The following is a 72,089-nucleotide window of genomic DNA, read 5'->3' as shown; positions in this document are numbered from 1 at the left end:
TTCCGTTTGGAGTAGACTATGCTAAACCAAAACATCGAGGTAAAGTTTCACAATCCGAGGAGTATCTGCTAGGTCCTCCTCCTCCATCCACTTCGCATCAAATGCAGGAAAGTTCTTGAACTTAACCAAGAACCGCCTTCGGACTTTACCTTTCTTCGTATCATTATGTGCCAAAATCTGTTCAGGAACAAGGATCTCCTCGTTTTCTTCCACTTCGGGTTGCTCATCAGGCTCCCCATCATCAGGCACATCACCCTTAACAGGGTTCAAGAGACTCACATGCAATGCATTATGAATCCTCCAAGTATCTGGCAGGTCCAATCGGAAGGAGACATCATTTATCTTGTCAGTAATCTGGAAAGGTCCGTAGTATCACATACTAAGCTTTGGAAAAAGCCTCTCCTTTCCCTTTTTTTTTTCTTAGGCGTGCCTTCTCAAAAGTAAGAGCACCCAATCATCCTCCTTCAGTTTCCAGTCGCGACGATGGCGATCCGCTGCCTTTTTCTGTCGTTCTTGAGACTTCTGTAAAGTCTCGTGAACCTTGGCAAAAGCCGTATCCAAATCTCGCGAATATTCATCCGCTTCAAATTTCTAATCTTTCGTGCTCAGGAAGGATGGAACCTTCGCAGCAGTTTCAACAATCTCTCATGGCGTCTTCCCCGTCGAAGAGTGTATCGTGTTATTGTAGGCAAATTCCACCAAAGATAAGTTCTTTTCCCATTGAGTCTTCTGATGCGAGATACAAGACTTCAATAAATCTAAAATCACTGAATTGGCAATCTCAAATTGCCCGTCAGTCTGCAAGTGGAACGATGACGAGAACTGCAACCGCGTCCCAATGTTCTCCCAAATTGCCTTCCAAAACAAACTCATAAATCTGGGGTCTCTGTCGGAGACAATCGTCTCAGGCGTGCCATGTAATCGGAAAATCATCGTGATCATTCTGTATTCTCGGGAAAAAAAAATGAAATCCATTTCAATATTTTCCCAGGGGCGGGTGGGTGGGTATGGGTAAAGGCTGTAACAATCCCTGTGCCTTATGCCTGTCAAACTTGACCTTCTAGCATACCAAGCAACTGCGCACAAACTCTTCCACATCCTTCTTCAGTCTCCGCCAAAAGAAATCTCTCTCTACCCCTTTCATGGTGGTAGCAATGCTGCGGTGACCCGTAAAAGGTGGACAGTGGCAATCAGTCATAACCTTTTCCCTCAACGGCTGTGTAACGCACAACATAGTCTTTTTCATCAAGTAGCCTTCCCGAAGGGTGTATCCAGCTACTGTCTCCCCATCCCGTATCCGTGTGAAAATATCTGCAAAACCTGTATCTGTGGCACACTGATCGACCATATCCTCGAAGCTCCTATGATGTATCGCGGAAATAGCCAGAACCAACGGTTTCCGAGACAAAGCATCTGCCACCACATTCTTCTGTCCCTGCACATGGACAATCTGGAAGTGAAACTGTGACAAGATGTTCGCCCACCGCATCTGCTTTTCCGAAAGCTGCTTCTGTGACAAGAAGTAGCGCAAACTCTGATGGTCTGTAAAGACAATAAAATCCGCTCCGAGTAGGTAATGCCGCCACTGAGTAAGAGCATGGATAACTGCCAAAAGCTCTTTCTCATAAATCTGTGCTGTCATCTCCGGCCTAGAGAACAAACGGCTCTCGTAAGCTATGACATGGCCTTCTTGCATCAAGACCGCACCCAGACTACGACCACAAGCATCACAATATACTTCGAATGACTTCTGCAAGTCCTGAAAAGTCAAAATAGGTCCCGTAGTCAATTTCTCTTTCAATGTCTGAAAGGCAGTCACCTCTGTGGGTCCCCACGAAAAAGGTACTCCTTTCTGTGTCAAGATATGCAAAGGGGAAGCAACCTCTGCAAACTTTCGTATGAACCGCCTGTAGTATGAACATAGTCCCAAGAAGCTTCTAACTTCATGGACATTCCTCAAATCGGGCCAATCACGGATAGTCTCTATCTTGGCCGGGTCCATTTGCACTCCTGTTGTGTTGCTGACACAATGTGTCCCAAAAAGTGTATCCATGGTAGGAAAAAATTCACTTTTCTTTGCATTAATCACTAGCGTGTGATCTCGTAATGCCTAAAAGACTTGAAGCAGATGATCTCTGTGTTCTACCTCATTCTTCGAGAAAACAATGATGTCGTCAAAGAAAGTGCCAACAAATAGCCTGTACTCTCGAAAAATCCTGTCCATCATCCGGTTAAATGTCGCAGGAGCATTGGTTAAGCCAAAAGGCATCACCAAAAACTCAAATAACCCAAAAGTCGTCCGAAAAGCTGTCTTGTAGACATCTCCTGGCGCTATCCTGATCTGATGATATCCACTCTTCAAGTCAATCCTGCTAAAGCACGAGGATCCCTGTAACCTGTCGAGTATATCATCGATCCTAGGAATCGGAAATCTGTTCTTGATGGTGATTTCGTTGAGAGTGCTATAATCGATGCACATTCTCCAAGATCTGTCTTTCTTCAAAATCAACAACATTGGAGAGCAATACGGTGAAGTACTAAGCTGGACAAGACCCTTTTCCAAGAGGTCTTTCACTGAGTTCATAATCTTTTCATTCTGTACTCGGCTCACACAATAAGGTGGCCGATTCGGTGGTGTGCTTCCAGATATCAGATCAATGGTATGATCTTTAGGCCCTCTCAAAAGCAATCGGCATGAGCGTGGAGAAAAAAATCTTGGCGTTCTTTTCTTCAGGTCAAAACATATTCAACTTTTATCCATGGTTCAATTCTCCCAAAAGAATGAGTAAGAAAACTGAAGTTCATCAAGTACAATCTCTAAGCCCTTCATTTATCAAAGTCGCTTTCTCGGCCCGGTAGTCAACCACGGCGTAGTTCTTGTGGTACCAAGGGATCCCGAGTAGAACGTCACTCACGTGCCCTGAACACCCCTGTCATTGCAAACGAAGTTTGCCAATGCTCGGTGTAATGGCAACATCCCATCCGGGTGCCATTCGAACTACCTCCGCCAGTGGCGTCAGTCTGTCGGGCGCAGTTCCAAATCGAGCCGCCAATTCCAAGTGAAAAGAAGTTGGCCTTGGCTCCTTCAAAAGAGCTTCTTGATCCTTCACTTTGCCCCAAAAAAAAAAAAACGGCAAAGTTTGTACTTTCATTCATTTGATTCGGTGCAAGTCCCACGCCATGTGGTACCAGTTCTGCTTTTCTATCTGCCTTTTCTGCCACATTCCTCAGCTGCTCTCGAACTCTCAGACCTGTCGTCGTCTTTATCATTCTGTTCTTTCTGTGCCTTATCAGGGTACTTTGCGGAAATATGTCCATGTTCCCCGCATCCAAAGCACTTCCCCTCTTTGATGAAGCGAGCTGTCTCCTCAGGAGTAAGCTTGGGTCGTGCATCCTTTTTTTTTTTCTCTGGGTTGCTCTTTTTCATTCTACTTTCATTCCCAGAAGTCTGTTCGGCTCGTTGTGTCATGGCCTCATTTGTGGGGTAGGTCAGACTGCCAGAGTGAATGGCAAAGCCCCGGTTCGCATGACTCATCAACTCCTGAATAGAAGCTGACTTCTGTTCCAAGCAGTGATCTCGGATCTCTGTAGGTAGACCCAAGGTAAACCGCTCAATTTGTTCTCTGAACGAGATCTTCTTGAATGAAGAGGCGGGTAGAAAAGAGCTCCAGAATCTTTCACAATAAGAATTCACTGTATCGCTCTTGGTCATCCGGAGATGGTTCCAAGCAGCTCGTATATCTCGCTCAAACTCTTGAGTCAACCAAGAAGAAATAAAAAGCCTCTTGAATTTCAGCCATGTAACTGGCACAGTCTTGCTTAATAGAAGCGTGGACCACCAAGTACGAGCATTCCCCTCAGAGTAAGAGGCAGCTCTCCGAATCTTGGAGTGCTCTGAATAGCGTCCTCCCGCGAAAGCGATGTCCTCCCGCGAAAGCGATGTCAAACTGCTGTATAAGAGACAAATCCTTCGAAGCATCTGAGTATCCTGAAAAGTATCAAACTTGATCGAGTGGCCACCTTCCTTAAACTCTCGGACTTTCTTGCTGTTATCTTCGAGAAAGTCATACTGGTTGGCTTTGTAAAAATTCTTCTTGTTCGCATAAAACTTTCCGTCATCGGAATCTGAGCTGTCTGTAGACGAGTCCTCAGTAGAACTGTCAGTCTCTGGGCGAGATGTAGCCTTCTTTGCCTTTTTCTTGCCCGTTCCGAAGCTTTGTGTCTTGCTTCGCTTTTTGCTTTTTTTCTGTCTTCTTCGCTCTAATCCGAGGAGCTAGAAGAACTGTCAGAAGAAGAAGAAGAAGAACTGGGTACTCCTTCAAATCGAACACGCTTCTTCCGTTTCTTTGCTTTGTCGAATGTCGACTGAAGACCCAAATATCCCGGGAAGTCAGTACCTTTGTTCTGCTTTTTGCCTTTCTTTTGCACGTCGAAAAGCTGAGCAATCCGTGCATCAACCACGTTCTCCAGTTCCTTCTCCGTATATTTCTTGGAGGTAGAAGGTTTCTTGAGAGCGGGTTTCGGGAGTGGTGTTGTGGTTCTCTGCCACTCCATCTGTACCTCTTTCAAAGAGGTCTGGTTCATATATTTTACCATCTTCGGGTCCTTGGCAAAATTGAGCATCATCTTTGTTGCATTGCCAATCAATTGACGACGCTCCATCTCTGTTTGCTCCGCCTGAGTAGGCCGAGGCGGGCCATACTCTCTGTCTGAATCTTCGTTGTGATCCCAGCCCGCATCTCCAGATGCAGAGGGAGTCGACTGATCATTGCCTGAAGCCATAGGTGCCGCGGAAAAAAAAATTTCGGGGATCGGATTTCCCATAGAAGAGAAATCGGCCGTGCTCTGATACCACTGTAACAAACTTGGACACTCCAAGTCAAGAATCAACCGCGACAGCACCAAATAACCACTTCAAAACAATTCACAGATCACAATAGATTTGCACTGGCCCGGCGGAGTTCCGTGCCTAGAGATATTGGCCCCAAAGACTGGCGCCCCTTTCGGTATTTCTTTTTGTATTAATCAATCATCAAAGTACAAGAGAGCGGTTAGGGTTTCACTCTCAGACTCTGCGTCCAGATGCTCTGAGAAGTGAGGCCCTCACCACTAATTTAAAGGTTACAAGGGATGCCCAAAAGCAGAGCCCCAAAAGCTTTTAAAATCAAAAGCATCAGTTCTCTCTCTCTCTTAGAGAGTCTTTTCTCTTTTTTTTTTAATAAAAAAAAAAGCAAAAGCAAAATTCGCGTCGCTCATCATTTTCCAAAAAAAAAAATAAATTTTTTTTTTTTAATAATCCGCCTCCGCGATTTCCGGAATTTAGGGTTTTTGGCAAAAATTAGGGTTTGCAGGAATTTTAGGGTTTCTGGCAGAAATTAGGGTTTCTGCTGTCCGCCACGTCATCACTTTGTGACAGGCTGGAATGGTGGCGGCTGCTTTGCGGAAGTGGCTGATTGATCCAGATCCGCCGGCTGACTTTGATGACGATGATTGGCGGCTATGGGCATATGGAGCCCCTCCCCTAGCACGACTCTAGTGGGATTGTGGAGAGTGCCCCCGGACACTCCGGACATCCGCTTCTTTCAGGACACAGTTTGGCTAGGGAGAGAGTTATCTTGAGAGGGTGGAGGGCAGCCACTCCAGCAACAACAGAGCATTGGCTACATCAGGGCTCACTCAAGCGTTTCTGACAGAGTTTTGGTCTCAACTTTGGGCTCGCAAGGTATCCACCTTTCAGTGGCTGGTAGCACACAAAGGCACAACTGTGGGCTTTTGGCTGGTCGATTATGGAAACTTGCCGACTTGCCCATGTTATGGGCATCCTATGAAGACACAACAGTCTTGCTTGTGGGATTGTCCTCGGGCGTAGCAGGTTTGGCTGAGGGTCTCGTGGCTTTTGGTTCCTCTCTTTCTAGAGGGAATAATATACATGTGCAGAGCAGCGGCACGGTCAACTTCTTCAGGCGCAAGCCCTCTGGTAGCACACACAGGCACAACTGTGGGCTTTTGGCTGGTCGATTGTGGACACTCGCCGACTTGCCCATGTTGTGGGCATCCTATGAATACAAGCATAATTAATCTTTTTGGACAGATTCCATAGGTATTGTTAGAACATTTTCCAAGTGACTACTAACCTCAGAACTAAATAACACATAGTATTAAAGATGTGTGTGGGGGGGGGGGGGGGGGTGTTTAAGGGGATCGAGGGCAGAGAAGTGCGCGCACGAAAATCGGAGAGGTTGCAGTCGTAGATGGGCACTTAAAAATTAAATCCGGCCACAGATTAAACCCGGGCAGCGCCTATGTTTTAATAATAAAACCCCAAAAACCCGGGCCATGGTTACAACATGTGCGTGCGGGTGGGATGGTTACTCCATGCGTCACAATCTGGGCGACGAGGCCCTGGGTTCAAATCGAGTCGTCGTTCGGGTTCTTTTTCGCGTTGACTTGCCGCGCGTTTGGGTTTAATCTGCCTCGGTCTCCTCGCATCCACTTCCGCGTCGTCGATCCCCTTACCCCTCCCTCTTTAATGTTATGTGTCACTTAATGTCGTGGGACTACTACCTAGGTCAAGGTACCATTCAATTCAATGTTCAAAAAGGCAAAGTGACAACTACAGTCTACCACGATAGCTGCCACCTTGGCAATTGTGTCACCTGGATGATACCCCTAGCTTCCTTTGACTTTGGCTACCCATAAATGCTTGCATACTTTGATTTAGAGGCACAAATTTTATGAAAATTTTACGGATCAAGAAAATGTTGAAACTTTGTGAGGTTTTGTGGTTAATTTTATGCAAAGCGGGTGTAGACACACAAGTAAAACCACTTACCTAGTCAACACAGGTGGATGTAATTACCCCACTAATTAGGGGTATGCTCCAAGCTTATTATACGAAATGAAACATTGTTGTTGAATACGGCTACTCTTCTTATTGTACTACTAAAATTGGATGTGGGACACATAGGTAAAACCACTTACTTGGCCAACATAGGTAGGTGTAATTACCCACTGATAAGGGATATACCCCAAGCCTATTATATGAAATAAAACACTGCTGCTGAATATGTATAACATAATTAGAAATGCATGCCCCTTTTTTGAAAAAGCCAAACTATATAGATTTATGCTTAAACCATAGCACATACTCTAGAGTTAACTACATCAAAGTGGTTTTTAGAATCCAGTTATAGCTGTTCATCTTCATATCCTCGTCATACAGGTTAAAATACATATATATGGTAAGCGTCTAAAAATGTACTGGACATGACTATTTGGTTCAAAATTGGTACATTAAAAGTTTTTTTTACCAAATATAGTTATGGCGGGATACCATGACAGACTAAAATCATGTACATTAGAAGTTGTTTGACCAAAGCATACTGTTATAGGTTACTTTTATTGGAGACTGAAATCCAGGAATATTGATTTTGTATGTTTGTAACATAAAGGTTTTTTTTGAAAATATGCTCATTATACAAAGGAAGTTTTGGCAAAATTTTTCCAGAGTTGTTATGAATACACATATCTAATTAAACATGTTAACAAAAATGGTTTTTAAACATGGATGATACATGGTTATGCATGCATCTCATGAATGTCTTTGTTTACAGGCTGACTTGGCACCTAAGCCTGTCATGTACAAGCAAACTGCTAGGATGTGAACAATTACTTGCCAAGAAAAACTCAAGATTATAAACCAGAAACTACCAGCTCACCGTTCACTTGCAAAATGTCCACCGTCTAGAACTAGATGCTTTTTTCCTAGGAAAGCAAAAACCCTGAATTATGTACACAATATGAACAAGTGAGTGAGTGAGTGACAAATCCTGGGTAAGAGACAATGATAACAAGCGGATGGGGCTGCCTTGTACCTGTCTTCCCAATGGGGGCATTACAAGTTCTGACTTGGTATCGTTTTTGAATGGTGGTAGGTATAGGTCGCATCGACACCTGTTCTTCATCCATTGTATCAGTTTTGTTTTGTTGTTTGGAATATAATAGAATTAGTCTCTGTCTTTTGGAAATTCTTTGAAACAAAAATTGTAATGTCTTTGATATGGTCTTTTTGGTTTTGTTACCTATACAAATCATATTGATGGGGACAATCATTCATAAACACACAGATCTATGTTTCTCCGACTACCCGTGGAACGGTAGTCTTGTATAGTTAACTTAACTATTTGATCATGATTATCCGTTCTACAAATTATAAAGATCTTTTTTATAACCTAACTCTAAGTTATGTGATACAGGCAGAATGGATCACTTCATTGATTAAGCTCGACTATTCTCTGGAAAAAGAGATTCCAATACCCCCTCTCACTACTCAATTTGTCTTATCCTGCTTCAAAGGATTAGAATTTCATAAGTGCCTGTTAGATTTCAAACAGGAAGCTATCAGCAATAGAACTCTATCTGCTCTCAAGACATCTTCTTTGAATGATTGGATTAGTATCCTTGCTAAGTCCAGAAAAGACCCCACTAGTATTCTTTCCGCCTTTGATAATTTCTTACTTTCTCTATACTTTATAAATGCCTAGGATAGTACTGACCTTGAGTTTTATTTCAGTTCTTTGCCAGCCATTATCAACAATCTTTATCTAATCAACAACTTATCATCTCTACCCATAGAAATTAAGCATACCCAGAACATCATCAATCCTTTGCTGGATTTGGAACTCCTAGATCCATAAGAAAAAGAAGCCTTTTCCTTCCTTGATAATACTACAGCTCAGAACAAAACTGACAAATCTATTTCCCCATCCTTTGCTGGTGTCATGCCCCTACTTCCACCAAGAAAGTTTGAGTTAGATGCCATCCAATTAAAGAACAAGTTATGGGAATTTGAGCTTATTAATCATTGTGCTCCCTTCACTGTCTCTTCTCTAGCCTTACTTTGCAGTATCTCTAGCGAGGTAGTTGATCAATGCAAAGCCACTGCTCTTCAAGCCAAACATCTCCTTTCATGTGATTTTACCTTCAATCTAGCCCAAATCTCTCTGGCAAATGTAGATTCTTCTAAATGCAGTAATTCCTCCCTCATCCCCCAAACTAAAGGACTGTCACTCACTGACAAAACCTAGGACATAAGGAGATTTCTATGAAATTGTTGGAATACCTACCGCCCTTTGTTAAGTGTACTTGCAAAAAATAGGACATCAATTTTGGATGCACAACATCTATTTTGTGGGTTGACCATCTCCTTTGGTATGTATTTCAAAATTTACCTAAATTCTTCAAATACTCTTCTGAACCGGCCCTGCTGTATGCCTTCATCAGATGGGTTGCTTCCATACCCATTGAAATTTGTCATGCTCTTATAGTGTACTATTTCTTTCATGAACACATGCTTGAAGCTGCTCGGTGTTAGTGGTATATGCACCAGGAACACCTCTACTTCCAAGGCTAAAAAACACACCAATCGCCACACTACCATTGACTCGCTTCTACGGCCATCTAAGGGTAAAGAGCCAATGAAGTGAATCATGCATACCCCTCGAAGCTCTTCATCCATAGCAACCAAAAAACCTCGGCTGTTTTGAGGGTCTGAAGATATTGGCCAGACTCCAAAAGGTCTAGAATTTAACACCAACAGTGACCAAGTACCATCTCTTCTACATAAATGCAATGGCTTGAAACAACTCATTCGTAACAAAAGAGCTCATGGTAGATACATTCATTTAACTTTCCACAATAAATTTATGGATTTCATTCATCCTCATCAATTTTTCCAAGAAATTTTATTGCATTTTTCCATCCCAAGAACTCTTATATATTTTAAGATACAATTTGGCTGGAAGTTCACGAAAAATTTGCAAGCCATTTTGTATAGACCTTGGCATTAGGGGAAGGATGGAGTGTAGGAGGGCCACTTAAGAGGGAGTACTTGCAATCAACTTTTGTACCTCTCTCTCTCTCTCTCATGCATACTCATGATTGTATTTCATGTTCCACAATACACCACACTACTTTTATGATTAGCAACAAGAAGCAGACAATATCCTTACAACCTGTAGTGGTACAAATATTCACTTTTTTCCTTGTAATATAGGAAACACACTCAAGTTAACTCTCTAGCATCATCTATTAGCATTGGATTTGGGGACTAGCCCAAGTGCTAATTAGAATCTCTCATAGGTGTTGCTTAGCATATAGAGAGGTGCTAGTTAGCATATCGAGAAGTGCTAATTGGGATATGAAAATGTGCTAGTTAACATACACAAAACTACTTAGCATACACATGTGCTACTTAGTAGATGCACAGATACTAGTTAAGACTAGACATCATTGTGCAAAGAGTTTTTGAGTTGAATGAAGATCACCGTCTAACGCAAACAAAGACTAAGAGTGGATAGAGGTCTTTTGTTTATGTAACACTTTTTATGAGAAGTTGCACTCTACATCAATGTTTCCACTCAATTTCGGAGATTTTCCAGTGCTTTGAATAATTGTTTTCTTTTCTAAAGCCTTATGTCATAATTTAAGACAAAAATTTAACTAGAACTTTGCAAATAAGTTTTCTTATGCATCTAAAAACGTCACCTAAGTAGCTTCATTGAACTCACTAACATATGTAATAGCTTTGATACAATTGAAATACAATAAACATAAGAACACTATCAACATAAGAATTTCAAAAAAATAATAAGATGGCCTTTGCATGTTTGAGTGCTCACTATAAATTAGGGATTAGGGTGAGGTTTAGATCACACAATTTTATACTTATAAACCACTTTAGAGATTATTCAATAAGCTACTTTTGGTTATCAAACCTAGGTTGTTCAACTTGAGTGTTAACCATTATGTACATGTATAATGTTAACCATTGAGTGTTAACCATTATGTACATGTATAAGGTTAAACAAGCCAGGTTAATGACACTCAAGATCCTAGTAGGGGTATTACATATGCATCAACTTCTGCAGTAATACCAATGACCATAGCAACTCGGAAATGCCATCTTTCCCCCTTCACTAGTATTACATATGCATCGACTTCTACAGTAATACCAAATACAGAAACCTTTAAAGCTTTCACTACACCAATGCAGGTGACAGAAACATTGTTAGCCATTTTTGCCCTAATATGTGATGACCCCATAGCTTCCAAACCCAACTAATTCATTAACCTTTCAGTTATAACACAAAATTCAGCTCCACTATCTATGTAGGTTTTTGGAATCCATTGTCCCTTGATTTGAGCCTCCACTAGAAGTACCATGTCTTTGAGTCCATAGGCCTTTATTGCGCTTACCAACTTGCTTCGCCTTGCCCTTGTACTCACCATCTTTGACCACTGTCGTTGTAACTTTGGGGAGAGATGGAGTAGTTGTGGCCAAGTGATCTTTGGCCCTTGAGAGCTCACATCTGCCGCTAAATCATAATATTGTGACCTAGATCCCAGTGAAAAATCTAAAATATCAATTGGTCTTTTGATGGATCGACTCTTTCTCTTCTTACCTTCTTCCTTTCTTGCCTTGGATGTACTTGCCTCATTGCTTGCCTCCTTGGTTGCTTCTTCTTGAACCCGCACACGCTTGATGGGCATGGTCTCCAATTCATCCACCTTCATCTTACCTTTGGCCACCTCTTCCATCTTGATAACATTTACATTAGGCTGAGCAGCAGGGGGTTGAGCTTGCACACAGGGTGGTTGTAGAAGGTGAGGGGCTGGTGGTTCTGGAGCTTGAGGTCTTGCACGAGGAGGGGTTAGTTGCTGGCGAGGTCCTCTCCCAGGGTTATACATAAAAAACGCACAGTAGTCATACAACAAGTGGAAGCAAAAGTCTCTTCATAATCTATGCCTTTTTATTGTGCATAACCCTTTGCAACAAGTCGAGCCTTATGGCGATCGATCTCACCATCCGGCTTGCGTTTCAACTTGTAAACCCATTTCGTACCAATGGCCTTTTTTCCAGGAGGCAAATCACATATGTGTCATTTTCTATAAGTGCATCATATTCTGATTGCATGACAACCATCCAATTTTCTGAATTCTGTGCTTCATCAAAAGAGAGAGGTTCCTCAACATCATGTAAGCTAGACACAGCCAAAGCATAACAATCTAATGCGTAAGACGCATGGCTAGAGCCCGAACGAGTACAACTAGACAAAGGTGCATCCAATTTACTGTCACGCAATGTATGCACCAGCCATTTTGGCATACCTCTAGCTTGCTCATTTTCAGCCCTTTTCTCATCAAGTACATCATGTATATTTGCATCAGTAATAGGCTGATCTATAACATTTTTTGAAACCCCCATAGGCTGTACATTTGCCTCATTGGAATTTACATTCGAAATTCCACCACTGAAAAAAGGCAACAAAATGTCATAAATGTCTTGTGAGCTTACATTACTGTCTCTAGTACAACAAGGGTTGAACAAAATCTTCCACAAACACTACATCTTGTGAAACCAAAATACACTTTGTTTGCGGATGATACAATCTGTAACCTTGGCTTTCAGCACTATAACCAACAAAAATACATTTGACAGCCTTATCATCCAATTTTCTACGCTGTGTTTGTGGTACCAAAGCATATGCCAAACAACCAAAAACACGCATGTGCTCAATAGAAGGCTTTTTCTCATGCCATGCTTCATATGAAGTAATAGACTGCAAAGATTTTGTAGAACACCTATTAAGTACATAACTGACACACATGATGGCCTCAAGCAAAAAAGAATGCGGCAAAGCTTGACTTTTGACCATACATCGTGCCATTTTCGTAAGTGACCTATTTTTCCTCTCAGCAACACCATTTTGCTGAGGTGTATAAGGCACTGTACATTGGTGTTTTATCCCACGACTAGCCAGAAATTCATTAAATTCATGAGACATATACTCCCCCCCTTGATCAGAACGGAGGGTGCCCATAGTACATTTCGATACATTTTCAGCCATAGCCAAAAATTGTTTGAAGCACATAAAAACTTCAGACTTCGCTTTAAGCGAAAATACCCATGCATGCTTGGAGTAATCATCAATGAAAGTCACGAAGTAAAGGTAATTGCCCAAAAATGGAGTTTGCATAGGCCCACAAACATCACTATGCACAAGCTGCAACCTGCATGTGGCCCTAGCTGAACCATCCTTTGGAAACTTTGAACGCTGCATCTTACCCAAAATATAGCCTTCACAAACATGTTTGGCAGGTGCTTCAAGAGGCGGCAAAGAAGCAACCATCAGATTTCTGCAAACGCAGAAAAGTGGTAAAATTCAGATGCCCAAAACGTGCATCCCACAGTTATGCATCTGAAACAGCCCTTGAATCTGCAACTGCATTTGCAAAATTTTGTCCACACTTGTCATAAAAAGTGAGATTATACATCCCACGGCACAAAAGGCCAGATGCAACAATTTCATCACCAAAACTGAGATCATGAACTGTACATCTGTCATCCACAAATTTGACTATAAGTCCAAGTCTAGCAAGTGCGGATATAGACAAAAGATTCTTCTTGATCCCAGGTATATAAAGTGCATCAACAAGTGTGAAGGAACTGCCATCTGTAATAGTAAGCACAATCTTTTGAACTCCCTGAATTGGATAAGAGGCATTGTTGGCACAAGTGACTGAATTCCCATGAGAGAGACAGACTTGAGAGAGGTGAACAATTCACGATGTGAGGTAATGTGCTTTGTAGCACCACTGTCAAAATACCATACTTGTGAATCTGCAGCAACTAACACGCATGCATCATGGACAATAGGATTGTAAGTACACTCTGCACTAAAAGCCCATTCTGCATCAATATCAGCATCACAGTCTCCTTTCACAGAAGACTCAAGAATGGCTGCATTTGTAGTGGAACCAGCATTTGCAGTGCAACCACCCTCTTTCTTCTTAGCCTCTTTGGCCTTCAACTTAGGACATTGCTTGATCAAGTAATCATTAGCTTTACAATAATGGCAACGCGTCTTCTTTTTGCCCTTATCACCAGAATTTCCACGCGAATTGCTGCCAGCAGAAGCATTAGAAACATGTGAACCCTTTCTTTGAGAAGCAATAAAAGCATGTTCAACTGCATGCTATCTAGTCCTATTTTTTTTGGAAAGCTGGAAAGTGACTCTTGCAACAACAATGTGCACAATGCATCAAACTTGACAACTTTAGGATTTCCTTGGGTCATAAGTCTCCAAGTACTAGCAAAAGTCTGGTACGAATCTGGTAAGGCATTAAGAACAGTCTGCACAAGGAAACTGTCTGAAATGACTTCACCTGCAGAAATAAGTTGCTCATTGATATCCTTGACACCTGCAAGGAAAGTGTCCATATCATCTTCCTCTTGCATAATCTTCGAATCTCTTTATGCAGCAATGTAATTTTTGCCTCATTACGGCTTGCATAAAGACCAACCAGAATATCCCAAGCCTGTTTTGCAGATTTCGCTGAACGAATGTGAGGAGTACAGAAAACGCAATCAATGCATGAGCCTGCGCATCCTTTATATCCCAACGAGCTTGTTTTGCCATAGGCAAAACAACTCTAATAGCAACAATCCTTGCAGCAAGTCCTGCCACATCCTCACATGCATTGCACAATATTCCAGACGCCCTTTGACACAAGAACATTTTGCATCATGTCCTTGAGTAGGCGTGAGCAGGAACGTGAGTAGGCGTGTGTTGGAGTTGCTGACGATTGAGCCCGGGAGGAGTCGGAGGACGCCACCTACTCTGATACCAATTGTTGGAATTAGGGTTGCAGAGAAACGCACACATCTTGGAGAAGACAAAGGAAGCTCAAGGCACACAACTGAGAGTGTATTACTTAGTGTGCAATGGAAAGATAGATAGCCCTAGAGTGATGGGTGTATGTACAATGCACGGGGGAAAAAACCTCCTAAAGAGGAAAAAATGTGTGCACACACATCACTACCACATGTATGGTAACAACGCGGTCTCGGTCAAGCGGGTATGGCATTTCCTAGGGGAAAACCGTTTGGTTTCAAAGGCAGCTTAGTGAGGTGAGCGATAAGTTACCTGGAGGAGGCAACTCCAAAGGGAAGACCGAAGCAACTCCTGTAGTACCTAGGCCTCTGAACAGAGGTACTTCTTCGCTGTGATGCCCAAATCAAGTTGGCAAAATGGGTCTCTGAAGGGATTAGTCATGGCCCTAAGAGTGTAGATATTTTTGGCCTCTCGTAGTCCAGAGGAAACTAGTGACAAAAGCGTCTGCCTTCGGTTTTTGGGTGCATAGTCCTGGTCGTTCTTCTTGGATACTTTTTTGGTGTATGAGGGGAGCGGCCGGGCGTGCCCTACCCGACTCTGAAAACAAAACAAAACAAAACAAAACAAAAGGTGGTCTCGACGTCAACTGGTGCACTCAGGGCAGCCATAAGGGTCGTTGGCAACTTCACCTTGGCAGCTGAAATCTGCAGCAGCCTATACTTGTTCTTGGTGCCTTGGTTTCCTTTTGCCAAAAGTCCTCTAACTGGGGCGCCAATAGTTTCTTTTTATAGGCATAGGGCCTAGCAAGAATAGAGAGAGATTTGCTGCCCAGAACAGGGGTAGCAAGGGAAAGGGGTTGGCTTCCTGCCCACGCCATAAGGAGAGAGAGAGAAGTAGTCAACTCCCAGGAATAGTAATCAAGAGGGAACGCCAGGTTTTTGACTCCAAATCAATAGTTGGCTGCCCACTTATCAAGTGGGCGGCTCCCCAACTTTAAAAACCTGCCAAAAAAAACTGCTCACATACACAACCCAGACCTTCATGGATGTAGTCTCATGCATAGGTGCAATGCAAACATAGACTCCTTTACGGGAAAGCATATGCTTTTCCCAAAAAAGCAACTCGTTTTTTTGGAAAGCAGAAAGCAACTGCATTTCTTCAACGCTTATTCCCTGCTTCAAATAAATCAATGTCAGATGTCTGCTACTGTACTTGTAATTCATAGAAAGCATCGTGCTCTTTATACATTGCCAATAGGTTTCTAATTGTCTTGAAAGAGTTAGCTTCTTTGCTTTAATGTAAATTTTAAAACTTAGCTAACAGCTAAGGGCGACAAGTGCTTGTCTCATCTCTTGTGCACAACTCTAACTTAGTTCGGAATTCCTCTTGACCATGGAATCTTTCCTCTCCGATACTCCTGTCACCCACCATGTGACTCATCGGGCATACCCATCACTAAGTCCTTTCTCACTAAACTTATGGAACATCTCCTTCGCGATGCTCCACGTCACCCATCCCACGACGCATCAGAGATGTCCGTTCCGGATGGTGGAATACTTTTTCTTGATGCTCTCTGTCACCAGGTTTATGCTAATGCTGAGGATTGGCAATTCCCTACTGCTAAAAGGAATTAAAGAAGTGTGTTTTTTGCTAATTTGAGTTTTTCACAAGAGGAAATGTGTCTATAGAGAGTTCACTCTCGAGTCTTGATAAGAGTCACTTTCAATTATAAAGATTGTTTTACAAAGTCACTTCTAGATAAGCTGCCTCCGTAGCGCTAGGAAGATCATCGCGTTGATCTAGTACGAGGCAGCTCTCCTCCTACTGGGTGACTCGTGAGTTTAACTTAGCAAGATGAAATTTTGAAGCAAGTAAATGAGCTTTTTGGAGAAGGGTATGATGAGACCAAGTACTTCTCCTTATTGCTCTTTAGTTCTTTTGGTTCAAAAAAGGATGGCATGTTTTGTATGTGAATAGGCTATAGGTCTCTAAACAAGATTCTGATGAAGAATGGGTTTCTCCTGAGAGAGAGAGAGAGAGAGAGAGAGAGAGAGAGAGAGAGAGAGAGAGAGAGAGAGAGAGAGAGAGAGAGAGAGAGAGAGAGAGAGAGAGAGAGAGAGAATACCTTGTTTGCAAGATAACTTTGACTTCAACCCTCAAGTTTTACATATGGGTGAATTTAGGAGATCCAACAAGTGGCTTGAAGAAAGCTGCCTAGCTTAGGTGCAAAGGGTGGAAAATTAAGCTCATCAAAGGAATATAGAGGATTATGTAATCTAAAGATCTTAACGATCGACCTTTCCTTGTTTGCATGTTTAGTGAACTCAATGCCAGTAATAACTTACAAGAGTGTACATGTCTATTTTGCATCACGTGCCATTTACGGTTCTTGCAATAGGAAGCACACGTAATATGTATATGTAACAAGTATACACACACACACACACATACACGTAATATGTATATGTAACAAGTATACACACACACACACACATACACGTGTATGTAGATGTAACAAGCACACCCACATACACTCACACATATGGATGTATACAGATGTATGTGTGTGTTTGCATGCGCGTGTACACGTATACGTACACTACTTTGTTCCACTTAATTGTTGCATTGCAATGTAAACAGTGCATGCTCACACACATGCATATGATACATATGTAGGTCAATGTGTGCACGTGCATGTGTAACGTACCACTCATGCGCGTGCACACAATTTCAAGTGTTGGCACATTTTATATAGGTATGTCATTGAAACAAGTTTTATGTGTTAGAAGTTGGTACGATACTGATAAGGAGTGAGGTGGAAGCATTATGTATCATGAGGTGCGAAACTAGATAATATCGCATTGCCACATGATGCAAATTGTGATGGTGCAAACCAAGTGAGTATTCGTAAGGTGGCATCGTCATGCAAGAATTGACGTGACAAATCCATGTGGAGTTTTGACCTAGCATGGGTATAAAATATGCTTCGACAGTTTGTTTGGATTTGGTGGAGATGGTAAATAAAGGTACATTTAAGATCTCATGGATGAGGTTGCATGCAAGCTATTAATATTTTGATCACATGAAGCTATTTATAACTATGTGTTGCCAAGTTATTCTAATCAAGTTATTTTTGAGAATTTTGCATGATAAAGCTTACGCGGCCTCTACCACTCCTAGGGTCACCATGGTTTGATTGCATGGCTGGTAATATGAAGTTTAAAGAGAATACCAATTGTAGAATCAAGTGAAGAGGCATTAGCATTTGCAAGAAATGGGGTTGCAATTTTTCGAAATCTCATTTGTAAAATTAAAGATGAGGATGTGAAGCCTATATTCTTTCTTAAAACCTATGATTTCTTGTGACATCTTCATGGTCTTAATTAGGGATTTTCGAGAAATAGCATCTTGTGGCATCTTCATGGCCATTATGTTATGTGCTAGTTGACTTAATGATCTTTGGGAATGATTTTCACAATGTTTGGTGTTTTTTGCTTGTCATATTGGGATTGATGATTAGATTTTGACGCGCGCACATATTGGTTTGGCTCTTTGATGGATAGAACATGTAATAATTTTGTAATTGAAGCACAATAATATGGTTTGCAAGTTAAGGATGCTAACAAAATCAGGTATCTTACAAGTGGCACACAATACAATACCATTTCTGTTTAGCTTGTCTAGGCCTTACAAGTGAGTATAAGGTCATGCACCCAACTTGCGTAGTACAATGTCATATACCATGTTGATTTGATCTTTTGAACTATAGTTGTCTAAGACTAGAATGCAAGGTAAGCATTGTTTCCAAAGAATGATTTATTGAAATTATTCTCGTCTGCAATGTGTCACATACATAAAAAGTTCACTGCAAAAAAATATTGTTGCTATTTTTCATATGATCATTGTGTATAGTAACTCTATATTGACAACTCATTATGGTCTGGGTAAGTTAGTAGCTCTCATACTTCCTACAATATCATGTTTTTGGAAAACAAGAACATATGAAAAAGAGAGAATCGTTTGAAGCCTTTTTTAGGAAAAATAGATATGAAATGTGGTTGGAAATGGTTTTTGAAATAGTTCAACAAAGCATAAAGATTTGTGTAGAGACAAAGTGTTGAATCATTGACAATTCATGTCGATGGCATGGCATGCCCTTAGAGTGTGTTTTACTTGCAAGATTTCGATTTTGAGCTTTTCTAACGACAAAAAAAAATAAAATCCAAAACAAAGACATAAGTATATGATACACACCAAAAAAACATATATTACCTTGCAACAACTTGGCTCAAGATTTAGAGTCTTTTAACGATACACACTAAAAACATGACCATGTGCTCTTGAAGCCCAAGGATATACACATACACATAGTACATGTGTTTGCATGCCAAAAAAGCTTTGTGTGTAGATTCTCTCTTCTGAAAATCAGGACAGGTGCAACTAAGTTCTACCTTAATGTGTACATCATAACAACGCTCTGTCAAAACCCAAAAAAATATGTGCTGTTCAATTTCGAGTTTCTCGTCCAAGAACACTGCAACTATACAACTGATTCCAATCTCTTTTGCACTTCTTTGGAAATACTATGTCTCCACTTACGCTTCCTGCTACTGGATCCTCCTTGTGTAAGAGAAGCATTTGTATTGTTCATGTGTCGTAGTGGTGTTGCAAAATCTGCAAATTGAAATCCACTTTGCACCAAACTATCACTCTCTTCCTTTGATAAGTTGGTTCCAGTATCCACTTGTCAGAAAGTAGGAACGATAGGTGAGAATTTTACTTGCCTCTATACTTTGTGTGTGTGGCTTACTTCATAATTGCAGAACCATATCCAGTGTGCAATAGTCTTTTCTTTAAAAGTTCTTTCAGACCAAAAACATGGAGTAACCATTCCCACTTGATGGCTCTGTAACTTGTTGCCACAACTTTTCTTCCCTTCCATTCCAAAACATTTCCTTATGTAATTGGCTGGCATCCTTCATAAAGTCCACTCTACACGGGCAACTTTGACCTCTTGCTAAATTCTCCCCTGGCTGCACTAGAAAGCTTTCTCCTGCTTCGCTATCACTGAGAACATTTAGCTCTTCATTATCCTCTCTATCAAAATGAATACTTCGTAGTCTCCCTCTGGTTTGCGCTGCCTTGCTTCCATTACATATCTAGGTTTATATGAGCTTGTACCGACTACACTTGTTTTCTTCTTTCATTGTACAATCTCTTTGTCACCATCTATCACACAGGCTCCTCATACAAAGGACTACCAGCAACCAAGCCTTTCAATGTACTCGCAAAATGAGTTAGATTTGGAGATTCTTTGCGTTTGACACTGGCCATCATTGCTTCTATGGAAGGGCCCATTCCCATGTAGCTGCCTATGTTGTATCCCAATCTTTTTGCACATTGAATATATACATTCAAAACATCATTGACACATGCATCATAAAGTGATATTTTGTGTTTACCACCTTCACCTGCCCAACCAACTTGCATGGATAATCTCTGATAAGTTTATGCTTGGAATGTGAACCTTCTCCCATGGACTCTTGCTTACCTATATTTATAATACGATAAAAACCATATATAAGTTAATCTCTATTTTCATGTATTTTACATGAATCAAAGAAAATAATGATATACCATTGTCTTAGAGTTACTCCAATGGGGAATCCGTTGCTCCCACCAATTAAACCATCTCTCTAAAGCCTTTTTATTATCCCCTGTCACATTTTTCACCCACCATTCTCGTATTGTGGAAGCTAAAAGGGAGGCCTGCTTTGTAGTCTCTACTAAGCGCCATGCTTCACACATTTCAATGTGATGCAATCGTCTATCTGTAGCGATATGTTTTTTAGTGTGTTTGTGTAGACTCTACTCCCAATGGAAAAGACAAGAGCATTGTCGGGGGATATGTGTTCGAATGTGCGACGGGGGCCTCTAGCTGTGGGAGGCGTGAGAGAGAACAAGAAAACAGAAACATATGGCTTTAGCAATCACCGTAGTCTTTCAATTAATCAATTCAAGCTTTCAGTACAATGAAATCGGCCGAGGCGGGCTGTTAGCAGTACCCTCACTCGGATCAGCTGAAAATTAGGAGTTTAAGCTTCCTTTTTACAAAAATAACCCGGGCCGTTGTCAGGAGTTTTTTGGAGCAAGCGATTGCGCATATGTACATATACATGCATGGTGCATCAAATAAAGAATCGCCCATTTTTCAGAGCTAGGTGGTTACGTGGGGCCCACGTGTGTACAGGTAGGACAGGTTGTACATAGTGCCGACGACATGAGGTCAGCAGGTGCGTCAGATGGCATCTAGTGGCGTCAGGAGGGCGAACGAGGTCAATATTTGCACGCAGATGAGGACGGACACACCTTTCTGCATAACTCTCACAAGAAAACACCCTTGTGCCAGGTGTGCGAATGATGCAAAAAGGTGAAACCTATGCACTGCGAGGTCAGTTTATGGCTTGTTCGGGGTCCGTTTGAGGTCATCTAAAAGGCCAAGGGTGCCTAAGTAATAAAGCTAAGTGTGGGAACTGAAAAACAAGAGAGAAGACCAGAAAAAATGTGGAGAAGAGAGGAGGAACAACCGCAAGTGTGTTTTTGCTCATTTTGGAGCCTATTTTGGCCGTAAACTGCTCATCCGAGGTCGGATTTGAGCACTTTGACATTGTAGACTGGGGTTTTGGGCCGTTCCGGACGCGATGGCGCTGTCCATTTTGTCAAATTCCTCACTCTTTTCCTGCTATTTTTCTGTGTAAGTTTCTCCCATGAGCGAAGTTTCTGCTCTAGTTTGTGATTGTATCTGGCTTATTTTACCTATATTGTGTGAGCTATTTGCCCCATTGGTGTTGGCCCAAGCTCAATTGTATCTAAACATCAGAAATTCTCCTCTTTTGAGCTGAGTTTTTTGGGTGTGTGTGTGTGTGTGTGTGTGTGTGTGTGTGTGTCTGTGTGGAGTGGGCAAGTGGATAGTCTCTCTCCTCTCACTCCAGAGGTGTGTTCCCTGTCTCGGCCAGGTGTGTTGTGTAAGCCGAGTGGTGCCCCATAGTGTGTGCGTGTGTGTGTATCTTCCCAAGAGCGTGTGTCGGGTCGTTAGAGAGGCGCTGTGTGTGTTTTCATCCCTCTCACATTCTTTTCGCGCCCCCACGGAGGATCTTCTTTGAGTACCTTCTGCTTCAAGCTTCAAGCTTCGAGATTTGGGATTACAGGTTGCAGATTACAGATTACAGGTTACAGGTACAGGTACAGGTACAGGTGATTCACACAGGTACAGGTAGTTGGAGTACAGGGATATACTAGCAGTGGTGTCACTTGCAGTTGTTGTGGGTATGCATCACTTGGCGCCTATTTGAGCACATTGTCTGCTGGATTGTACGTTACTTGTGGAAACTTCCATTATACGCCTTTGTGGAGCCATATTTGGTTTTATTTGGCAGTCCCAGCCATTTCTGAGACTTGGTCTGGAAGATAGTCATTTCTGAGACTTGACTATACGAGATTTGCATAAGCCTTCGTGTGAGGGTCGATAGCGTGAGGTTTTATTGAGCTGGGGGATTCTCAAATGTGGAGATCCTTTCGGTGATACAGGTAGCTGAGCACCCTTTTCATGACCTCGCCATAGGCTATGTACTAGTGAGTCCTATTTGATGCTCGTGTTCTATTGTTGACAGTTTATGCATACATAGACAGTCTATATTTTGGGTTCCTACTGCTCTACTTCTGGGGAAACTCTGTCAAAATTTTCCCAAGTTATGATGGCTGGTTTTTTGGTATTTTGAACCATTTATGCTGTTATGCTGCTGAAATTTTGGCAAAATCAGAGGTTGAGTCAGGTGTGCCTTCTTGGGAGCTTCATGGTTGGCTTTAATGGATGATCAAAATGGCCCTCAGTTCACTCCTTTTCATTTAACTCAAAGAATTCATATTAATGTTCATGTGTCCAGGAAGATCTTTTTCCAGCAGCGCATAGTCTTTATGTTTGGGCCAAGAAGATTGAGAGAGATCCTGGAATGTCCTTTGCCTGTTGTCATTCCAATGATTAACTATGAAAACTCATTTGATGTGCATGTGTTTGTCCTTATTTAAAGTTGAGCTCCATTGAAGTTTCTGGGGATTGGGTAGTGAAAAGTTTTGGGTTCTTGCACGTGTGTTCGAAGGGGTTCTCAAAGCATCATAATTTGGGTAGCCATGGCTTTCTCGTATCCGGAGTTTCATGGAAGAATTGATGAAGATGTGGAAGAATTTTTGGAAAAGATGGAGGTTGCTTGCATTAGCAACCAGATTCATGACCCCATGCAAATGTTACGCCTTCTCCAAATTTGTTTGAAGAGTGATGCACGAGTTTGGTCTAAAGCATTTGAAGAGGAGTTGCGTGTGGCTGATCCACCTGTAAGGTTGAGTTGGGACAATCTACGACATGGGTTGGAAGTGGAGTTTGTGAAGATAGAAGATCCTGATAAAGTGTGGCAAGAAGTACAAGGTTTGGTGCAGAAGGAAGGTGATCCAGTAGATGCATACATACGTAAGTTTTCATTGGCAGGGGAGCGAATGTGCAAGGCCTTAGCACCACAGGTACCCCCGCCTGACATGATGAAGAAGGATAGGTTCTTGGCTGGTCTTTGGGAGAATATACGTTGGAGAGTGGAGCTAAAGAAGCCTAGGACATATGAAGATGCACTAGAGGTAGCAAGGAACAAAGAGTGGAAGTTGAGGAAAATGAGCCAGTTAGGGGTGGAGTCTTTGCCCATGAGGTCTGAATTTCAGCCTATAGAGTCTTTACAAGGTCGCATGTCAGGGGTGTTGGGGTATAAAGCCCAATGTGGTCGCCCAGGTAAGTGGGCGGGCCACCAGGTATGTACACATATTCTTTTGTAAAAACCTAATAAGAACTCACTATGCTCTACACATTATAGTAGAGCGAGTTCACCATATCGTCGTGCTCTTCTTCTCGCACTCTCTCTCGTGTCGCACTTCCGCTCGTACTCCTTCAACTGGTATCAGAGCTCAGATCAAGGCTCGGGGCAGCATTGCAGGAGGCTAGAGTCACCAGCTCAGATTGGAGTGAAATTCGACAGGCGAAGACACGGCCCCAAATCCTGAGGTCATCTCGGCCACCGTTCGGCTTCAACAAAGGTCTGCGCAGGCCATTTTCGGTTACGTGGTCTCGGCGGGTGCAGATCCGACTCTGCAAATTTGGGGTTTTCGGCCTACGACCGCAGGTGCTGAGGATATCGACACTCCCAGAGTGTTGATTTGTGCTGTCTACACATCGAAGGATGGCTCACAGTTCTTAGAGACGTGTCACATACGACACGGGTGCATCTACACACAGACTGTAGGCGACATCAACTAGTTCATCAGGTAGCTTGTGTTTGCTGCTTGATATTCCAGATTTCATCCTGACATTGCAGGTACTTCCACATGGGATGTATTGTCAGAGATGATGTATGTCTGTTGAGGGTTTGCTGGCTGTGAGTCACGCAGCAAACAACCGCCGCAGCGGTTACAACATACAGTGGGAAATTTGTGGATGTATGACTTTGTGGGAAGTCTATGTACTGTCAAATTTACTGCAGCCTTTGTTGAGGGTCGAGTGAGGTTTTATTGAGCTGGGGGATTCTCGAATGTTGAGATCCTTTCGGTGATACAGGTCTTGGAGCGATCCCTCGAGCACCCTTAGATAGGCAGCTAGGATGTATTGACTGTGAGTTAGACAGTTGGGATTGCATCTTTGCTTTACTGCCGTTGAGGCATTGTCACAGTCTATGCTTACAGGACAATGACAGGACAGTGAGAGACAGTATAGGTGCAGAACATGTTTACCCGCAGCTTACAGTGTCAGAGAGACAGTGTTTTTGAGCTGTTTTTTGGTCTGTTTTTTGAGTACACCAGAGCCATTTTACAAAGGAGACTCTGCCAAAATTTATGCAGAATCTGAAGCTTTCTTGGTTCATTTGACAGGTTGATATTGGTTCAGAGGTCAGTTTACAGGGGAAACTCTGCCGAATTTTTCCCAGGAAAGTAAACCACTGTGAAGCGTAGCTATGGTTGGATCACAGGACACTGCTCTTTACAATATCAAGAAGCTGGATGGAACCAATTTCCCATTGTGGAAGAAGCAGATTTGGCACGTGTTGGTACAAAAGAAGCAGATAAAACCTATAAAGCTCAAGGGGATAAAACCAGAAGATATGGACGAAGATGAATGGAACGAAATGGATGAATTGGCACTTTCTACCATTATGCTGACTTTGGCAGAAAGCGTTTACTTCAATGTAGCAGACGAGATGCCGGCTTATCAAGCATGGTTAAAGCTGAGTGATCTTTATGAGAAGTAGAGTGCAGCTTCACAGGTATACTGGCTTAAGAAGCTTGTTGACTTGAAGATGAAAGAAGGGACACCTATGTCCAATCATCTGAATGAATTCAACACAATCTATAGTCAGTTGTCAGCTCAAGGTGTCAAGTTTGATGAACCTGCTAGAGCTATGTTCCTGTTGATCACATTGCCGGAAAGTTGGAACACTTTTCGCACAACTTTGAGTAATTCTGCACCTCCAGATGGTTTGAACATAGTAGGTGTAGAAGGAAGTCTGCTTACTGAAGAAACCAATAGAAAGACAATGGACAAAGGCAAAGGAATAGCCTTAGTTGTCAGGGGAAGGACCAAAGAAAAGTACAAAGGTGGAAAGAGGAATCAGTCTCGTAGCAAGTCCCGCAGTGCTAAAGGCAAGAGTGACATAGAATGCTACCATTGTGGCAAGAAGGGTCACATGAAAAGAGACTGCAGAGAATGGAAAGAAGAAAAAGGCAAAGAGAAAGATGAAGACCATGGTGAGAAGAACAAGTCCTCAGTGAAGATTCAAGAAATAAATGTGACAAACACTGTTGCAGAGGATGACAGTCTAGTGTCAGGAGACATCTACTTCTTGAAGAATACAATGGACTCAGCTCTTCTTACAGCATCTGATGGAAATGCATTGAGTGACTGGATTATAGACTCAGGGGCATCACTTCATGTGTCTCCAAACAAGGAGTGGTTTACCTCTTATGTGACCACTAAAGATCATGTTCGGCTAGGCAATGGGCAGACATGTGAGATCTTAGGTGTTGGAGATTTTCAATTGAAGTTTCAGAATGGCTCTTCTTTCACGTTGAAGAATGTGAGACATGTTCCCGCAATTACAAAGAGCTTGATCAGCACAGGTTTACTTGATGATGCTGGCTACGTCACCACTTTTGGACAGAACATGTGGAAGATATCCAAGGGTTCTATGACAGTAGCACATGGAGTAAAGTCTGGAGGACTTTACATGATTTATGTATCAAATGTCTCTAAAAATGTAATCAATGTAACCGAGCAGCCGACGTTTCTTTGTGGCATAGCCGGTTAGGACATATGTCCAAGAAGGGAATGGAAATCTTGTCTCGTTCTGGTATTTGCCTGGCTTTTCATTTAATGATTTTGAATTCTGTGAACATTGTCTGTATGGTAAGAAAACATAGCATCCACATAAGCATAGAAGCAGTAGAAGAGATACACAGTTGGCACTTGTAAGATGACTACATTGAGATGCTTTCTTGCATTGGTTGCCATATTAGATTTGGTGTTGCACCAAATGGATGTCAAGATAGCGTTCTTGCATGGTGATTTAGATGTGGAAATTTACATGCAGCAGCCAGAAGGGTTTGTTGAGAAAGGCAAGGAAGATTGGGTATGCCAGTTATTAAAGAGTCTTTATGGCTTAAAACAATCACCGAGGGCATGGTACCATAAATTCCACAAGTTTATGCTTTCTCAAGGCTACAAACGTAGTGAGTTCGATCACTGTCTATATACAAAGAAGGCTAAGGATGGTAGTTGGCTGATCCTTATTTTGTATGTGGATGACATGTTGATTGCTGGCAAGCACTTGGAAGAAATTTCAGCTTTGAAGTCAAAGATGGCAAAATCGTTTGACATGAAAGACATGGGTGAGGCAAGTCATATACTTGGTATGCGCATTGAGAGACACAGATCAAAGAAGTTGATTTGGTTATCTCAAACAGAGTATATTGACAAGGTTTTGCAACGTTTCAATATGGAGAAGGGAAAGGCACTGAGTGTTCCATTGCCACCATATGTGAAACTTAGCAAACAAGATTGTCCTGTGTCTGAGGAAGAACAGGCTGAAATGGATAAGATTCCATATGCGTCTGCAGTGGGTAGTTTGATGTATGCAATGATTGCTACTCGCCCAGACATTGCATTTGCAGTGGGAGTAGTAAGTCGATACATGTCAAACCCAGGCAAGAAACATTGGGAGGCAGTGAAAGGAATATTGAGATACCTGAAAGCTACAAAGAGTATGCGTATATGCTATGGGAGTCAGGAGCTAAGTGTAAAGGGTTTTACAGACTCAGATTATGCAGGTGACTTAGACAACCGAAGGTCTATGTCAGGGTATGTCTTTACATTGGCTGGTGGAGAAGTATCATGGCGTTCTAGATTACAAGATTGTGTTACTCAGTCTACTACAGAGGCTGAATATGTTGCAACATCAGAGGCATGCAAAGAATCAATTTGGCTTAATCGACTAGTAACAGATTTGGGAATCAAAGAAGAGATGACTGTGTTATATTGTGATAGTCAAAGTGCTATACAATTGGCTCGCAATCCAGTTTATCACTCAAAGACAAAGCATGTGGATGTAAAGTATCATTTCATCAGGGAAATGCTCGAGGATAAGCAACTTCAGCTTGTCAAAGTTCACACCACAGAAAATCCTGCTGATCTACTTACAAAAGGACTTCCCTCAGAGAGCTTTGCGCATTTTCGCAAGCAGATAGGTGTAGGGTAGTACATCACTTCTCTACATCTCTTGTATATTAGCTTGTATAGTAGCTTCTCTCACACTTAAAGTACCACATTGGACTTTAAGTGGGAGGTTGTTGGGGTATAAAGCCCAATGTGGTCCCCAGGTAAGTGGGCGGGCCGCCAGGTATGTACACATATTCTTTTGTAAAAACCTAATAAGAACTCACTATGCTCTACACATTACAGTAGAGCGAGTTCACCATATCGTCGTGCTCTTCTTCTCGCACTCTCTCTCGCGTTGCACTTCCGCTCGTACTCCTTCAAGGGGTTCATCACGAACCAGTGGTTCCTGTTACTACTCAGGTTATGCCAACAGTGGTCACTACAACAGTGCAAGATGATGGGCTAAGGCAAGACATGAGGAAAATGGTAGATTTGATGAAGAATCTCATCCTAAACATGCTAGGTCGAGTGGGAAATAATCGAGGTCGAGGGAGGCTTGCAAATTAGCTAGGAGGTGAAGAAAGGCCTAGGAATGGTGTTGGACAAAGCAATGGTAGGTTTTGGAGGCAGACGCCCATATGTTATAATTGTGGAGAGTTGGGTCACATCAGCCCGCAATGTGATAAGCCACCAAGGATGGGGGGAGACATGTATCCATTGCCAAGGCAGGTGCTAACTAGGTCAAATGATTATGGCATCGAAATTAAGGGAGACGAAGGAACCAGTGGACTGACCCAGGAGGAAAAGGGAAAGAAAAAAGTGCTAAGTGTAGTCACCTTGGAGAAGGCATCAAAGCTAGAGGATACATTAGTGATGCCTATTGGGAAGAGGACCACAGAGGATAAGGAAGGAAGAAGTGCCCCAGGTCCTAGTAAGAAGAAAGGAAAGAGCCATGAAGGCGAGGATGTCAAGGCCAAGAGGAAAAGGAGAGCTCGTCGAAAGTTTCATGTTTCAGATTTTCCACTAGGAGATGGGCAATTAAGCTATGACTTGAAGGAGGATCTGACGAGCAGGAAGGCAGATGTTACTTTTGGGCAGCTTATAGAGATGGTGCCTAAGCTAAAGCGACAGTGGAAGAGGATGGTTAACCCAATGGAGAAAGAGCCAGAGAGAGGTTCAGTAAAGGTGTTGGCAATGGATGAGCTACCAGACATTTGTCCAATAGTAGATGTGTGGCATAAAAGGAAAAATTTGGGACAAGGTTATGTGGATGGCGGAGCCCAAATATGCGTCATAACACACTCATGCGTTGAGAAGATGGGTCTCACAGTGGCTGGGGTGTCAGGGTTTCGGATCAGATTGGCAAACCATCAAAAAGTAAAATGATTGGGTGTTGTAAAGAGCTTAGAAGTGGAGGCATATGATGCAAAGGCAGTGGTTGATTTTCATGTGATGCCAATAGGGTTGGGAGCATATCCTATTATACTGGGCAGACCATGGTTACGTGCAGTGGGAGCTGTTCAAGATTGGCGACATGGTACGATTAGCCTCTATGGAAAGACGGGTAACAAGAAGCTTTATAATATGGACACAAGGAAACGATTAGAGGAGCTTTATGAATATGAGGATGAGTCTAGTGATGAAGACTCTTCCACGGTGACAGATGAGGACAGTGATAGCACTACCAGCAGTGATGAGGATGCTGATGTTGCATTTCTTTTGATGGACAAAGAAATCCAGGAGTTTGGTTTAGTTGCATTTGCGAATGAGGTTGAAGATGAAAGTGAAGGGCCTTATGAAGTGATTGAAGGGATGATGCAAACCAAGGTTGAGTTGTCAAAGAAGCAGGAATTGATGACACAAATGATCAGTGGAGACCTCTCAGCTATGGAGAAGGATATATATTTGCATATGCTGGCTAGTTTTACTGATTTGTTCATTACTTCATATAAAGAGATCAGAGGGTTCAAGGGTGAAGAGATGCATATAGAGCTGAAAGAAGGTGCTAAGACACTGTGGCAAAGGCTAAGAAGGATGGGTCAAGAGCAAATGGAAGCCTTGCGAGAAGAGGTGGACAAGTTGTTGAAGGCAGGGTTCATAGTCCCTATGGAGACCACAGAATGGGTGAGTCCAGTAGTAGTCAGTCCAAAGAAGGATGGGAAGTGGAGAATTTGTGTAGATTTTAAACCCTTAAACGCAGCCACTAAGAAGAACCCATATCCTCTTCCATTCATCGATCAGATCTTGGATTCATTGGCAGGTTATGAGAGGTACAGTGTGTGTGATGGTTTTTCAGGCTATTTTCAATTGAAGATTGCTCTTAAAGACTGCACAAAGACAACTTTTATTACGCCATGGGGCTGCTATTGCTACACATTATTGCCATTTGGGTTGTCAAATGGACCTTCCTTCTATCAAGAGAGAGCAAATTGGGTGTTGGAACCATTCATTGGTAGTTGTGTTAAAGCTTTTATGGATGACTTCTGTGTCTATAGCAGTAGGGCTGAACACCATGAGAAGCTGCAGATGGTATTGGCTCCATATGATGAATGTGGAGGACAACTAAATCCAAATAAATGTCATCTAGCACAGCCAAGGGTGAAGTTATTGGGCCACATGGTGTCAGAAAATGGCATTGAGGTTGATCCAGACAAGGTTAAGTCTATTATTCTTCTTCCATCACCTACGAGTACGAAGCAATTGGCAACCTTTATACACAAAGTGAAGTACATGGCAAGGTTTATTCCATTGTCTTCTCAGATTCTTTATCCATTACAACAAGTGGCAAAGCATGATCCATTGCAATGGGATGACAAGTCTGAAGAAGTGTTTCAAGAGGTGAAAGAGGTGTTAGGGGGGTTGTCAGCCATGCAGGCTCCTGATTGGGAGAAAGTTTTTTATGTAAATCCCTCAGTAGGGGATGATGCCATTGGAGCCATGCTATTGCAAAAGGGGAAGGGCAGCCATTATATGAGGCCAGTGTATTGTGCAAGCCGAGTGAAGTTGGTAGCGGAGAGAAAGTTCTCGGAAGTAGAGCTAGTGATGGCCAGTGTAATATTTGCTTGTCGACGATTTCCTCATTACTTGCTACCACGGCCTTTTGTTTTCTTGACGAGTTATGCTTTTTTGCCACAGTTAATTAATGGTACTAACATGTCAAATGTGGTGAAGAAATGGGTAATTGAGCTGCAAGAGTTTGAGTTCTCTTTTCTAGTGGAAGATAGTACAAGGGCTACCCTAGCTGATTTGTTGACCTACAAGGAGAATCCCCTTATTGTTAAGGAAGAGGTGGTGAGAAAGGTAGTTGAAGAAGTGCCACATATCAGCAATGCACATGTGTTGTTCTTTGATGGTTCATACAGAAAGAGCCATGATGCAGCTTCAGGGGGTATAGCACTTATGATCTAGAGGGGAAGCTAGTATGCAAGAGAGCGTTCAAATTGGATGCTCATAGTAACAATGAGACTGGATATGCTACTCTGGAAGCCGGATTACACATTTGTTTGAAGCATGGGGTTCGAAGGTTGAGCATAAAAGGTGATGCCTTGTTAGTGGTGAAGCAAGTGCTGGGTGTGTGGAAGAGCAAGAACAGCTCATTGAAGGAGATGTGTTTCAGAATTAAAGGCCTATTAAAAAAGTTTGAAGCATGGAGCATCAGACACATTGAACGTGCTCTAAATGGGGAGGCACATGAAGCAGCTCAAGGCATGATTGGGGAGCTATTTGTGTTTAGGACCAACTTACCTCTTTACCATGGTCGGGAAAGTTTGGCTCAAGAAGAGGAGTTTTTGCTAACAGGAATCATTCCAAAGGAGATTCAGAAGTCTAAGAAGTATGGCTTTGTGCGTAGAGCATACAGGTACAAATTGATTGGTGATGTCTTATACATGAAAGGGGCTGATCTCGTGTTGAGACGTGTACCTTGGCGGGAGGAGCTTTACAGAGTGTTGGAAGAGAATCATGAAGGCGCATGTGGTGGCCATTTTGCTCTAAAGATCACCTTGCATAAGATTTTGCAAGAGGGGTATGTATGGCCTAGTTTGCACAAGGATGTGCACCATTGGTGTAGGTCTTGCAATAGGTGTCAAGCATTTGGGAAGAGAGTGTTGAAGCCAGAGCTACGAAAAACCATTATGGCGTTTGATGTGTTTGAAAAGTGGGGGATTGATGCAATAGGCCCGTTACCTATCACAAGCAGGGGCAAAAGCTATATTTTGACGGCAGTGGACTATCTTTCTAGATGGGCAGAGGCTATAGCATTAAAACAGATCACTGCAAAGGATGTGGCAAAATTTGTGTATGTTGAAATATGTTGCAAGTTTGGGGTGCCACTGGAGCTACTTTCAGATAAGGGGCCTGGCTTTATAGCTAAACTGGTAGATTTTTTATGTGCAAAGATGAAGATTAGGCACCAACATACCACTCCTTATTACCCACAGTGTAATGGCTTAAATGAAAGATTCAATGGTGAGTTGGTACAGATTCTTTCGAAAGTGACAGAGCACCAAGGAAAGAATTGGGATTTGGAATTGCCTAGTGCATTATGGGCTTACCGTACTTCGGTGAAGACAGGTACAGGGTTCACTCCATTTCATTTGGTGTATGGAAAAGAAGCACTATTGCCTGTGGAAGTAGAGTTGCCTGCGGTCAAGATGTTAGAGAAGTTGCTTGGGCCGCCTAGTGATGCATTCAAAGAGAGGCTCTTGCAGTTACAAGAGGTCCAGTTGGATAGGATGAGCGCATTGGAGCATTATGGGCAGATGCAGGATAAGGCTTTGGCAAAGATAAATGAAAAGGTCAAAAGTAAGGGTATCAAGAAGCATGACTTGGTTTTGCACTACAACAGTAAGCTAGACAACACCTTCCAAAAGAAGTTTCAAATTAAGTGGGAAGGCCCTTTCAAGGTAGTGGAGTGTTTTCCAAATGGCACATATCAGCTGGCTAACCTGGATGGTGTTCTACATAAGTCAAGGGTAAATGGATTGCGTCTTAAATTGTATCATGCTAGATTGATGATGGTGGAGCAAGATGAGCTGTCTGTGGAGCAAGCAATGTTGGTGAAGGATGAGGAGACCTGTGATGCGGCGAGTCTTATATCTTTCTTTGCTGCTGCTGATCATGAATGATCTAGCAGGCTAGGGGATGGGCAAATTATGTCAGGAGTTTTTTGGAGCAAGTTATTTCTCATATGTACATATACATGCATGGTGCATCAAATAAAGAATTGCCCATTTTTCAGAGCCAGGTGGTTACGTGGGGCCCACATGTGTACAGGTAGGACAGGTTGTACATAGTGCAGCGATTTTCACTATTATCAGTACTAGTGTGTTTTTTCTAGAATAAGGAGGAGTTGGTAGTGCGTAAAACTTCTCGAGGAAGCTATCCGCGGGCCGACGACATGAGGTCAGCAGGTGCGTCAGATGGCATCTAGTGGCGTCAGGAGGGCGAACGAGGACAGTATTTGCACGCGCATGAGGACGGACACAACGTGGGTGTTTTCTTGTGAGAGTTATGCAGAAAGGTCATCATTAGGACCACTTTTTGGGGCCACTTCACGTGGTGGCGAGATGCATTATTGGAAAAAGCTGAGTGCCAGGTGTGCGAATGATGCAAAAAGGTGAAACCTATGCACTGCGAGGTCAGTTTATGGCCTGTTCGGGGTTCGTTTGAGGTCATCTAAAAGGCCAAGGGTTCCCAAGTAATAAAGCTAAGTGTGGGAACTGAAAAACGAGAGAGAAGACCAGAAAAAATGTGGAGAAGAGAGGAGGAACAACCGCAGGTGTGTTTTTGCTCATTTTGGAGCCTATTTTGGCCGTAAACTACTCATCTGAGGTCGGATTTGAGCCCTTTGACATTGTAGACTGGGGTTTTGGGCCATTCCGGACGCGATGGCGCTGTCCATTTTGCCAAATTCCTCACTCTTTTTCTGCTGTTTTTCTGTGTAAGTTTCTCCTATGAGCGAAGTTTCTGCTCTAGTTTGTGATTGTATCTGGCTTATTTTACCTATATTGTGTGAGCTATTTGCCCCAATGGTGCTGGCCCAAGCTCAATTGTATCTAAACATTAGAAATTCTCCTCTTTTTAGCTGAGTTTTTTGGGTGTGTGTGTGTGCGTGTGTGTGTCTGTGTGGAGTGGGCAAGTGGATAGTCTCTCTCCTCTCACTCCAGAGGTGTGTTCCCTGTCTCGGCCAGGTGTGTTGTGTAAGCCGAGTGGTGCCCCATAGTGTGTGTGTGTATCTTCCCAAGAGTGTGTGTCGGGTTGTTATAGAGGCGCTTTGTGTGTTTTCATCCCACTCACACCGTTAACGACATCGGGGCTTAAGACGAAGATTAATCAAACTTCGAACTGATGTCGGTGAGGAAACTTTTTGCCTGTCGCTTTTCCGTAGCTTCAACTGCTCTTGGGTTCTGCAAAATTTAATTTAAGTTCACTGTGTCGATCATCGTCATCATGGTTCAATAATTGCTAACAGTTCTGCAACTTCCTGCTTCTTTATGCTATGCACTGGCTTAATTTCCGTGCTCAAGTTTTAACTTCCTCCTGCTCCTCAATTGCTATCTGAAGCTTTATCCCTTGATTGGCCGCTACACTTGATGCTTCTTTATGCTATGCACTGGCTTAATTGCCGTGCTCAAGTTTTAACTTCCTCCTGCTCCTCAATTGCTATCTGAAGCTTTATCCCTTGCTTGGCGGCTACACTTGCTTTGGCCTGCCTTGTTTTTCCCTCTTCCCAGATCATGCCACCTTCATGCAACAACTCTGCGATCCTCTCCTTGTCTAGCACGAGGGAGAGAACGCGCTTTTCCTTTGTACTCCTATCCCTTGCTTGTTGATTACGACATCTCAACTAGATTCCTTTGTTGCTTTTACTCGTTACCTTGCCATCTTCTTTCCTTGCTGAGCTCCAATTCGTTACCTTGCCGAGCTCCAACTCCCTTTCTGCCTTTGCCAAGCCGAGCTCCAACTCTTGCCGAGCTCCTTAATTGCCTTGGCGATCTTTGACCCCCTTTATCTCCTCCTTCCTCGCTTCACCTCATGTGCCCACAAAGAGAGAGATCGAGTGAAAGCGTACGCATGCACGAGCGAGCGAGCGAGAGAGATAGATAGATAGATAGATAGATAGATGAATTATCGTTAATGGAGGTCAGATATGACCTATGGGACCAAAACAAAACATTAGATACATATCAGTTAGGGACTGAGGGTCCATCAAGGGGGGAGGAGGATAAGATCAAAAGAAGAGCCCTAAGGGGGGTCAAGTGAAGGGGGAGCTGGCTTGGGAGTTCGAAACTCTTGAATGATGGCTTTACCGCCACAGTAGACTGCCCATTTACCTTGCTTACGTGCGTCATGCACCTTTTTGAGCTCGCTTGCTTTAAGCTTGAGTTGATTTTTAGTCAATTCCTTGGCAATCCAGAGCTTTGTCCCCTTGAGACGGTAGAATTGGCGTAGCAGCCTTGTCCGTTCTTTTTTGGTTTTGAAAGTGAGGATACATTGGCCAAGTGGTATATGCCTATGCGTGTCGTTGATCCAGGAGACAATGTCGGGATCGATGTTGATTGGTTGAAGAGTGTCATTAAGCTTGGTGATGGATTCTTTGAGGGTGTCTTCCTCGATTCAACAGGGTGAAGAGAGTCCTCCAATTCTGATCTTGAGAGAGAGAGAGAGAGAGAGAGAGAGAGAGAGAGAGAGAGAGAGAGAGAGAGAGAGAGAGAGAACCTCCCTTGCTTGCTTCACCTTGCTTACTCGAGAGCGAGGTCGGAATGTTTCTCAAGGGCAGAGAGAGAGAGAGAGAGAGAGAGAGAGAGAGAGAGAGAGAGAGAGAGAGAGAGAGAGAGAGACCTCTTATGCTTTCGATCTTCGCCAAGCTCCACTCCTCCCTCCTTGATCCTTCTTACCCGTGGTTCCTCTCCCCTTCCGAGCTTCCCTTCTCTTCTCTTGAATACCCTATTCTCCCCTTTTGAGCTTCTCCTCCCGTTTCTTATTAAAGCCCCCTCTTCCCCCTAAGCAACTTGGTGATGTGGCAGTTATAGGATGGAGCTGTTTCAAAGATAGCGAGAGCGGCGTCGAACAATGGCGTCGAGAGCTCTTGAGTGAATCTCTTTCCTTGCGTGAGCTCATCCGAGCAATGCCTCGCCTAGCGCTAGTCCTCCACTCCCCACCCTCGCTGCTCGTCGCCTGCACGCGTTGGCCATTCCTCCTTTCTTCTTCTTTCTCACACATTAAGGTTATTGTTAATTGCGTGGGCGTCCATCCCTTTTGGGCGGGCGGCCACTCACTTGGTTGCCTTTGGGCGGCCAAAGCCTTGTAAGGGCACCACATATGGCCTTAAGCTTTGTAAGGGCAAAAGCATACATATCGGCAAAAGCATCGCCAAGCTCAACAACTTTCTCTAGTAGCCATCGACTAACAATATCATCAAGAATTTTGATGCCCATAGCAGCTTCTTAGTGCAATACGCCTTCAAGATACAAGTATAAGTGATTACATTCGAAGAGTTTTCCTCTTTTGCTTCTGCTCAAAATAGCCAGCTTCTTGGCCCCACCTTGTTGGGTATATCCCGTGATCATTGCATTCCAAAAGACGACATTCCAGACATGAAGCTCTTCAAAAGCCTTATGTGCTTCTATACGACACCACATTTGGCCCGGATCCAGTGCCAAGCACAGTGATGACACAGATTTTGACTAAAGTAGTGCCGAGTTCAAATCCTTTCGCATATATAATTATTAGTGCACCACAAAAGATAACTTAGTTGAAGTAAAAAATTCTCAGATGGCACTCCGACCGAGCGGACCGGACTGGTACAGAACCGACCCCTGGTGAATCTTTAACGGCCAATATCTTGGCAACCGAAACTCCGATTGCTGATCTGAAACAACCGATGTGCTTCACACTCTGTCCTCTCAGCTGCAGTTGCCTAATTCGGTACGGATCTGCATCAACTTAAACTTCAAGTTGCCATAACTTTTGCACTGTAGCTCCGATCGACGAGCCGTAAAGACAGACCGGTAGAGCACTTCAAGCACAAAAATTCTAGATCATAATCTCCCATCTGTGCTTACTTCAAGCATACTCCTTTTTGGCATCATCAAGGAATTTTTTGGCCCTTTTAAGCCGTATCTGGCATACATTAATCATTAAACTTGGCCTGTTAACAAGCACTGATCACTGCTCAATAATTGTGTAGGCTTCAAAGAAGCTTAGCTTGCATTTATTTTCTCTTTTTCCCATCATGAAAACGGAGCTGCAGGACATCCACCCCCTCTGAACCTGGACAGCCTTTGGTTTGTGCCAATTGCCCTTCAATCTCCATCTGTTATAGGTACCTTAAGCTCTTTGTCATCGCCAGACTCACGTAATTGGTAAACATATGAAAAATAAAATAAGGCTTATACCCTATCATCAATGTTGTATCTTAATCATTAGGTAGCTGTCCATAAAAAATATTTAAACCGTATCTGTCGTATCTCCAAAGCACTCAATTACGGAAACCTGTTTAGTGAACCCCGCTAGACTCAAGTGATCCAGTTAATGATGCATACAGCTTGATTATTAAGCTCGCTTTAGGGAACCTTGTCAAGCTCAAGTATGCCTTACTCTGTCTACACACGCAATGGCTGTCAAGTCCTTTACTTCAAGTTCTAATAGCAGAACCAACTCAAATGATGTGAAGATACTTCATCAATTGTCCAAAGAAGGCAACTGGAAGCCAATCATGTAATCTTACTGAATGCATAACCAAAAACTCTTCTAACTTAGCATAATATAGAAACTAGAACCTTGTACCATGCAACCTGCTACAACAGATAACTGCTACTCTTCAAATCTGCAACTTGCACTTTAGTAGCCCCCCGCGATAAAAAACGAGAAACCAATCATTTGTCCCACTGTGAGCATTCTTTTAAAAAATTTGTACCATCCTCCAGGATCATAGAAAAATTACAAGAATTTCAATCAATAGAGCATAAACATAAATTAACCCACAAATCTTCATGCAAACAGCCTGGATCATATGACATATAAGACAATTGCCCAGGACCATGTATATGTCTATCACCTCCTGTGTCAAAATCTATCTCAAAATCCCCTACATCATAGGATAACATCAGATCCCATATAGCATCAGGTAGCACTAGATACTGCCATATCCCTTGGACAACTGGCTCATCCAATTGTCGATCATCAATCACAGGTAAAAGCATTGGCACACTGAAAATTTCATCTACTGCTCTGTCTGTATGATTGGCACAATGAAACCAATCATATTCAACACCAAGATATTGCACTTCACTATGCACGGGCCTCTGAATCAGCATCATCAAGTTCATGATCATTCTGCCATAGTGTGAGCCTTGTGTCACAAATTCTTGATAGAGAAGAAGTTTGATCTCCCTCTAAATCACCAGAAAATTCAGGATCAGTCTTTCAGATTGATAGCTCTAGGTCACAAAAACTTATCAAAGAAGGAGTCTGCACCCCCTCTGATTCATCATCATCACATTCAAGATCAATTTTCCACTTTGGTAGCTTGGCTTCACAAAAACTCGTGAATGAAGGAGTATGCACCCCCTCTAAATCAACATTTTGCAAATCTTCAAGCACATACTCTTGCTTAACCCAAGTCCTCAAAATCTGGTCTATCCAAATTTGGTAAATTTGGTATACCCAAATCCATGATAATGTTGCTCTCATCAGCAGCAGTCTTGATTTGACCTATAACATCTTTATCATCATTCAACTCTATGGTAAAATCTATACCAAAAACATTTTGCTCTAATTCTAAGTCAGTAGCAAAAGTATTAATTGTAACAGAATCTTCTTGCATGTCTATTTAAATATGGCTGCACTCATTCACGTGCACAATTTCTTCTTGAGCTTTAGCCAATTTGTTGTTTTGATCTCGTGATTTCTTTTCCTCCTATACATGTATAGGTTCTTTGCAAAATTCACCCTGTGTATCTTGAAGCTGTATAGCCTCACCCTCAAAGACTTCTACTTCATGCATAACATCTGCAAAACCCAACTTTTCATACACAGCTTTTACTATGTCTTCATCATTAGCTTGTAAGAAGGTAGCATCTTGTACAATACACTCATCAATCACACTTCTAACTTTGATCGTACTTGTCCTTGAATATCTACGTACTTTGGTAGACTTGAACTTTGTTCTTGATAGCTTGCATAATGCTCATAACTTATTTATACAATAGCTTCTTTGAAATATTCTCAGTCATCGTTGCAGGTTTTGATAACCTCTTGAATCTGCTTCTTCAAATCCAAACTCACTAACTGCTCAAAAGATCTGACCATTAACTCTTCTTGTACCCCTTTTAACTTGGTTTCCGACTCATAACACTCTAGGTAACCTTCTGGATCATATCCATCGAAGACTCACCTCTCGTCGTGTACTGCATCCAAAGCTTCATCCATTTGATTTTTCTTCTTTACGGTCTCCATTTCAAGCAGAGATCCTTGAACCAACTGAAGCATTTTCAAAAAATGTGGAACTGTTGACTTATCATCAAAACCGTTGATAGGAGAAAGCCAAGACACAAAACCTCTATAGCTAGGCCTCTCTATCAGTTCGGAATCACAAACCAATCCACTCAAACATCTGCAATTACCACTTTAAAGACCGTATCCTGCAGTCAGTCCAAGCCCATGGCCATGGGGCTACAAGAAACACCATTTATTCCTAGTGCATCCTCTGTTTGTAGCAGTACTTCCTACACAAGGTGCAAGCGGGGCTAGCAAGACTAAGTGCAAGTCAATGTGCCTTTTATTGCAATCACACTCTTCCTTATCGGTAGCTCAGATGTGATGTGGTTTTAAAACCAAAAGCCTACAAAAACTGAAAATGACCATATGTACACCAAAATATTAAACCCAAATCAAGAGCACATCTTGGGCTGACTCCGAGTCCTTCCTATACGGAGAGATCCCATGTACCACCAGATGGCGGTCATCACAAGTCGATCACCTTCTCTCTGATCAGGAGCCGCCTTCAGCACAGTCTTGATGCTCCTTCCTTGGAGTTTTTTACCTGTCAGCCCCTTCCTGTCTGCAGCTCCCTAGCTTTCACATGCAACTCACGCTGTGGGAAGCCCCTAATGACAAGATCGTTACAGAGGTCTGCTCTCTAGATCAGCAGTGTTACCTCCTCGACTCTCTCTTTCAGCTAACCTTTGGCCTAGTTGCTTCTCAACCTCCGGCTTCACAAGGTGCACTTGAAACCCCCACCTGACTGGTTCCCTCGCCTTGGCATGGCCTCCAGCACCTCTGTCATCTTCGCCCCCTTTCCCCACACGAGCTCACAGTGCTCTGAGCTGATCGCTTCAGCCTGCTTGTTTGTTGCCCCTGTCTGCCCAGAGCTGCCCCGCTGGCTTCTCGTCAACCCAATCAACCCCGGACCTCTTTCCTGAAACAAGCCACCCACTGTTTTTTGGCTCAATTAAGATGCCCAGCATGCACCTTATAAGCTCGCTGCAGAGATCATGTAGCTCGATTGTTGGCCACCTGCTCTGAGCTCGGCCTGCGCTCCTAGTCCCCTCTCTTCTGCTCTCGGCGGTCGACCACCCCCTTCAGTTGGCTACCCGAGGTGGGCTGCCTGCCAGTTCAAGGCACCTCCTCTGTGTTCGCGGTCACGGCTGGTCACTTCGTCCACTTACAATTCATGCCCTCTCTCACCTGCTCGCCACCTGCTTCTCTTTCCAAAAACGTCCTCCCCTCAGTTCTCACAATTCAGGTCGGTATAGTCTTCACAGTCTTCGCAGCCTTCCCCAACCCCGCTCTGAATGTCTCTCCCTTTGTTTGCCACGACCCCACTTGCAAGTTCCTCCTTTTGGCTTCTCTCCTTGCAAGCTCCTCCCGGGCAATTACACATCCTTAGCCTCATGCGGGAAGCTTGCCCACCTCTTTTTCCAAATCCCCCTTCACAGCTTGCCGCTTCTATACTACTTCCAAATACGTCCCTCTTCCAAGTGACGGCATCGTCTTTTCACCAAAGCTGAGATTCAAAACTCTTTTTACCTGAGCATTAGCCGATCACTCGTGTACCCATTTAGGTTTGAGTTTCAAAGACTGTTGGCCTCATCAACTCATCCAATAAAAACCTAATACAACATCCATTATCAACAAGAAACATGTAGCTAAGCAGATACGTAGATGACCATCAAACTTTGATAGCATAGCAGGCGAGGACTCTCGCAACCAGGAGATCAACACTCAAAGAGGGAGAACCTCAAGGAACATCATTTAGAGCATTGATAGCAAGCACAAAAGCCTATGCATGATGTCAAAAACCCATCATTACTCGAAAACTTTGATTATCATATGTATAGAAAAGCATTTCCTCATGGCAGCCAGTCCAAGACAAAACGAGGAGCCATCAGGCACTGTCACTCATTACCTTCGATGTCTAACTATGAAAGAAAAGCGTAAAAAAGACTTCCCAAAAAACGCCTGACACCGTTTGCACTTAACTTTGCAATCGTTTTCAATATCTGCTCTAAATTCTCCATCTTTACCTCCCACCCCGGCTCGTTTCATGTCGGGTTCACCAAAGATGTTAGGGGGTATGTGTTCAAAACATGAGCCGGGCAGGCGCTAGGCCTCTGTCTGTGGGAGGTATAAGAGAGAAGAAGAAAAACAGATGCATATGGCTTTGGCAATCACCGTAGTCTTTCAATTTCTCAAGCACGAGAGAGAGACCGCGCTTTTCCTTTGTACTCCTATCCTTTTCCTTTTCCTTTTCCTTTGCACATCTCAGCTTGATTCCTTTGTTGCTTTTGCTCATTACCTTGCCACCTTCTTTCCCTGCCGAGCTCCGATTTGTTACCATGCCGAGCTCCAACTCCCTTTCTGCCTTTGCCACGCCTCTTGCTGAGCTCCGTATTTGCCTTGTCGAGCTCCTTATTTGCCTTGCCGAGCTCTGACTCCCTTTTTCTCCTCCTTCCTCACTTCACGTCATGTGCCGACAAAAAGAGAGAAAGAGAGAGAGAGAGAGAGAGAGAGAGAGAGAGAGAGAGAGAGAGAGAGAGAGAGAGAGAGAGAGAGAGAGAGAACCTCCCTTGCTTGCTTCACCTTGCTTACCCGAGAGCGAGGTCGGAAGGTTTCTCAAGGGCTAAGAGAGAGAGAGAGAGAGAGAGAGAGAGACAGAGAGGGAGAGAGAGAGCCCTCTTATGCTTTCGATCTCCGCCAAGCTCCACTCCTCCCTCCTCGATGCTTCTTGCCCGTTGTTCCTCTCCCCTTCCGAGCTCCCCTTCTCTTCTCTTAAATACCATATTCTCCTCTTTTGAGCTTCTCCTCCTGCTTCTTATTAAAGCCCCCTCTTCCCCCTAAGCAACATGGTGATGTGGCAGTTATCGGACGGAGCTGCTTCAAAGACGGCGAGAGCGGCGCCGAACAGCGGTGTCGAGAGCTTCTGAGTGAATCTTTTTCCTTGCGCGAGCTCATCCGAGCAATGCCTCGCCCAACACGAGTCCTCCACTCTCCACCCTCGATGCTTGTCGCCTGCACGCGTTGGCCATCACTCCTTTCTTCTTCTTTCACACATTAAGGTTATTTTTAATTGAGTGGGCGGCCATCCCTTTTGGGCGGGCGACTACTCACTTGGTTGCCTTTGGGCGACCAAAGCCTTTTAAGAGCACCGCATATGGCGTTAAGTTTTGTAAGGGCACCACATTTGGCATACATATTGGCCAAAGCATCGCCAAGCTCAACAATGTTCCCCAGTAGCCATCGACAAACAATATCATCGAGAATTTTGATGCCCATATCAACTTCTTAGTGCAATACGCCTTCAAGATGCAAGTATAAGTGATTGCACTCGAAGAGTTTTCCTCTTTTGCTTATGCTCAAAATAGCCAGCTTCTTGGCCCTGCCTTGTTGGGTATACCCCACGATCATTGCATTCCATGAGACGACATTCCAGACATGAAGCTCTTTAAAAGCCTTATGTGCTTCTGTACGACACCACATTTGCTCTGGATCGAGTGTGCCAAGCACAATGATGACACAGATTTTGACTAAAGTAGTGCCGAGTTCAAATCCTCTTGCATATATAATTATTAGTGCACCTCAAAAGATAACTTAGTTGAAGTCAAAAGTTCCCAGATGGCACTCCGATCGAGCGCATCGGACTGGTATAGGACCGGCCCCCGATGATTTCTTTAACGGCCAATATCTTGGCAACCGAAACTCCGATTGTTGATATGAAAAGACGGACGTGCTCCACAAAGTGAGCACTTCAGGCATGTACATTCACTTTATTTCTGTTTCCTCGGCTGCAGTTGCCCAATTCGGTACGGATTTGCATCAACTTAAACTTCAAACTGCCATAAATTTTGCATCGTAGCTCCAATCGACGAGCCGTAAAGACAGGCCGGTAGAGCACTTCAAGCACTACAATTCTAGATCATAATCTTCCATGTATGCTTACTTCAAGCATACTCCATTTTGGCATTATCAAGGCATCTGTTGGCCCTTTTAAGCCACATCTGGCATACCTTAATCATTAAACTTGGCATGTTAACAAGCACTGATCACTGCTCAAGAAATGTGTAGGCTTCAAAGAAGCTTAGTTTGCATTTATTTGCTCTTTTTCCCATCATGGAAGCGGAGCTGCCCGACATCCACCCCCTCAAAACCTGCACACCCTTCGGTCTGTACGAATTGCACTTCAATCTCCATCTGCTATAGGTACCTTAAGCTCTTTGTCATCATCAGACTCACGTAATTGGTAAACATATGAAAAATAAATTAAGCCTTATACCCTATCATCAATGTTCTAAGTTAATCATTAGGTAGCTGCCCATCAAAAATCTTTGAACCATATCTGTCATATCTCCAAAGCACTCAGTTACGGAAACCTGTTTAATGAACCCCGCTTTTTGAATTTTTCTTTCAAGAAAACTTGATCACAGAAGTATCCCACTGATGCTCAATGTCACTGATCACTTTTCACTAAAAATGGTCTTTGAGGTACATGGATCGCGATCTATGTTCCTCCACAAGATTCTGGCCAAACTTTCCAGGTTGCTTCTAGAGAGTCTGCTGATGCCCTTGATCCACAGATTTTTGAATTTGGATCATTTTTGAGCTCTCTACCATCAAATTTTCATAATTTTAAAGTTATGGTCATTTTGGCCAAAATATGGTTTTCACCTTTTTTTCCCTCAATCTTTTAGCCCAATTTTGATGTTCTTAGTTTTTACTTATGTTAGGAAATAAGACGTAGCTAAATAAATAATTGAGTAGATTACTTAATGGGGAGAGATAGATTTCACACACAAAAGATTATAGAGTAGAGAGAGAGAGAGTACACACGATATACGTGGTTCACCCAATGTGGGCTACGTCCATGGGAAAGCAGCCACTCAATGGCTTTAGTACTTCAAAACAAGAAGTAGTTTACAAAGGGGTTATACCCTTAATGGAGCTCCCGCCTTGCTTCACTCTCACCACCTCACACTCACCTTGTTGCATCAACTTCACACTATGAAATGTGTGTAGAAATGGCCTCCTTTTATAGGCCAAAAGGGCTGCCCTCTCTTATGAGAGGCAGCCATGTGTAGCCGCCCTTGTGTGAATAAGTCCAAATCGGACCCTCCAATCCGCCCATGTGTGGCCGCCCTTGCATAGACAAATCCGCTTTTGAATTCGGCCACCGACCACCGGCCATTGACTTCCGACCACAAGCCACCGGCCAACCGACGGTTGTTTTCCGGCCATAATATTCCGGCGAGGGAAAAAGAGGAGTATCGGGGGCTTCCGCCCCCGAGGCCCCTAAAGTTGCCCCAAATTTTTGGCCGTGAAAATTTTGGTTTTCGGCGAGTGATTTTCCTTCACGCACGATGGCTTCTCCTCATAATGGGGGCCTTACAAATGTGTGCTTTTACCACAAAAAATTACAAGGGTAAATCAGGCTCCATACTTAACAATCTCCCACTTGGAGACTGATCTCCAAACCAAACCTGTGACTACTTTCCATTCTGGCTTCTTATCCTTGAATGCCGATTGAAGATGAGCAAAAACTCAACTTCTCCTTGTTGACCACCTTTGTAAACATGTCTGCAGGATTTTCACTTGTATGCACCTTTCCTAGCTTTAGCTGTCCCTCTTCCAAAAGAGTGTGTATGAAGTGATATCTCACCTCAATGTGCTTTGTCCTTGAATGAAAGGCTGAGTTCTTTGCAAGATGGATAGCGCTTTGGCTATCACTGTACAAGACACAATTGTCTTTTTTGAATCCAAGCTCTTCTAAGAATCTGTAAAGCCACATAATTTCTTTGCTTGCCTCCGTTATTGCTACATACTCTGCTTCTGTGGTAGAAAGTGAAACCACTTTCTGCAATTTTGAAGCCCAACTTACTGTTGTGCCTCCAACCGTGAACACATAGCTAGTAGTGCTCCTTCGAGTATCTTTGTCACCTGCCATATCTACATCAGCATACCCTTCTAGAAAAATATCAGTTCCTCCAAAATACAAAGCATTTGTTGTTGTCCCTTTTAAATACCTAAGTATCCACTTCACAGCTTGCTAATGCTCTTTACCTGGGTTGTCCATGAACCTACTCACAACTCCCACTGCATGTGCAATGTCTGGCCTTGTCCAGACCATAGCATACATTAGAGAACCTACCGCTGCAGCATATGGAACTTTAGACATATAGGCTATCTCCTCTTGTGTCTTTGGACACATATCCTTCATTAGTTTAAAATGACCAGCCAAAGGTGTAGAAACTGGTTTTGCATTTTGCATTGCAAACCTTTCTAGTACCTTCTTGATGTAATCTTCTTGAGATAGCTTTATTGTCTTCTTTGTCCTGTCCCTTGATATTTTCATACCAAGTATCCTCTTTGCAGCACCTAAATCTTTCATTGAAAAATATTTAGATAGCTCCTCTTTTAGGTCTTTGATGTCCTGCATGTTATCACTTGCAATCAACATGTCATCAACATACAACATTAGGATGATGAATTTCCCATCTCCCAAATTCTTTATGTAGACGCAGTGATCCGAGTTGCATCTTGTGAATCCATGATACAACATCCATCGATCAAACTTCAAGTACCATTGTCTTGATGCTTTCTTTAAACCATACAAGCTCTTCTTCAATCTGCAAACCATTTTCTCCCTACCTTTTACTTCATACCCCTTTGGTTGAAGCATGTAGATTTCCTCCTCTAAGTCACCATGAGGGAATGCCGTATTTACATCCATTTGCTCGCGATTTAGATCATGAGCAGCCACAAGGATTAAGACAAGCCTAATTGAGTTCATTTTTACAACAGGAGAAAATATTTCATTGAAGTCAATACCTTTCTTTTGAGAAAACCCTTTTACCACAAGCCTAGACTTGTACCTTTTCTTCCCACCTTCTTCCTCCTTCACCTTGTACACCCATTTGTTTTGAAGTGCCCGCTTACCTTTAGGCAACTCAACCAATTCCCATGTTTGTTTGCAATGTAGTGAGTCCATCTCCACTTGCATGCTCTTCGTCCATTCTTCTTTGGATTCATGTTGCATAGCTTCTTCGTATGATTCCGGCTCTCGAGAATCTGAGATCAAGAGATGGTTGAAGGAAGGAACAAACCTTTCTGGAGGTCTACTTGCTCTTGTAGATCTTTGGGGAATAGGTTGAGGCTCCTCGTTTGGTTGACGTTGTTGCACATTGTCACCGTTTGAAGTCCTTGAGTCTTCACCGTCCTCAAGCTCCATGTACTCATCACCTGTTTCTTTTGTTTGTTTTCTTTCCAAGTAATCTTTGTACATATTTTGTTCCTTAAAAATTACATCCGTACTCCTTAAGATTTTACCATCTTCAGGATTCCATAGTCGATATCCAAAGTCACCTTCTCCATAGCCAATGAAGAAACACTTTTTGGACTTTGCATCTAGCTTTGATCTTAGGCTTCTATCTATGTGCATGAAAGCCTCACACCTAAACACTTTGAGAAATGCATAATTCACCGGTTTACCTGTCCATGCCTCTTCTGGAACTCCCCCATTCAATGCCGTTGAGGGTGACCGATTGATTAAGTACACAGACGTACTTACAGCTTCCGCCCAAAGCTCAAGCGGTAGGCCTGCATGTAGCCGCATGCTTCATGCTCGCTTCATGATTTTCATGTTCATCCTTTCCGAAATACCAGTTTGTTGAGGTGTCCTTGCGGTTGTCCTTTGCCTCAGAATGCCATTGCTAGCACAAAAGCTTTCAAAAGCTTGGCTGCAATATTCGCCTCCATTGTCGGATCTGAGGCATTTAACCTTGGTACATGTTTCATTATCCACAAAGGCTTTCCACCTTTGAAATATGAAAAATACATTGGATTTATTCTTCATGACATAAACCCATGTTTTTCTAGTCGCATCGTCTATGAATGTTACATAGTACAATGAGCCACCAAGTGATTGTGTACTTGCAAGACCCCAAACATCAGAATGAACCAACTCAAGTTTTTTATTTTTTCTTTTATTTCCTGATTTTTGAAATTTTACCCTTTTTTGTTTACCATAAACACAATCTTCATAGAACTCTAAGTCCACTTCTTTCAAACCTGGTAAAAGCTTCTTTGTTTGAAGGATTTGCATTCCTTTGGCACTCATATGCCCAAGCCGGTAGTGCCACACCGCACTGTCAACTTCTGTAGTTGCTGCACAAGATGAAGGTTGCGTGCTAACAATACACAAGTAAAGTGTACCGACCTTTTCTCCTTTGGCAACCACCAAAGATCCCTTTGAGATCTTCCACCGTTTGTTTCCGAATGCAATGTTGTGACCTTCATCGTCCAATTGTCCTGTAGAGATCAAATTTTTGCGAAGAGAAGGAACATGCCTAACATCTTTAAGCTTCCATTCATTTCCGTTAGTAGTTTTGACAGAAAGTGTACCTTTGCCGACAATCTCACAAGCTGCATCATCTCCCAAGTATACATACCCAAAACTACCTTTGGTGTAGTCTTGGAAATGTTGCTTGTGTGGTGTCGCATGAAATGAAGCCCTGGAATCTACTATCCAGGAATTAGACACATTGTCTAATGAGAGAATTAGAGCATCTTGCTCTACTTTACCTGCCACATTGGCCTCCGATGTTGGCTTGTTGTCTTGAGACTCTGTCTCCTTCTTCTTCTTGGACCAGCAATCCTTCTTGACATGGCCCTTCTTGCCGCAGTTCCAACATTGAAGAACTGACTTTGTGCGTGACTTGCTCCGTCTTGAGCGATCACGAACCTTTTGGATTTTTAACCTCGCCTTAAGCCTTCCTCTTGTTTCCACTAACAATGCAGCACTTGATGATTCTCCTGTGCTTCTCCTTCGTATTTCCTCGCTTAGGAGAACACCCACAACATCATCAAACTTAAGAGTATTTGTACCAGAGATAGAATTACTTACAGCCATACAAGGCTGTCCCAACTATCTAGTAGAGATGATAGTATAAGGAGAGCTCGCACTTCGTCATCGAAATTGATTTTCACCGATCGAAGTTGACTTATGTTTGTGTTAAAGTCATTTAGGTGTTCTGCAACTGAACCATTCTCTGCCATCTTTAGATTGAACAAGCGCTTCATAAGAAATACCTTATTGGATGCCGATGGTTTCTCGTAGAAGTCATCAAGTGACTTCATCAAGTCCTCCGTGGTCTTCATCTCCGAAACATTGAAGGCCACCGTTGACGCCAAGCTTAACCGGATTGTTCCCAGGGCCTTTCGATCAAGGACAATCCATGCTTCATCTGCCATCGTTGCGGGCTTCTTTGCAAGACCGCCTAGTGGCAAATAGAGGTCCTTCTGGTAGAGATAGTCTTCAATTTGCATCTTCCAATGTTGGTATTTTTTTCCGTTGAACTTCTCAATCTTGAGCTTCCCTTCCTCCGCCATAACTCCCACTCAATTCAAGGAATCCTTTCCTTGAGATAATTTAGCTACGAGCAAACCTTGCTCTGATACTAGTTGTTAGGAAATAAGACGTAGCTAAATAGATAATTGAGTAGATTACTTAATGGGGAGAGATAGATTTCACACACAAAAGATTATAGAGTAGAGAGAGAGAGAGAGAGTATACACGATATACGTGGTTCACCCAATGTGGGCTACATCCACGGGAAAGCAGCCACTCAATGGCTTTAGTACTTCAAAACAAGAAGTAGTTTACAAAGGGGTTATACCCTTAATGGAGCTCCCGCCTTGCTTCACTCTCACCACCTCACACTCACCTTGTTGCATCAACTTCACACTATGAAATGTGTGTAGAAATGGCCTCCTTTTATAGGCCAAAAGGGCTGCCCTCTCTTATGAGAGGCAGCCATGTGTAGCCGCCCTTGTGTGAATAAGTCCAAATCAGACCCTCCAATCCACCCATGTGTGGCCGCCCTTGTGTAGACAAATCCGCTTTTGAATTCGGCCACCGGCCACCGACAGTTGACTTCCGACCACCGGCCACCGGCCATTGACTACCGGCCAACCGACGGTTGTTTTCCGACCACTTTCCGGCCTCCATCCGGCCATAATATTCCTGCGAGGAAAAAAAAAGTATCGGGGGCTTCCGTCCCCGAGGCCCCTAAAGTTGCCCCTGATTTTTGGCCGTGAAAATTTTGGTTTCCGGCGAGTGATTTTCCTTCACCCACAATGGCTTCTCCTCATAATGGGGGCCTTACAAATGTGCGCTTTTACCATAGAAAATTACAAGGGTAAATCAGGCTCCATACTTAACAACTTACCCTACTCATAACTTTGAAATGAAACATGAAACAAGAACAAACAAAACGGTACAAAATAAATTCAAAACAAAAAACAGTACATCACTCTGAAAGCATAGAGAAAATCGGAGAATGAAATGCTTTTGGCTATCTCACTCACAAACCTCTTTACTTCTCAAGAATAGATCTAGCAAGTCCTCAAGTTCTAGGCTCTATCAAGCACTAAACCCCATGTCTAGCTGCTTCACTGCTAAAGTGTAAATGGAATGGAGAGAAAAATCTTCAAGAAAGAACGCTCTAAATACACACTAGGTGACTCACCATGTAAGGATCATATCCTCAACAACGGTGCCAATGTTAGCGGGTCGCAGCAACGGATGTCTAGAGCATAGATTTTTGGTACTAAAATAATGTCAATACTCAAGGAAAGTGATTTGAATGGGGCACGGAGACTCTTTGAGATCGTCAATCTCAAGAAGTGAACATTATCAAGCAATCACAACAACTCTACAAGCAAACCAACACTCAATGATTAGGGAAATCTCCCTTTGTCCTTTCTCACAGCTCTAGGTCATCACGCCATTTTGGCACTTGAACGGACGCAAAATGCAATGAAACTTAAAGAGGAAGTCTAGGACACCCAGGGACACTATCCTACCAAGTCTAGTTGCAATCCAACAAGGTACCAAAATCACGATCCATCATGAAAAAGGTCCTAAAAATTGTAACAAAACATGCCAAAAATGTCGTCCTATGGTCTAAGAACACTCTCCTATGGTCAAAACGACTAAACACAGTGATTTAAGCACTCAAATCTGTAATCAAGGCTCACTAACTATGTGGTTGAGAACCACAACAAAATTGACAATGCTTACATACAAATGAAAGAGCAAAGAAAGAGGAACACTTTGCAAGTTTCAAAATTGAAAACCGATTACGCATTCATTAACTATGATGATTACAAGTTGGAGCAGCTGGTAGCTTGAGTGTATGTTTTTAGAGCTCCCTTCTTTCTCTAAAGATAAGCCTCCTTTCACATTAAGGTTATTGACCTTTATACCTAGGGCATTCTAAATGGCCAGTGGCCAGGTCACATGTACCTTTACAATTGTCATTGACAGAATTACAACTTAGGGAATTGACTGCTACTTTGGAATTAGGATTTACACAGAGTATCACTACAATAGATCGGCAAAATAATAAATTACATATGTGGTGTCCAGCTACGTGTACGACTAGTTGGGCGCCCGTTCGATCTGTCCTCAAACACCTGTGAATGGCAGTTCTTTCACACTTGTTGATGCACTTTATTTACCTTGGATAAAATAGAACCTTTTGTCTGTATCTGCACTTGCTAGACTTGATCTTGTTGTGAATTTGTGGATGACAGATGTACAGGTCATGATCTTAGTTTTGGTGATGAAATTTTGTCGATAAGCTCACTTTGTATGAGAAGTGTTGGCAAAATTTTGCAAATGTAGTTATGGATTCAAGCTATCTAGATGCAAAACTTTGGCATGCATGTTTTGGGCATTTGAATTTGGCCAGTTTAATACGTTTGTAAAAATCTGATATGGTTGCTTCTTTGCCGCCTCTTGAATCTCCTTCAAAGCATGTTTGTGAACAAAAACTATCCCTACAAGGAGGGGGCGAGCCCTACAAGAGGGGGATAGAGAGAGAAGGGGGTTTCTAATCATCGAGCAAAAAGAAAAACGAGAGATAAATCCGAGCAAATTGATACAAGATCAACAATGATGAAAGACAAAAATGTGCCATGCACATTACTTTCACTACCACAAATCTGACAGTTAATTGACAAAAAATGAGATTTTAGAACCATATGAAAATTGAATACTCGAGACACAAGAAAGATCTCTTCATATTCGAAACATATATAATTCAATTCCATGTGGCATACCTCCTCTCAAAAATAGCCCACCAAAAACTTGGCACCTAGATTTTGCAAAACAGTAACCTTGTAAGCTTACAATACTATCCGAAAACCTCCTAAAGCATAAACAACTCCACTTTTGTAAGCAAGAAAAAAAATAAAGCAACAACAAGCGCTCTCTCTCTCTCTCTCTCTCTCTCTCTCTCTCTCTCTCTCTCAGCTTCATAGTGCAGCACCCTTGAGCGGCCCTCCCTTTCCTCTTGCCAGCTCAACACTAAAATGGTGGAGGAAATGTGAGCAGTAAGGTGTGGATGCACCTACTGCAACTACATCGATGGCATATGTAGTGGCAATGATAAAGTGATGTGCCTAGTGAATACATGATGAGCTCAAGCATACGCAACTGCCTCATGACCATCTCAACGAGATTCTTGAGGTATGATTTTTCTAATGATTTTTACTAGACTTGACTAACAGTTAATCCATGTTGAGATTTTCTAGGAACACAAGAGAAGGGTCCATTCTATGAGGCTCATGTGAAATAGGTAGATGATTAGTTGATGCTTTGCTTAGTTGTGAAAAAATTGGATTTCTAAAGTCTCCTTTACTCAAACAGATTTACAGACAATGACATTCTTAAGGGAAGCTTGCAAGTGCAAAGTGGGGCTTGTCTGTAAAGACAAGACCATGAAATGGGAGAAATCAACCAAGGAAGCATAGTAGGTTGTTAGATCTTTTTAAAATGGTGTCATCACATTGAGAGTGTTCCTTTGGAAGTTAATAGTTGTGAAGGAAACTGGATATCTATGCTTGAGAGAGAAAGTGATACAATCATAGTTATAGTGGAAAATCTAAGTAAAACAGAATTCTTTTCATAAAATTTAGCAAGTGCTTGTACAAAGAAAGTTAAATTGATTGAGAGGTTAATGCTGGCATGCATGAGGTCTTAGAAAATATTTTAGGAGGAGTCCAAGTTAAAAGGAAAGCGGCAAGGTATTTTGATAAGAGGCAGTAAAAGCGTTGTGGCAAGCTCCAGTTTACTAGCTACCAAAGGTTGTTGTCTCGCTTAAGTTCCCTAGCAACTTGTGCAACAATGGTTTCTAAGCTACTTCTTAATTATCTAAGACCTTCTAATTGCAAATTTAAGGTTAAAATAAAGCTTGAATAGGTGCCTTGAAGGGACCTCCAGAAGGCTGCTTGATTTGATCATTTGATCATATGCCCTAGTCCCTTTAATCATGAAAAAAAAGCCCTTGCATTGCTCGCCATCACATTGTAGGTGTCGTATTGTCACCCGTTGTCAACACCTCAACATCATGCCATCTCGCCATTGTTTTCCCAAGAGGCAAACAATTGATCTATTTGCTTGTCTGTAGTGCCGCTTTCTCTACCTGATACACCGCTTTCTTTGCTAGTGGCACCGCATGCTACAACACATCCTAGTTTGCTTTACGTTTTTTAAAGGAAATGGCTGAGCTACCCATATTACCCTACCCCTCCCTAGTCTTCTCCCTACCCGTATGACCCTACCCCTCCCTAGTCTTCTTGCAACCATTTTGTTTTAAAGAAATGACCCGCATGACCCTACCCTTCCCTAGTCTTCTCCCTACCCTCATGACCGAAGTCCCCTCCCTGGTCTGTTGCTGCAACCTGTCCCCGCCGGCGCGGACTGGTTGCAGCAACAGACCAGGGAGGGGAAGGGTCATGAGGATAGGGTGGTTTTTTTAATAAAAAGTATTACTTTGGTCTTCAAGGTGGTGGCGACTCCAGTGTTCAAGAAAATTATGCCTCCGCTTATTACAGCCCTGGCTTCTCTTTGCACGTAGTATAAATAAAAAGCCCATGCCTATCCTCTCCCAATCCATCCTCGTCCAGTCCCTTACCCTTGCATGGACCTCGAAGTTAGCTCCCTACGCTTGAGAGTTCGGGCACATGGCCCTTGCTACCCTTCGGGCCTTCGCCTCGAAAGTCAAACGCAACCTGATCAAAGCCTAATCAAAGCCCAATGAACCCCAAAACTCCAGCCAGCGTGCCGTACTTGGCTGACCAATGAAATGGAGCCCGAGACCTGCCTTGCCACAGGTGCGCAACGTAGATGATTTTATAAAAAAAACAAAAACCTGTTGGAACCATTCCGCGCCGACGCGGACTGGTTTCGACAGGTTTCACAAGAGCAGCGCCGAAGGCCGTACTTGACTAGCCAATGAAATGGAGCCGGAGACCTACCTTGCAGCTACGCAATGTAGATGGTTTTTTATAAAAAAAACCTGCTGGAACCATTCCGCGCCGGCGCCGAGTGGTTTCGGCAGGTTTCAAAAGAGCAGAGTCGACTGAGAGGCTAGCGAGATAAAAGGGACGGGCAGTTGAAGAGCTGGCCAATTAGAGGAAGAGTGGGAAGATCTTGCGTGCTGAAGGTGCCAGATCTTGCTGCTTAAATCTTGTCGGGGTGTGTGAGCAGGTCTTGGCCTGGGTTGATGCGGATGAGCAGCGACTTGAACTGAAGCGAGGCCCACACTTGACCACGATAGAAGGCGGTGCCAGAAGTTGCCCACCACAAAGCGGGCGCAGGCAATGGGGTGGCCACTGGAAGGGTCCAACTGGACTTTCATTGGCGTGCTATTGGATTGCTGCATCACCACCATCAGATTTTCGTCTACCACTGCCATCTTGTGGGTCTCGCGTGCGCCAGGCATGGGGTACTCTCTCACCACTTTTGGCAGCTTGGCTAGTAGCTACCGTTTCTGATCCGAGCTGGCAGCCAGCGGTGGCAGCTACTAATTTAGCTTCTGCATATTCATGAAGATCAGTTAACGCTTCCTCATGCGGCAGCGCAAGGTAATGCAGTGGCGCATCCATGATCAGCTTAGGACCCGTCAGGAGCTGCTCCAGGGTCAGGGCTTGGGAGACGTAGTCCTCATGTGCATGAGGATTCTTGCCATAAAGAGAGGACGTTGCAAGATTCATGGAGGTTGATGATCCCAGTGCTAGCTGCGAGATCATATTGATAATTGGTAATGATGTGAGTAAAAGATATGAGTGTGGATATTGGATATGCGTAGCTAGCTAGAGAATATAGGTAGGTAGATTTACTGCGATGAGCTCTCCTGAGCCCGGCCAACTCTATTTAAGTATGTTGCACAATATCTCTTAATTACTTTGTGAGCCCGCCAAATTGCCGTAAAGAGTGCTGCTGCTCAGGAATAAGCATAAAGGGTTAACGTCACCATTCACCTTATTAAAGAGCGTGGCCTGTCGATCATGGGACTCTTTTGTTTGCTTTCTCAATGCTTGATTTATAATTTCCCTTGTGGATCCAGTTGCCAATTCGCTCATAGGCTGATTTGTTACATCCTATATTGTGCCTTGTACCACCTTCATGATTGCAGGATAAAGCCTGGCTCCTCATTCTTCACATTGAAGTGAGATTCCAATCATTAGAGAGAATAGATTGTGCACAATCAGAGGAAGAGTGGGAAGCTCGAGGAAGATGCTTCATCTCGGGAGCAGGCAGGTGAGCAGATTCCGAGGGCACCGTGAATGCAACCCTAAGTGTTTTGCACCGACTTAAGCTGAGGACAGGGAACCGCCTGTGCCACCCTGAGCTAAAAGCAAAAACGCAGATGGAAAAAAACCCTTCACTGCACTCTTGAGGCCAACGAGTATGGGCTTTTATCATGCGGGATGCCTGTAGAGGCGGCGCAGTTGCAGTCTCTCTCTCTCCCCACCCTCTCTCTCTCTGTCTCTCTCTCTCTCGGCCTTATTTTGGTGATGTTTCCTCAGCCTTCAATGGAAAGCTAAATATTCTGGTGAATAATGTGGGCATGAATAGAAGAAAGCCTACTGTGGAGTACACGGCAGAATATTTCTCTCTCATCATTTCCATGAATCTCCAGTCATCCTATCAAAATGCTCAGCTGGCCCATCCTCTTCTAAAAGCATCGAGAAAGGGAAATGTTGCTTTTGTTTCATTAGTAGCAGCCTGCAGGTGTTGTTGCAATTTGTTTTGGTTCTCTGTACGTTGCAAGTAAAGGTGCTATGAATCAAATTGCAAAGAATCTTGCCTTGAGTGGGCCAAGGATGGAATTTGAGTAACCATTGTGGCTCCCTTGTGCTTAAAGACAAGGGCTTAACAAGGCAAAATATATGTCAAACACCTCCAAGGCGAGCTGGAGAACCATTCGAAGCTGCCTCAGTTGCAGTGGCATTCTTGTGCCTCCCCACTGCAGGATTTGTGAATGGTCAATTTATCACAATCGATGGTGCTATGTCTGTAAATGGCTTCTTCCCTATAGATGATTGAGATCTGTTGAGTATACAGTGTCCATAGAGAGATAGATAGATAGATAGAGAGAGAGAGAGAGAGACAGAGTGACAGAGAGAGAGATATATTATGCTACAATGACAATGTCAATTTCTTAAAATAATTCCACTTTGCAAGTAATTTTTTTAGTTTTTTTTCACCCTTCCACTAGTGATCGACTTTTCGATTTGAGTTGAGTTGGTTCCGCGTTGCCCCATGTTGGTTTTATTGATGTGTATTTAGCTTTGTTCATGAATTCATTGGCAGTGAAGAAGCACATGGGGCTAAGGGTCAACAAAATATTATCATATTCAAGCCTAATTCACTTGTGGACACAAGGCTTGCACATGGACTCAAGAGAGGACCACTTGGAAGAATTTTGGAAGGGAAAAGACGGACACATATTTTTGTGGGATTTTTCTTGATTTTTTTCATTCCGAATTGGACAAAGTTTTCAACAGGAAAGCTGTAGGCGTTGAGCTGATCTTTTGGCCCCTATTTTTTTAATATAATTTTTGGAGCTATGGCTTGGGAGATATGGCCAAAATAGTGGAGCCTATCTGTCCACATGGGAAGAAGTCATGATTATCCAACTCCACACACATAATTTCTTATAGGTTTCTCTCCATTATTGCTTATTTTTTGTTATTTTATCAAGATTCTCTCAAATTTTATAAGAAAGCTCTTGGGCTGAAGCTATGGAAGGTGGCATGGAGACAAAGCTCGCCATGATGAAGGAAATTAGGAGGAAATTGGTCAATAAGCAGGGCACACAGAGCTCTCTCATTGGGGGAATGCCCCTAACTAGGTTACTTTGTAATAACTCTTTTTGCTCATGATCTCTTTCCTAATCACTCTATTGGCCTATAAAAGAAGGCTCCTCTTTTGTTAACGGGACACACAATACAAACACACACACACACAAACACACACACACACACACACACACAAACACAAACACACACACACACACACACACACACACAAACACACACACACACACACACACACACACCCTTGTGCTAGATGCTAGTAGGATGAACCCTAATCACATAATCACAACACCATCACCATCACCATGCACAAAATGAGCACCATATCTCCACACACTTGTAATGATGGATTGAAGACACAATTTCAAGAAGAAGAATGATGGATACAGTCATGATACTCCTTGCCATCAACTCCCATCTCTCCATTATGCATCCTACGGTCTTGTTCCCTTCTCATCTTCTTGCCCTACGCTACCTACTGTATTCATCTTTTGCAAGCAATCAACACACTCCATCTTGGTGCCATACCTTGTGTCGTTTGGGATATACTTCATTGTGAGTATGGTTTATGCTTGTTTCTTTTCATTTTATGCTTATGTTGAGGTGTGCGGATTCGCCACCATATACACACACTCTCTCTCTCTCTCTCTCTCTCTCTCTCTCTCTCTCTCTCTCTCTCTCATATTCCTATCATCTTGCTACTTGCATCTTAAAGTGTACGGATTTGCCACCTCTTGTATGAGAAGTGAGCATACTTGCATGTTTCCCTTACCCCATTATCATCCTTACTACATGCACGAGTGGCAAGCCCATTTTCACTCACTCATCATTCCTCTCATCTTGTTTTCCGATGACTACCCCATTTCACACTTGGGCGTGGATCTTGAACTTGTTTTCTAGGGCATGCTTGATTGTGTATGTATGTGTCCTAGCCGCATATCATGCTAGGTGGTGACCCTATTGTGTACCTCCCATGATGAGGCCATCGTGCATAGTCTTGGTGTAGAGGCCACCCGGTCTGTTTCGCACTTCTGCCTCTCAGTATCAAACCATTTGGTTTCTCTTTTCTTGCTTAAGAAGAGAGGTCCTTAAGTAGCCTATTAATGGTTGGTTTTGTTAATTATATTAGGGTAAGTGGAACTGGGATCTATTATCATTTTGGTTGAGCTCACTATGTCGGATATGGTGCACACCTCGAGAGCTTTGGTCTTAATAATGGAGTCTTTTTAGACTTGCCTATGGATTTACCATTATTGAGCCATAAGAAGTCTGAAAGGAGACATCCCTCGGTAACTATGCAATATTAGACCCACTCCACTACTCTCTATAATTAACCGATTTGAGGCGCTGTGGGTGTAGATACTTAAGTGCTGATTTTCAAAGGCTAAGAGGAGTATCAAGTAAGTTTTTGAACTGACAAACAATACACTAAGTAAGTACACAAATTTTGCTAACATGGCTGGCAATAACCAAGAGAGTAGAATGAACATTGATAACTTTGATTTTGCACGTGAAGGTGCTAGTGATGATGCCCCCATGTTTGTCAATTATCTTGTTACTAGGTTGCAACAAGCTATGGAAAACCTTGCTTTGCAAGACAAAGTTACTCAACAATTTTGTGCTTATTGGATTACTCTTCCTCTCCAAGAGGAGAGAGAGCTTAGGAGGCCTCTTGAAGAGACCCCCAAAAGAAGACTTCCTCCCATACGAGAGGAGGAATCCAAAGAGTAAGAAAGTAATGAATCTTTAAGTTCCTCTGTAGATGTGGCTTCACGAAGACGGTGTTCTAGATGATCGCCAACTCCTCCCAAGAGGAAACGTTCAACCCAAAGTCCTTCTCCTTGTCACTCCGAAAGGGAAGAGAGGAAACAACGGATAAAAAGGGCAAGAAAGAGGTCACCCTCTTCTCCTTCTTCTTCACCTTCCTCTTATTTCGACAAAAGCTATGGCTATTCTCCTAGAGAATACAAGAGGGGAGGACATCGCATCATACCCTGCATGTCAAAGGTCACAAAAGCTCAAGAAGTTCAAAGAAGGAGGAAAGAGTATATCTTTTCTCACCTATGATGGCACCTTTGGTGCTACCGACAAAATATTGACCTTTATCCAGCAATTTGATGCGGGATTTGGAGACAAGGGTGGAGTCCTCTAAGATATGCCATGTAGCTATACACTTCTAGAAATTGGCTTGTCAATGGTGGGCTAGCCTTTGTGGCAATGGTGAAGCCCCAAAGACATGGAAAACTTTACGAGCTTCCATCATGAAGCAATTCCTTGCAAGCGATACAAAGGACAAAGTGCTCACCAAATGGCGCAATTTGAAGCTTCTTTCTCATGAGTCTATCCACAAATATGTAGACAAGTTTTGGGGATTTACATTTCAAGGCTACTGTCTTTCAAAAGGTAGACTTTGTTGACATAGATTTAACATTTACGTAATTACCACAATTTTGTGTGATCACAAGGTCTTATTGACAAATTTACATGATTACACTAAACATGATCACAAAGAATCCGGTTTAGGGCAACCTGGGCCCGATCGGGCTCGTTGGGTGTTATTTTGATGTTTCATTTTGTGTGTGTGTGTGTATGTGTGTGTGTGTGTGTGTGTGTGAAAGAGAGAGAGAGAGAGAGAGAGAGAGAGAGAGAGAGAGAGAGAGAGAGAGAGAGAGAGAGAGAGAGAGAGCTCGTTGACTGCCTTTGCAGGTACGTCGAGAGGAGAGAGGAGAGAGGAGAGAGGGGGTCATGTGGGAGCGTGTTGTGCGTCACAGTGTGCACGGCAGTAGCGGAGTAACTCACCACACGATCTGGGTATGTGTTGTGTGTGTGTATGCGTTGTGTGGTAGCGTGTCTTTTGTTGTATTGCGCAGTAGTCATAAGGTACCTTGCCACACAATGGGAGTGTGTGCGTAAGCTGTTCTACAGAATAGTGCTTACCACAGGGGCATCACCTCGGTGACGTGTTGAAGATGATGTCCTTGTGGTAAGTATTGGCTTACTATCTTAGTACTACGTTGGTAACGTGGCAAATCTAGTATCCTTATGGTAATTCAACTTCCCTTCCCCTTTTCCAAAAAACATATGGCATTGATTGGTAACGCGGCTATATGATGTTCGTATGCAAGCCATTATTTCTCCTTAGATTCATGTGGCACTCGATCGATAATGCGGCTAATAGAGTGTCGTTTGTTAGAAGCATCTATTTTTGCATAAATGTGGTGTTCAGGTCATTAACCCGGCTGTAAAAATTTCATATAATTCGTATGTGCATGTGCAATTAATTTTTTAGGTAATAAGCATATGAAATACTTGGTCGATAATGCAACTGTGAAGAGTATTTCATATACAAATGTTTGAATTGTTTGATTTTGTTGTTTTTAAGTGCCCATATGAAATTATATACTAGATAATCATATTCAAAAGGATGCTTTATTCATCAATCATCGCTGTTTTAAATGCTATATTTACATAAATTATATGCAAAAGAGTATTTGCACACAATTTGCATGTTAAATATTCATTTTTATCTTTTTAAAGGACCTCATGCATTATCGCTATTTTTAATGCTTCATTTGCATAAATTATCTGTAAAAAAGAATTTGCACATAATTTTCATGTTAAATATTTTTTGTATCTTTTTAAAGAGCATCAATGATCGCTATTTTGAATGGTACATTACATAAATTCTATGTAGAATAGTGTGTGAACATAATGTGCATGTTAACTATTTATTTCTATCTTTTTAAAGAGCAAGACATTCTTTGCAATTTTCTAGTCCGATTTATATACTTCCAATGTTTTAAATGTTTTTGAAGTCTTTAGGTCGGTGTGTGCTTTGTTTGAACTAGTATGTGCGCACGGAGAAAAATATAAGTTAAAAATTCAATATATATTGAAATGTGCCAGATTGTTAACATATATTGTTTGATCTGGATTAAGTTCTTATAAACCACTTGTTTGATCTACATTTTACACATGTGGCAGATTACAATTTTAAGTGAATATTTTTTTCAATATTTCCTTGAACATTTCTTAAAGTCTTCAAGTCGTGGTTAAGGGTTTGCATGAAATAGTGTGAGAGTGTTGATGTCATTCGCAACCATGAATTTGTATTTGATGTGTTGTTTTTTATTTTCCAGCGCAAATATGATGACAGATGAAAAGAAAAGTATTATGCGTGCCATTCGTAAAGAATGTATTTTGGAAATCTCATCATGTGTAGATGGTCACATACAACAGATTAGTGAAAGCGATGTCTTCATCAAAGACCTCACTCTCGCTATATGAGAGAACACAGAGCGCAGGCTGCGAGGTGAAGGCCAATATGAGTTGTTGATTCCAACAGGGATTCGAGAATTTGATCCCCACCATAGGATTAGGAAAATGTTGGGAAATATGAAAGTATGTTGTAGACACTTAAAGGAAGATATCCCACCTGCCTGCAACATGTCAAAATTAGAGCTGTGGGATAAATTGTGGGAGGAACAAAAGGTAAAGATGAAGCGTGTGAAAGCGCAAAACCAAGCATCTTACCTAAGATATTGAAGATGGCCCAAGATGTGCAAGCAGCTTTGGGAGGTTGATCCGATGCCAGTGGCACCGTCACAATCATGTGCACAGCTTTGAATGCCAAGTGCACTCATCTTGTTGGTATCCCTCACGAAGCCTTGGTAGAAGGTATGAGGGTTGGAGCAGGCTCCTTTGGTGTGTACAGATTGTACACCATCAAAGGCATCTCTTTTTTTCCCAGACCACATTACATATGTGGGAAAATGTTACAAGGGAGGGAGTCAGGAGAAATTTGACAGCTTTCAGACAGAGCAAGGAATGCAAACACTTCACCCCTCCATTGTTGCAACCATGATGCGATGATAGAAAACACTGAGAGGATATACTTGAAAGTTTATGGCCATCCCATGCACAATATAGATTGTGCGTTATATTTTGCAAAAATGTTATATGCTCACTTTGTGCAACAAGTACCACTAGAATTTTCGTCAAAGGAGACAACTGTTGCTACTCATGATCTAAGGGAGAGTTGTGTCACTTTCACCCGAGATGAGCTGGCATTGATAGTGGAAGGCACCGACCTACAATTAAAGAGAGTTGTGTCACTTTCACCCGAGATGAGCTGGCATTGATAGTGGAAGGCACCGACCTACAATTAAAGAGAGAGAGTCGAATATTTACACAAAACGGCAGAGAAAGATGCAAAAGTAACACGGCTTTCTATAGCCACCAGACACCCCAACCCTCGCAGGTCCGAGTGGAGAAAAGCATTCATCACTTAAGCGAGGACGTTCAAAATCTGACACAGTGAGTGAATCCAAGACCTGTACAAGGGACACATATCAGCCACCTTGTCATGCATCCAGATTTGGTCCCCTCGTCTACTTTAGATGCATCCTCATCTTCCCAATGTCCAGTTTACTACAAGAATTTTGATGGATGGAGTGGATATTATACATTGACATGCAGTCATTATTATCACTTCTTTTGTCTTATTTGTTTATGCAAAATAGTAGCCGATGTGCAATCTGTTCACAAGATATTCCACAAGGAATATATATTATGTTTGGCATGGAAAATGAGTATAAATTCAAGCAAGCCCGCCAAGATACCCCTAGCACAATTAGAAATCTGTTTGGTGAACAAGATGCTGCTTCAGAGAAACACAGTTGAGATAAAAAACTATGTATAATCGCGAATATGAAGCATTTTATATAATCAAAACACATTTGAATACAAGGTCTTTTACAATGGTTTTTGATACGATCTTCATTCTACTCTCAAGCTATATTGAATCTGTAAAGTTGTTATCTGGTTCTAAGTCTAAGTGTTGTGGTTCTCCTTGTATTTCAACCTCCATATCTATTATCAAATTCTCTTCTATTTCATCTATAGGGCATTGAGATACACCAACATTGAACTCTTCTTTGTCTTCGTTTTGACAATCATACAACCAAGTTGGAATTTCCTCCTTGTAGCCAACACTTTTGATGTGATTCAATATCTTTTCATTGAAAAACATACACTAATTTTTCCACTCTGTCTGCTACTTGTGAATATACTTGTACATACTCCAGTTTCTCTTTGAACTTGGGTTTGCTTCACATTGTGCCAGTGCTTTTATGGCAAGGGGACGTAAGGTAGAGTAATGCTCTCCACCATCCATCATCCACCACTTCCATGCAGGTTTCTCTTTTGCCATTACTTGTATAAAATCATTTGCAAAAGGACCTTCTTTCAATCTAAGTGCACTCATTTATTTGATGCAATCAATTCGGTCCTGAACGTTGGAGTAGACCGTGTTGACCACATGATAGAAATGACTTACCACCTTTGTATTGGACATCGAATCTAAATTCGAATACTCCGGATCAAGCATGTAAGCAACACTCTGGAGTGGACTATGAGTGCTCTTCCACCTTGCATGAAAATACTTGGCCAAACTTTTTCGCTATTTGCCAGAGAATGGTAGTTGCCACTCATTCTCTGATACAGAATCTTTCCGCTCTTTGGGATGTTCAAGACTCTGTTGGATTGACCACCATGTCATCCACACTTCACCCAAGTTTGACACCCTTTGATCAAGGTTGCGGATCGCGAACATAACAGGCATCATTATATGGTATGCATCCATTACACTCCTCCACCAAGCAGCCTTGTTTACATTGCCACGTAGACGTGTAATTTTTCTTTCTGCTCAAGCTGCCATTCATCAAAGGCCGTGCAATTGAATGTGTCAATCACAGTGCATTTATTGCGGAGAAGTGATTCCAAGGTATAAAAGTGTGTGCAGAACTGAGTTTCAACAAGAAGTTTCAACATCACTAACATGCGCATCCTATACAAATCGAGCACTTTTTGTCATTTCAAGATAAATTTCACAACCTGACGCGCTGTATCAATTATTTTGGCGAAACATGTGGTTTCTTCGCTTAGTGTACCAATCCTTCAGCACCATGTTTAAGCTGTGCGTATTACAACCATTGGCAAAAATGTATGAAAGGCACTTCTTTATTAATTTATTGGTGTTTTTACAATTCTTTGCGTTATCCATGACTACTTGAACGATATGTTCAACACCAATTTCTTTAATTACATTAATCAAGACCTCAGAAATGTATTTTCCACGTTTTATTGCACCAAAAATATCAATTGTCTTTATGAACGTTTCTCCTGTTGGACAAACCTGCATTACATTGATCAGTAGTCTTCTTTGAACATTTGACCATCCATCACTCACAACCGTACATGCTGAACGCAAAATATTTCCAAGTATTATTTTTTCAACACGCTCTCTGACTTCGATGTAACATTTGTCCAAGAAAAAATTTCATATGGTGTGATAAGAAGGAGCTGAAAATCCTGGGCCAAACTCACCAATTTTCTTCCAAGCAGCATTCCAATGATTGTTGTCTACCATGACCAAAGTACTTCCAGTAAAGAATATTGTTTTGGCGAGTGTAGCCTGTGCTTCTTCTAGAGACTGCACTCGAAAGCTTTGATGTAATGATTTTTAACGCATTTGACCAAGTTCACCTTCATTGTGACGCTTAAAAGGAACACTGTTTAGAATTTCCTCTCCCTGGGCAGGTTGTTCTCCAAGGTTAGTTGGTTTCACTACAAGATCTACAGAGCTAATATTTGGCTCTGAGAACTCTTGACTCAAAGCCACAGAGCTATATATTTGTTGTCTCTTGCCACCCTTTTTGGCGAGCTCTTCACTCAAACGCTTTGCAACTACTGCAGGTGCCGGAGGATGTTCACATTTCTTACAACCCAAAAAATGATCCCTAATACATGGTGCACCACCTGATTTTGTTGTGTGACAAAATTCACATTGCCACTCCATATATAGGCCGCATATGTTGTGAGCATAATCTCACTCTTTGCCAGGAACTTTTTTATTCTTTGGCTTCTTCGTACCACTTGTGGCCACATTTTTCTCCATTGCTTTTAAACTAAAACTGAAGACAAGAGAACCAGATGTTCAGTTTTTGAAATATTTTTCTTATTTTTAACATATATTAAAGTCAAAAAACCATTCAGTATGAAAGTAACCATGATGTACAATATGAGATTTTCAATGCACACTAGTCAATCCACACATCGATCACCTATGTTGTGAGCAAACATACACATTGCATTATAGTCTATGCACGGCATAATAACTACAACAATGCTATGAATTTCTCAATGCAATTATTATTATAATGATTATTTATATGTCCACTTTGATTTTCAAACAATAAGACACATCTAATTTCATTTGCTACAAAAAACAAACGAAAGCAATAAAATATATGATTGGTCATTTCATGCACTAATAATCTATCGTAATACATAATGTACTCTCAGTATAAATCAATGCATGAACTAACGCAAATAAATCTTCAATATAATCACTTAATTGAGGACTACTTGTACCCAGTGAAGGATTGTAGCCTCCCCATGCAACCAATCCAATATATAAAAGCTATTTTAACCCAATCAAGGATTGTAGCTCTTAAATTGTGGAGTAACATTGTAAATCAACTCAAATCTATGATGGTGAAAAATGCAAGACTTTAAGGATCTTTATATGCCCAGTACACTAGTACAGGACATACAACCCTTGACTATCGACTCGTCATTTACATATGCTCATCTTCTAGAACCAATTACAACCCTCATTTGGACCAATGGCTTCTTCGCAATTAGCACGACTCTCTAGGTTTTCAATTATTTTTGTTTTATACCTTTATGTTGGTAAACAAATTAATTTTTTTTCGAAGTGGTTATCGAATTAAGAATCACGTTTGGCCTGTAAATAGGACTTATTCTGCAAAGTTGTGATAAATATTTTTGTTTAGAGTAATTTTTTTTCACTCCAGCGTTTTTCCACAGTATAGGACTTCATTCTAATCATTCTCGTGAAGTTTCAAATTTTGACCCGGGACACCCCTCGGGAGCCAGTTTTGAGAGTACTATGGTCAAAATTTGGAAAAGTTTTGTATGTAGAACTTGTAGCCCTCAACACGAGGAAAAATATTGCTTCTTTGTGTTTTTGCTGATTCCTACATTTTGATGCCCGTTTCAGCTCGTAGATTAGAGAAAAAGTGAGAAAATGTTGTTTTAGGCTGTTTTTGTGAAAATTGCTGACTTGCAGGTAATCTTTCGGGAAAACTGAGCAGGATATGGATTTTTTGCATCTCATAACTTTCGAAGATCTTGATGAGACGAATAAATTCATGTGAGACAGACCCAGTCAAATTCTGAACCGTTTGGGAGTTACGGCTCGCTGAAAACGGCCAGAAATTGTGGACTTAAAAAAAAAAGTTTCTAAAATTGCTAACTCGCGAGTGTGGGTAGTGTTTTGTGGTTTTTTATGCGTTTGAATGCAGGACATCTTTTATGTCGGAACCTATTTTTGGGCCGCTTTGCTAAAGACTGGAAGAAGGACGAAAATAGCCACTTTTCTCGCGTGAAGAAGACAGTCTGTATACAGAAGGAGGCTATTCTACAGTGATGGCGCCTTGTGATTGAGATTGAGAGTGAGAGTGAGAGTGCGATTGAGAACTGTGCACAGATTGAGAGTGAGATAGCTCGGGAGTGGTCGGGAGGTTGATACGAGCTATGCTCTTCTTGTACCAGGGAATTGATTTCAATATACATCTCTGATTTCCTGCGTCTACTCTGTGTACTTGCAAATTTCTGTTATTCAATTGTTGTATTCTCGTGTCTCGTCACACGGCCCAAAAAAGGACCTGTGACTCTGTAACCTTAGGTCAATTCACAAGGAGATGACTATACCTGGAACTCAGATACACTCCCCAAGGATTTGCGTAGCTAAAGGACCGTGGTTAGCATTTCCCTGGCGGGCCTGCAGGGAAAATAAAGAGCCCGACAAGACCTGCACGGAAACATAAAAAACTCGAAGGGCTAACCGGCTCTATGGGTTTTTGCAGGTCATAATCACGTTAACAATCAACGTAATAACGTGATTTTCTTGTGTAAATACTAGAGTTATTGACATAATCACATGATCGTGATTATGTTAATGAAATCCCTCTTCGCTGAGCAAAAGCAACAATTATGTGCGGAATTACCTGAAGATATGGCCAAGTATGTCAACGGCCTAGTTCTATCACCGAAGTAATCTTGGTCTCTATTTTGGTTGAGATTTGCTCCCAAAAACAAAGGAGGCTCTACTGAAATTTTGCCAAAAATTTTGGGCTTATAGTTAGCCAAGATGCTACTTAAAGAGCATGATGTCTATGACATAAAGAAGTTTGATGGCACAAACTTTGCTCTTTGGAAAAACCAAATGCAAGATGTTCTTGTCCAAAAAAAGCAAAAGTTGCCTATCATGTACAAGGGAAGAACTAAGCAAATGGACATGACTCAGTTTCAGTGGGATGAGCTGGATGAACTATGCAAGTCTATTATTAGATTGCATCTTGTCAAATCTGTTTACTTTTCCGTGTTGGAATGTGAGTTTACTTACACGATATGGAAAAAGCTATGCAATACCTATGAAAAGAATACAGCTAGCAATAAAGTTTTCTTAATGTGCAAACTGTTCAACCTTTGTATGTAGGAGTCTGGTAGTGTTGCCAGTCATATCAATGATTTTGACTCTTTGTTTGTTCAGATACGTGCGCAGCGCATGAATATGGATGATGAGATGAAAGATATATTTGTGCTTTTCTCATTACCTCCATCATGGGTTATATTTGTGCTTTTCTCATTACCTCCATCATGAGATGATGAGATGAAAGATATATTTGTGCTTTTCTCATTACCTCCATCATGGGTTATATTTTGCACTGCGATATGTAACTCTGCACCTAATGGTACACTAATGTATAATGATGTCACTAGTTCTCTTTTGTCTGAGGAAATGTGACGGAAGTCTATGGGCTGGAGAAGCTCACTATGTGCAGAAAGATGGGAAGCAAAGAAAGGTTCATGCTAAGAAACATCATGCAAGTAAAGATGGTAAGAGGGACTCATCCCGTGATAGGCCAAAGTATCGTGGACGTTATAAAAATATGCAATGCCAATATTGTGAGAAATATGGTCACATAAAAAAGGATTTTCATGCTTGGAAGCGTGATAAGGATAAAGGCAAAAGTAAAGATAGTGATGGTAAAGAGGAGAAGTCAAAGAGGTCTGTGAAAATTGAATAAATCAATGTGGTTTCAGGTGACTATGATGCGCAAGGTATCAATATGCTGACAAAGATTGATGGTGTGTTCTTTGATGCACATGAATCTGTATCATTGTAGAGTTATTGCCAGCTGAATTGCTTGTCAACGTTGCGGTGTCACACACCTGGATACTTGATTCGGGTGCTTCTTTGCATGTTACTCCAAATAGAGAGTGGTTTACCACCAATGAGGAGACTATTGGATCTATCACACTTGGAGACAGATATGCATGTGACATTGTGGGTGTCATGACATTGCTATGGTTATGGAAAATGGTGTACGTTTTGTGATCTACAATGTGCGTCATGTCCCAGCTTTGACACGCAATTTGATTTCAGTTGGTTGCCTTGATGACGTGGGTTACAAAGTCACTTTCTTTCAGCAGTTTTGGTGTACTGCAAAGGGCAACTTGATGGCTGCAAAAGGTTTGAAAGTGGGATCCCTTTATCCTCTTTATGTTTTAGCCAAAACTAGTGTTCTATATGTAACCGAGATGCCAACCATTGCATTGTGGCATAGCCGGTTAGGACATATGTCCAAGAAAGTAATGGAGACTCTTTCTCATCTGGGTTACTTGCCTTTTGTTTCATTTACTTGAATTTCCTTTCTGTGAGTTGTCTATATGGGAAGCAAACATGTGCTTCTTGTAATGGGTCATTTGAGGTAAACCTTTAGAGCTTGTCCATAGTGATGTGTGTGGCCCTATTCCCACTAGATCTCTTGGTGGAGTGTCCTATTTTGTCACGTTTATAGACGATGCAACACGTAAAGTTTGGGCTTATGCTATGAATTCCAACGATGAGACATTTTCTTGTTTCAAGAAATTATTATCTAGTGTAGAGACTCAGGCTGATCAAAAGTTAAAAGCTTTGCACTCAGACAATGGTGGAGAGTACACTTCCAAGGAGTTTGCAAATTTTTGTTCAGGAAGGGGAAATAAGCGTGAGTTCACAGCTCCCTATACCCATGCATAGAATGGTGTTGCTGAGAGGATGAAAAGGACCATCCTGGCTCGGGGGGTTCACTATGTATAAAACTACCATATCACGTGCGTTCAAGACATGTTTGTAAAACCCCTTATCTGTGAATTTTGTTAAGAATATAATGTACCCTTTTCTTTTAAACTCTGTAAGTTTTTTTCAAATTTGAAAAAATAATGCCCTTATGTATATATATTTTTGTAAGTTTCAAGAACATTAAATACCCTTCTGTTGAACTCACGTGATAGGTTACATTTTTATTGGGTGACCTCCCCGGGCATCCAGGAGAGGATTATGTCTATGCTCGCATTTTCATTAGCCATGGTCTTCCTAGGATAAATGGATAACCACTTCCCTTGGTCGACATAACATAAAAATCCACCGCTTTCTTAATGCCAAAGGCCTCTACAAAGACATTTTTACAAATGCCTACACACCTAGCCTTGCTATTGTTTGCCATCTTGACTTTGATTTCAGGTGTCTCATGGATGTGCATGCCTAGTCTTTGCATGAGTCCCTCTGTCATGATGCAAATTTGTGCACCCCCATCCACTAGACCTTTCCTAACCAATCTTCCTTTGATGTAACAGTCTAGCACCGGTGTAATGTCCTCATTCATTTCAGCTTGTGCAATTTTTACAACAGGCACACTCTCTTTTACCTTTCTCCTAGTGCTAACTGCCCTTGTTAAATCCCTCCTTACTTGTGGACATAATGCAAGAAATTGAGGCCATGAAATATCAGGACCCTTACCTCTCATGTCTTCCAACAAGTTGTACGGAGCCATACCATGTCCAAGAGGGAAGTCTTGGAGGTTGATACGACGTCGAGTCCTCTTAGCTTCCTTGGTCTCCTTTGCCTTCTTTTCTCGTCCATGGTCACTTTGTGATGTAACTCCTTCTTTCTCCTTACCTTTCCCTCGGCCACGCTTAATGCCATTTGCTTCCATGTCAACCTGTCTTGAATTTGTCACCTCTACCACATGCACGTTTGGGTCTGGCAAAGGTGGAACTCCTTCCACCCCTTGTGGAGGTGGTCTTGGTCCATTTGGCCTTTGTAGAAGCCTTGGTTGTTGACCAGCTCCTTCTCTTGCATTCATCACTGGGTAATTCAAGTTAGGTCTCCCTGGCTCTCCACGGGGGCCAAGGACAATTATACATCCCATGTCCAGACTCTCCGCAATTCCAACATTGCAAGACTCTCCTAGTTCGTGGCTCTCTCTCTTCTGACTTCTTTGCTTGTCCCTTTGGACCTACAGCTTGTGCAAGGTGAATTGACAGGCTGCTTAAAGATTCATTTAACTTCTCAATCACTTCAGCCGTTACCTCAGGAAGCTCCCTAGATGTTGATGCTTGTGACTTACCTTTGGGTCTAAGACCTTCTATTGGAACCTCTCCCCTTAAGCACTTGAGTTTCCTATACTTCTCAGCAGCCCTAGTTTCCGCTGCATCAAAAGTAGCAGGTGCACCCGCCTCAACTTTTATCTTAAGGTCAGGAAAGAGTCCGGCTATGAACCTCTCCTTCTTTAAAAATTCTGCACCATCACCAGGGTTAGCAACATTTCGTATCCATAGAGCCCAAAGACGTAGAAACTCTTGCTTGTACAAGTAGTAGTCATCTAAGTCTTTTTGCTTATGAGAAACAATGTCTTGCCATAGTTTTTGAGTGTTTTGGGGATCAAAGAAGTATCTCTTAAAATGATTCAAAACTTCTGTGTAATTCCCCTTAACTTCCTCAGGCAAAGAGTCAAACCAAGTACTAGCATCTTTCCTAAGGACCACCTCAAACATTTCTACACGTTCTTGATCGGTTACTATCCTCTTGATACGGCAAGACATCTTGAAATTTGCTAAAAATAATTATGCATCCTCTCCAGGCTCTCCAAAGAAAAGAGGATATCCAGACATTTGGCGTTGGCTCTCCATTATAATGAAAGATTACAACACGAGTTACAATAAGGGATACAATAGAGATTTAGAACCACTCGCCTGCAAATGAAGAAGTAAGAAAATACCACTCTAGGTTTTCTTCTTCAGCTATCCAAGCTTCAATGAGGTCTCGATTTGTTTGATCAAAACAAAAAGGTAGACTATTGATGAGCTCTAAGAAGGGTTGAAATTCTTCAAAGCTAAGGCGATAAACAGAAATCTCTAGAACTTCATTTTCTGGATCCAAAAGAGCAACCACGTCCCAAGTGATAAATTGCACTTGTTCTACAATTCCCAACGCACAAGCGGTTTGTATAAAAACTAGATCTTCATGCTCGTCGAAGGCCGTGAGAAAGTAGCAATTGACTAGGAGCTCCTTTCCTTCGAGTTCCACACAGTCGGAGTGAGGCAACCTTCTCACAATTTCATAAAGAACATCCTCATCAAGTCCAATCAAGTTTGCAAGATTTAAAGACTCCACTTGTGCTACAAAATTCCTGGACAAAAACTCCTTAGGATTATGGTTAAATCATTCAAAAGCATAAAGAGATTTACAATGTCTCTATGAACAAAGTGTCATAGAAAGTAGAGAAGGATGAGAATTTATACAAATTTGCAATCTTCTCTATGCTCTCTTTATTAAGACAAGCTCTGAATAGCTCCCTATCTCCTTTGTTGAAAGCGAAAGGAAGACTATTAATAAGACGCAAATGAGGGAAAAATTCACCAAATGTGAGTCTATGAAGCATTCACTCTGGCCGCAAGTCTCCTGAAGAGTCTTCCTCAATGGTGAAATGCACTCGCCAAACGCCAAATTTCACTCTATTTACCAATCTTAGGGCACACACTAGTTGGATGAATGTGCGGTCTTCCTTAGTGCCCAACAACAAGAGGAAAATGGAATCCACACGTAGGACCTTCCGTCTTAACTTCACCACCATCTTGTTATGAGGGAGACGCCTTACTACTTGCTCCTGCAACTCAATTGGTAATAGAGCTAGATCTCTAAGGATTGAACTTTCACTGCACACACATTCCCAGTTAGAACAAATGATCGTTTTTTTGTTTCTTGTAACAACTTGGACAAAGAAAAAACAAACATACACACTATTTTTCCGGGCTGCACTTCATTTTAAAATAAAATGAACACATGTACATCAAAAGAAGTGTGGTAGTTGATGAGAGGTAGAATGACAGGGTTTGGTGATGCAAGAATTTCTCCTACTCTTTGGGCACCAAACATGAATACCATACGTTGTTGAAAATGGATTTTCCTACTAATTGCAATGTTTATTCTAATGTGTGGAGTGAAATGGAAGGGGAAAACCTCTATTCCTGGGCCATTATCCATGGTCTATGCATGACCTAATGCTTAAAACAAAACAAAAATATAGACGTCCAAACTAAGGTCGTACCTAATGAGAGGCAAAATAAAAGGATTTACTGAAGCGTTTATCTCAGCCAACCTAAGAGGACCTAAAATTCTACGAATGACACGTTGAAATTGCAACTTAGTACTAACAATTATGTGTACCTTTTGCCTTGCAATGGGAATGAAGGGATCATACAAATTTTTGTGATTCATGCAAACTACTTGACTATGCTAAAGGTTGATTCTACACAAAAATACACAAGCCGTCCTCCGTGGGGGCACCAATTTGAGGCGGTCTGGGGCGGGCAACAAGAAGAGTGGCCTCCAAGCACTCTTCTAGGCGCTGCTCAATTGGGTTGGGGTTGGAAAAAAACAACAAACACACACACAAACCCGCAACCTAACCCTACACAAATTTGGGGCACCACCTAGTTTTGGATGCGAACTAGGACGCGTAGAGAGAGAGAGAGAGAGAGAGAGAGAGAGAGAGAGAGAGAGAGAGAGAGAGAGAGAGATAGTGCTCGGGCTGCTT

General features: G+C 42.3%; 1 pseudogene; it reads left to right on the top strand.

Moving 5' to 3' along the window:
• The first annotated feature begins 54,680 nt into the window (after positions 1 to 54,680).
• LOC147427370 (tropinone reductase homolog At2g29330 pseudogene) lies at positions 54,681 to 55,306 on the top strand (annotated as a pseudogene).
• The last annotated feature ends 16,783 nt before the right edge of the window (positions 55,307 to 72,089 follow it).

The sequence above is a fragment of the Adiantum capillus-veneris genome, chromosome 23 (genome assembly GCF_014529385.1).
Source record: "Adiantum capillus-veneris isolate H3 chromosome 23, ASM1452938v2, whole genome shotgun sequence".
Classification (NCBI taxonomy): domain Eukaryota; kingdom Viridiplantae; phylum Streptophyta; class Polypodiopsida; order Polypodiales; family Pteridaceae; genus Adiantum; species Adiantum capillus-veneris.
This window is presented reverse-complemented; position numbering and strand designations above follow the sequence as displayed.